Genomic DNA, 66,811 nt, shown 5'->3' with positions numbered 1-66,811 from the left:
CAAAAACTAATGATGTAATATATGGTGATTAACATAACAATAAAAAAATTAAAAAAAAAAAGAAAGTGAGTATATTTGGAATTATAACTTTGAGTTGAATATGTACAAAACCACGCAGTTATAGAGAAAAGGTTACCATCTTTACTATATCATTATGAGTAAGAAGGGATCTGTGACATCTTGAAAAGAGTCAGCTATTTATTCATTAGTTTATTAATGCATATACTCACCTAATTATCATCTATTCATTATTCCAAAATTTTTTGAGCATCTACTACCTGTCATGTTCTCTTCTAGGTGTTAGGGATACAAAGCAAATTAATATATCATGTTTACTGTCATATATGATTTCACAATCTACTTGGGAGAGATTCATAATCTACCTTGAATGTATATACATATATACAAGGCCAGTCTTTGCACTGGAGGACCAGCAGTGGTCCAAGCCAATTCCATTGCCCCAGGATATCAATAGCAGCACCTATTTTCCCACCATTATTATTCCAATCTTTTAGGACATCAAAACTTTTCCTCTTTATAAAATCCTTTTTAGAACAGAAATAATCATTGAAGGATCACATTCCAATTATTGCTAGCTAATTTTAATGATCTGGCAAAATTTGGGAAAGAATTCATTAGATGCTCAGAATAAAAATGGAGATCAAATTAGATTTTCAGCAGAGGTCATGATGGCACTAACAGAACAGGTAAAGGTGCCAATTCATTTGTGATATATTTTAATGTTCTGTGAAGAAGAAAATGACAACAACGAAAAACAAATGATGGTGTCACCATACAGAGAAATTATTAAAATGCTATTTTAGAGGTATTATTATTAAGGAAAGATGTTTGTTCACAATATGCCCTAATGTGAAAAAAAAGAATTTTAAAAAAGTGCTACATTATGAATATTTATTTTGTTGAAATACATATATAACATATGAATAGAAAAAATTGAAAATATATAGACCAAAAAATTTGTTAACCCTGAACAGTTGGATAAATTTATGGTTGATGTTTTAAGATTTTTCTTCAATATTTGGAGCCTGTTTTACTTTGTACTTTTTCTACCATTTTGAACTTTTTAATTGAGGTATAATAGAAGTATACAAATCTGTGCAAATCATAAATGAATAGCTTGATGCCTTTTCACAAAGGGAGTACGCCCGTGTACACAGTGCCCAAATCAGGAAGCAGAACATAATCAATATCTCAGAAGCAGCCTATCTCCTTCCACTTCCTTCCATTTACTGCCTTGTAAATCATTTTCCTAAAGGTATTAACTTCAATCTTGAGTAGAGGTCTGTGTGAACATATGGTGTTATGTTAATGTACAAATCGCTGAATTCTTTTTATGGTTAATGCATGTCGGGTACACAAAGTTCCAAATATTTAACTGAATCAGTATTTGTGAATGTACTTGTAAACCTAAAATACACCATGCAAATGCAAGTAATTATTATTTTATACTTCTCTAATCTGAGAAGCAAAGATATTAACCGACTTGCTTCTGATTTTATTTCTCACTTTTTTAGTTAACTGATACCTATTTCACACAATTTCAGGTTATTCATGTAGTTAACAGAATACAGTAAAAGGCTTTTTAAATGACGGTATTTTCCTATTCCAACACAAGGACCGGAGATTTGGCCTTTTTTGTCAAAGTGGATGACTAGTTTGGAAAGATTACAGTTTAGATTGGATGCTCTTTTCTGAAAGGATCTGTGCTTGTCAGTTTCCCAAACTGGTCAAGTCAGCAACCAAATCCCCATGAGACTGCACACATGTAAATGATATTTGTAAAGTCTCTCGGAGTTAATGAATATGAAATTTATAGCAGCCTCTCAGTTGGGGAACTGGCTTTCTGGATGGATGTCAGTTTTAATGCAGTAATTACTCCTCTGGATTTCTTCCAATTCCTCTAAGAGTACAGTAGTTTCAAAACTGGAAGCCAGCCATATATTATTTGAAATCATGATTCTCAAATTTTCAATTAATAAAGTACAACTAAAGTAAATTAGGCCAATTTTGAAAATGTATTATTTTTATCATATATGGTAAACATGAAAGGAAGTTAGTTATGGGAAGATTTAAGATACTGACCAAGAGGGGTGCCTGGGTGGTTCAGTCGTTAAGCATCTGCCTTCAGCTCAGGTCATGATCCCAGGGTCCTGGGATCGAGCCCTGCATCGGGCTCCCTGCTCCATGGAGAGCCTGCTTCTCCCTCTCCCACTCCCCCTGCTTGTGTTCCCTCTCTTGCTGTCTCTCTCTCTGTCAAATAAATAAATAAAATCTTAAAAAAAATAGATAGTGACCAAGAGCTAAATAAGTTTATCTTTTTACTTCCTTCTTTAATAACAATTTATACTAACTGACAAACTATGAGACCAGCTTGTATCAAAGAAGAACGCTTGTACAAAACTTAGGAGGCTTTGAAAAGAATGAAATAGCCCTGTATATACCAATATGGAAGATCTTTACAATATAGTACTATTTAAAAAAAAAGATTGGCACAGGAAATAGTTTTAATATGCTACCTTTGATGTATAGAATGAATAAATAGATAGAGATAGAATGATAGGTAGAGATAACTTCTTATTTCTGGGTAAGAAGCAGTTAATTGCAGACAAGGGTTTCCATAAAAACAAGAAAAAGCTGGAGAAGTTACATAAATCATATTTCATAGGGAGCTTTAGAAAGAATGAGTACTACATGAAATAATGTTCCAGAGAGTATAGAACCTTTCTGTTCCTCCAACCCTAGGGACATTTGCTGATATTTTGGGAAAACTAATGATTGGGCTTAATCTTGACGAAAATTTTTGTTGGGAACTGGAAGCTAAAGTAGCACTCTTAGTGGTCATGCTAAGCTACAGTGACAATTTGGAAAGTTGAGACATATTCAGGGAGCATTTGATGACTCTGGGGCTCTACAGAAGCTGGAGAGCTAGGATTTATCTTCCAAAAAGACAGAATGAATCTCTGACAGTTTTACATCTGTTTAGGAAGCCAGCCCTACAGGTGGGGAGAGGCCAGCTGAATCTCATTGCCAGTCTCCAACTCAAGATATCTGCCAGATTTTGAAGCCATATTGGCAAGAAGTTGGAAAGCTTGGCTAGAAATCTTTAATATGCATTTAATTTTAAATTCAAATATTAATTATTGTTTTTAATATTGAATATTTTAAATGCAGAATTTGAAGACTGATGAGATAGATATCTTCCCTGTGTTTTCAATATAAAGCCAAGGACATATATGCAAGAAAAACAGAATTGACCCAGAAATAGATAGATTCAAACTAAGTCTCTAAGGAAATGCAGAGCAAGCTTATTCTCAGACTTGATATAGACAGCAACTTAGATCCTATTTGCCTAACAGAGGAAAAGGACAACACTCTGGTGGAAGATATCATCTGTAGTCTCAGGTTTTCTTCTGTGTATGGATGGTATTTATCCTGCAATCAAATATTTATAACAATCAGAAAATTTAAAAAATATGACTACAAATGAAAATTTAAAATATAACTGACAATAAAGGCACAGTTAATCCAGATATTGTAGTTAGCAGTCAATGACTTTGAAATAACTTGATTATGATATTCAAGAAAATAAACAAAAGTTGGGGCACCTGGCTGACTCAGTTGGAAGAATGTGCAACTCTTGATTTGGGGTTGTGAGTTTGAGTCCCATGTTGGGTGTAGAGATAACTTAAATAAATAAAACTTTAAAAAAATAGACAAAAAGTTGGACAAAATAAATGAAAGTACAAAAATAATATCAGAAAATTATAGAATCAATCATATTGATATTCTACACCTGAAAAAATGTGATATCTAAAATTAACAAGTCAATAGATGTGTTTACTAGCAAATTAGATGCATTAGAACACACAATTATTAAAGTGAAAAAAGACACCAATAGAACATATCTGAACTGAAGCACAGAGTAAAAAGCATGGAAACTACTGAACAGAGCAGAAGTGTCTGACATGCTAGAATAACGTAACATACATTTAAATGAAGTCTCAGAAAAAGGGAGAAAGAATAAGGAATAAGCAATATTGAAGAATTAACAGCCAAGAAATTTTAAAAGCCAATGAAAGATACAACACACATGTTCAAAAAGACCAGAGCACCCAGAGCTAACAACAGCAAAGGAAACATCAACAAAACTAAAAGGCAGCCTATGGAATGAGAGAAGATATTTGCAAATGACAGCTGATAAAGAATTAGTGTCCACAATCTATAAAGAACTTATCAAACTCAACACCCAAAAACCAAATAATCCACTTGAGAAATGGGTAGAGGACATGAATAGATATTTTTCCAAAGAAGACATACAAATGGCTAACAAACACATGAAAAGATGCTTATCATCACTCACAAACAGAAATACAAATCAAAACCACAATGAGATACCACCTCACTGGTCAGAATGGCTAAAATAAAAAACACAAGAAACAACAGGTATTGGTGAAGATGTGGAGAAAGGGGAACCCTCTTACACTGTTGATGAGAATGCAAACTGGTGCAGCCACTCTGGAAAACAGTATGGAGTTTCCTCAAAAAGTTAAAAACAGAACTACCCTATGACTCAGCAATTGCACTATTAGGTATCTATCCAAAGGTTACAAAAATACAGATTCAGAGGGGTACATGCACCCCAATGTTTATAGCAGCATTATCATCAATAGCCAAATCATGGAAAGAGCCCAAATGTCCATCGATTGATGAATGAATAAAGATGATGTGGCATATATATACAATGGAATATTGCTCAGCCATCAAAAAGAATGAATTCTTGCCATTTGCAATGACGTGAATGGAACTAGAGTGTATTAGGCTAAGTGAAATAAGTCAATCGGAGAAAGACAAGTACCATATGATTTCACTCATGTGGAATTTAAGAAACAAAACAGATAAACAAATGGGAAGGGGAAAAAAAAGAGAGAAGGAAGCAAACCACAAAAAACTCTTAACAATAGAGAACAAACAGGGTTGATGGAGGGAGATGGGTGGGGGATAGGCTAAATGGGTGATGGGTATTAAGGAGGGCACTTAATATGATGAACACTGGATGTTTTATGTAAGTGATGAATCACTAAATTCTCCTGAAACCAAAATAAAAAGAAAAATAAAAAGATGTATAATCAAGTTGCTGAAAAGCAAAGACAGAAGATCTTAAAAACAGGAAAAAAAGGCATATTACTTATCAAAGGAGCAAAAATTACTAACTTCTTACCAGAAATGTTGAAAACCAGAAAATAATATAATGACATATTTAGTTGGCCAAATTATTATTCCATACCCTGCCAAGATATCTTTCAAAAATGAAGGTGACATAAAGCATTTTCAGACAGAGAGAATATGCCAATATCCAGCCTGAACTGAAGAAAAGAAACCAAAAGGGATTTTTTTTTTCAGGTATAAAATTAAAAAGTTAAAAACATGAAAGAGCAGGAGGGAATAAAGAACAAGAGAGTAAATATGTAAACTTAAATGAATATTGACTTTACAAGCAATTATTGTTATTCCAAAATTATGTGTGGAATTAAAATGCCTGGCAACTCTAATGCAAAAGTTTAAAGTGTAAGACAATAGAGCTAAAAGGTTCTAAAATTTTAGCAGTATTAAGGAATTGGAAACTTCCTTTGTTTTTATCCCTGTGATTATTCTAAATTTCTGTTCTTCTCCTCTGACCAACACTTTGACCAATCCTTTTCCCTTTAAACTCATGATAATAGATGAATTTACTTCATATCATAAAGAATATTCTGGCCTTTTTATTTTGGTAGTTACAAATACTAGACTACTATAAAAATACCTATTTTTCTTCAGAAATGGAATATGGAAGACACACATTCTTTATACTGAAATAACTTATGTACCTTTGCATTGTAAACTTTTACCAGGTTCTGTTTTCTTATTGTGTGTTAAAGCCAGATATTTCCCAAATTGGAATTGACTTTCTCGACATAGTTCCTAGACTTCACATTTTTTTTCTCATTTGTGTATTGTTAAAGCACTGATGACTGATGGTATAGTGTTTTCATATGTTCTCAGGCTTTGGCTTGAGTAGACTACCCCATAGCCTCTGAAAATTGGAAGCAATTAATATATAAGCTTGTACAGATGGTAATCGAATGATGTTTTGGTTGTCTTGAATTCCAAAAGGAAGATCTCAGAATGTAATGATTTTTTTGATGATGGCTCATGAAACTTTGTGGATGTTCAAAAGCTATGTGGTTATTTTTTAGAGAAATGATATTGCTTCTTCATAAAGAAAAAAAATTATAGTTTGGAAACTCTTTATAGAGCTCATTACAGGTAGTGGAAAGAAATGTTCTTTAGTGCATTATCCTCCTTTTTTCCCCCCCTACTCCCTGCTTGCACTTTTAGTACCAATGACACATAAAGCTGGATTTAATCTTGATTTTTTAATATAATAATCCCAATTGTCAATTTTACTTCATTGTATTGTCATAGAAAAGATTTAGAATATTTTTTTGATAAGAAAAAAAGTATTTTTTAAAAATCAGGGTGTTGGGTAATTTAGTTTCACAAATTTTGCGTTTGCCTGAATTGTCCAAATGAAGATCTTGCCTGCCCCAAATGACCCTGCCCATAAGTAGAATAATGTCAAAAACTAAATATCAAGCATAAAAAAGAGAAATAAAAGAACACCACATATCTAAAGCAAATATTTAAAAATGCATACCTGACTAGAGAAAATTGTTTTAGGAAAATTATTTCCTAAATTTAATTTTAATAATTTTCATTTTCTTGAATTTAGTATAAAAAATCCTTTCTTTAATTCAGTATAAAAAACCTAATTTCTTTATGTTTACTATATTTCTTGACATGTAAATTACATTCTTGGAGGAAAGCTTTATTTGTTGTTTATAGAATAATGTAATCTCATTGTGGTGGCAGTTGATAATTCTCAGTCTTGAATGTAACCAAGATGACACAGCTGTTTTGAGGACAATCAGAAGTTAGGTTCCTCAGTTCATTTCTCATCGATCCACGAACTTAGCTTAGGAACTGGATGAGAACTGAGTATGTGCTCTGAGAATGAGGTGAGGGGCAGACTTAGAGATTATGGAGGTAGAGAGAGTCATGGGCAAATAAAGAAGATGGCCTCAAGGATGTGGAGGGGATCAGAGATGGATTCATCCAGACCTGTCAGAAGTGAGAAGGCAGGAGACTTATAAATCAATTGGCTTCACGTTAATAACTGCAGCTCTAGAATTGTGTTGTCCAAGAGGTGCTCAAACTTGTGTTTCACTGTGGTTTTTTCTAAGTTTTCCTATAGCAAGATGGTGGGTCCTTTTAGAAACCAACACTCAGCCCATATATCATTATGATAAGTAATTCTCAAAATGACAAGCAAGCTCTCTATGTTTGGGACCTGTAAACTAATCAGAAGGTAACAGAATAAGAAGTTGAATTTACTTTCTTTGCCTTTCCCCTTTTATGACAATCTGAGTGTAAAAAACAAATTCTGAGTGTATTTGCAGCAAGTAGATTGCTTTGTCACCTGTTGTTCATTTGCAGAGAACAGAAGGTATGAGAAGAGAACTTGAGTAGGGAAACAGAGGTGAATAGAATCCATATTTTGAAGGCCTAATCAATTTTGAAAATGTATACATAATACTGTGCCAAAGGAGGGGCGCCTGGGTGGCTCAGTCGTTAAGCGTCTGCCTTCGGCTCGGGTCATGGTCCCAGGGTCCTGGGATCCAGCCCTGCATCAGGCTCCCCACTTGGCAGGAAGCCTGCTTCTCCCTCTCCCACTCCCCCTGCTTGTGTTCCTGCTCTTGATCTCTCTCTCTCACATAAATAAATAAAATCTTAAAAAAAAAAGACTGTGCCAAAGGATATTTTTGTTGTTATTTTGCCATATTATTTAAGGGATGAAGACATTTAAACATTTTCTTTTGTTTTGTTTTAACAGTAACATCAAAAAATATGCCACATCAAAACTTGCAGTGATCATTTTACTTGGATTAGCCAAATAATAAGAAATAAAACTTTTCTTCAAAAAATATGCAGCCTATTTTGAAGAAAATATGGTTATTATTAATGTTACTTTTTATTTTCCTCCAGTCTTCTATCTGGTTCAAGTGGTGAATTTAAAATTTTTGTTTGGTAAGTTATTGCAAATGTGCCAGGATTTGACATCTGCAATTCTTAGTATATGCTATGTTAAGAAAAACAAAGTGTTCTTTTAATTAGGTATGATTTCAGACCCATAAACAAAACAGTGAAGTAATTTTTTCCTTTTGCTTCCCAGGAATAGATGTTCATCCAGATCAGTAGTTCTTAAATAGTTCTCATATTGAAATTAAGATTCATTCGGGGAATGTCTATAGATTGTAAATCCTTCTTTTCTCCCCCTGATACCCTTTCTAGCTTCCTTCCAGCTATTTGGCTCTACCCTACGTTAAGAACAGTCACCAGGCATTATGCTTTGTCCAGGTGCCACAAGGTTTATGAACCTTTGCCCTTGCCTTCAAGGACCTCCTGTTTCCTTCCAATTCTGACAAGAAAACCAATGATAGGATACAGCGAGATGAATGTTATGATATGTAAGATGTACTTTATGGAATCGGAATCTAAAGCCAACTAACAGACTAAGGAAAGCTTGCCAGAAGAGGTGACATTTGAGTTGAGAGATGAGTAAATGTTAAAGGGGTTTTTACGGGAAAGGCTGTGTGTATTTACAGGTATGGTTTGAGTATTGGGATTATTGCAGAGAACATTCTAAACCAATGTGTATTCTAAGCATATGCAAAAGTATGGAGAGAATCAGAATATATTGAGTACATCATTGTAGTTTGGGCAAATGGTGCATAATGAATGAAGTGGGAGGAGATGTTCAGTAGGTAGAGGCTGATTTAATGGTTTAAAGTAAGGAGTTCAGCCTTTATCCCGAAAACTTTAGATTGCCTTAAGAAATAGTGATACATAATCATATTTAAGATTTTGAAAGGTTACTGATAGTAGAAAAACAAGGCTAGAGGCAGTGAGAGGCTACTGTAGTAATCCAGATGAAAAATGATGGTAGAAAAATTAATATCATAAGGGGGTAATGAAGAAGAGGTGACAAAAAGAAAATACAGAATCTACGTTTACCTCAACTGGATGATTTTAAAATGTCTTTTAGATGCATTTTTAAGTTAACTTCCAGAAAATTCTCATTAACAGTTTGTAATGTAATACATCTTGTTTCATATAATACTTATAATTTATATTAATTTCATTTTACTGAACCATTTCAGTAACAAAAATTATAATGAAAATTTTCCCTTAACAAATCACTTCCCTTGATTTCTCAGCCCTCTTCAAGGACTGCCTCATTTTCTGTTCCCTCCAAAGACAAATTTGTTGGAATGTATCTATTTCTGCTACTTTCATTCTCTTACTTTTCATTTTCTTGTCATTGATGTTTGGCTCCTGCTCCCAGTGCTGCCCTTGCCAGGACCCACAATGGCATCTCTGTTGAGATATTCAATGAGAGTACTTCTGCCATCCTCTTTCTTATCATCCTACCATTGACCAACACATCTGCCCACTCTGTTCTTCTTGAGTCATCTGCTTCCCTTGAGAGTAGGATCTTGGTTTCTCTCCCACCTTGGTTGCCACTCTGTCTTAGTCTCCTTTCCTAGCTCCTCCTATTCCACTTGAGCTCCAGCTACTGAAGTTCTTCAGGATGCATATCCTTTCTTTCTTTTCTCTAACTTGTCCCCTAATTGAATTCATTTTATAAATTCAAAAAACATCAATGTGACAATACCTACATAGTTTATATCTACTCCAGTTAGAACATCTTCTCTGAAGTCCGAATTCCTATGTTCAAAACCTATTAGACATACCCACTGGTATGTTTATAGAGATCCCAAGAGTTATAAAGTACAAAATTTATCTCTTGTTTTTTCCGTTGATCTTTTTTCTCCCACTTTCCTATTTTAATAAATGATATAACCATCAAGCCAGTTGCTCAAGCCAGGAACCTGGGAATCAGCCTTGATTCCTTTCTGTCCTTCCACCTTCCACCCACTCCAGCACCAAGACCTGTCATTTCTACCTTCAAAATATACTCTAAAACCACCGTCTTCTCTTCATCTTCATTGCCACTATCTTTGTTCAGGCCACCAGAATTTCTCACCCAGGCTGTCTCAGTAGCTTTCTATCTGGTCCTTTTTTCTTTTACAGTGGACACTATATGCCCAATGTTCCTACCTCTATCCATTCGAAGAAAATTTTAGAGTCTTTGCACCTCTTTTCTGCTTTTATAAACAAATGGTAATCCCTGTCTTTATAAACAGAAAGTAATACCTACCCTAACCTTCCCTTTTATAAAATGGAAGAAATGTTCCCTACCTGTCCTTACTTTTGCCTTCATAAATATCACCACATATTCTTTCACCCTTGGATGGAGTACATGTAAATATATTGGAGCATGAAATTAAATAACTCAAGATTAATTTCTGTAACTCTTTTTTATTCTAATTGTGATGCATCTTAGTTTTTAAAAATTATGTAACATAAAAAGTATGATGTTACCACTAAAGATAATCACTTTTAAGATATTGCCAAAAGTTGTATTTTTTCCTATGCATACATATTTTACTCAACTGGATCCATTCTGTATGTTCTTTGTAGTAACCTGTCGTATAACATATTATTCTATTGTTCTTCATTCTGTCAGATTCTTTATTAAAAGCATATTAAAACATTTTCTGCCTAAATATTATTCTAATAACCATAATTTAACCATTCTTTTGAAGTCTGACATGAAGGTTATTTCCATTTTTCACGATTACAAATGAACCCATGGTGAACATTTTAATAAGTGTGTATTGTGCTTTTCTGATTATTTCCTTTGAATAAATTATTGTAAGTTGAATTACTGGGCCAAAATGTTGGCATGTTTGTAATTTAAAATGACCCGTAGAAAAACTGGCTCAATTTCTGCTTTTACCACCAGAGTATGAGGGTACCCAGATGCATTGTCAGGATAAGGTGAGAGGAAATAAGCAAAACCACATCATATAAAGAACATTACTAAAGTTAAGAATATAAAATATTTTATAACCTCTGTGATATGAATAACTTTTCTGTTAACAGCCAATCATCAGAGAGTTGTTAACTGTTGTGGTAGGTATGTGGTGGTCATAAGCCTGTAGGTGTCAGTGATAAGTATTAGGGGAAAATGTCTAAAATTCATGAGAAACAATAGTATTCTACTAAGCAGATACTAGTAAGTCTCAGCTTGTGACTTTATAGACTTGGTAGTTCTTTGGAAATTTGCCTTTGGTTAAGAAGTTAAAGTTTATGTTTTTGGTGATGAATATTAAAACTAAATTCCAACAAGTATTTTCTAAGAAGGAAAGATCATTTCCTCTTTATATTATATGATATGCTCCACTAAAATATTCTATAGCTAGAAGGATCAGAGAAGTTGATAGTGGATTTTTAGATCACCCAGCTATAAATAAAGAACACCCAGGTATGCAAAGAACTAAATATGACTTTGATGATTTCTTATAATTGGTATATATCTTCATATGCTTCTAACATTTTGAGGAATAACTAATGTTTCAAAAGATTAAATTTTGCTTTAAAACATATAAGAATCAGGGGCGCTTGGGTGGTTCAGTGGGTTAGACATTTGCCTTTGGCTCAGGTCATGATCCCCTGCTCAGTGGGGAGCCTGCTTCTCCCTCTGTCCCCCCCCACCGCTTGTGCTCTCTCTCTCTCTCTCTGAAATAAATAAAATCTTTTTTAAAAAAAGATAAAAGACTAAGAAATTAGAATAAAAGTTTTCACTCACATTTCCTTACCTGAACAAGGAAACCTGTTTAGAAAAAACAGTGAAGGCAGGTACAAAGCCATCAGGTAAAGAGGCTAGTGCCACATAGGATGGGTGCAACATTCACAGCGACAGATGTGGAGGCAACAACAGAAACCTCCAGCACCTTTCATCTCCCATTTTAGGAAAATGTCTGAACTATTATGAACCATTTCAGTGCCCAGAAACTCTCTTTTACCTAACCATACATGTTAAAATAGTTTTGCACTATTAAGCTCCCATGATGTTCATCCAAACTTCACTCTCCATGAAGCATGGATTCTCCTGATTTACTCTCCTGTGTTATCTTGGACTTTGTCCCCAACATGTTTCACATTGTTGTACATTGTGGTAGCTTTTTCTTCAGAGACAAAAACAAAAAACAAAAACTCCAGGAAGAGCTAGACCTTATTTGCACTGAGTTTCCAGTCCAGTTTCTAAGGTTCTGGTCTGCAGCTCTATTTCTGAAACTTAGGAGCTATTTTATTATATTTACTAGTCTATAAACTAAAACATTTTTGCCTTGGTTCAATTTATTGAGTTGACTTTCTGTTGTTTACAAGCTAATGAATCCTGAATAATAAACACATAAATATAAAAAACAAGAAGTTTGGTTTAAAAAAAAGTAATGTGTAATATTCAATTAGGTAATGTGAGAGCATAACATTTAAATTAATTTTTTCTAGCTCTTACTTGTAGTGATTCATAATACTGAGAGCAAAGGCATACTGCATTAAATTTAGTATCTGTGTCCATGCATTTGTATATGCTCTGTGCACAGACCTGACAAGTATTTATCATTATGCTTATGAATAAATAACAATTTTAGTATTTGTAGAATGAAATTCTATAGGTTTATGAATTTTCAGGAGCTTATATTTGTGATTGGGTCTGTGTTAGTGATATCAGCTTCAAAATGGGGCTATCATTTTGCCAAATGCAATTGCTCATTAACAACACACTATTAAGAACCAAATAACCTCAGGGCACCTGGGTAACTCAGATGGTTAAGCACCTGCCTTTGGCTCAGGTCATGATCTCTGGGTCCTGCGACTGAGTCCCAGGTAGGGCTCCCTGCTCAGTGGGGAGTCTGCTTCTCTCTCTCCCTCGGCCTCTCCCCACTACTCCTGCTCTCTCTGTCAAATGAATAAATAAAAACTTAAAAAAAAGTCTTAAGAAACAACTAATCTCTCAAAACCCCAAAATGGTAAAAATATGTAGTGAATTGTTCTTCTTTCTGAAGGAAAGAAAAAGGGCATCTGGAATTCCCAGGACTATGTTCAACCAGATATTGATTATGGGTTTTTACACTTTGCCAATATAAAAAATGAGCAGGAAGACTCAGAGCAGGAAGCCAAGTTTTGTGCATGGGAAGGGCTAGTATACCCAGGATCTAATGATGGTTGGCTAATATAAAGACTGTGAAGAAGAATTTAAATAAAATTTGTAACTCTTAGACATTTCCCTGTAACCAATAATGACCAACAGATGCGTACAGATGAACAACAGCTTGAGAAGATTCTGAGACCACTTTTTCCCCACAAATGTCTTGTTTACAGCCTTATTGTTGAGGAATGACTGCTAAAAATGGGGACACATTGGACAGATTCACAATTGGAAACACTACAAGTCTGATTTAGGGAAATTGCTGAAAAGTATTCAATAAAATTTTGAATAAATACAAGTATTTATTTCCATCATCATTGATTAAGTATAATCTATGTAAAACACAGCGAAGAGCTATAGGAATATTAAGAGGACAAAAAAAGCAACTCTTTAAAATCTAAAATTTTGTAGGAATAAAGGGCATGAATATATAGCTTTATGTTTGCAGAATAAATTAACATGGGAGAAAATTAAGATTGGCTATAATGTGTGACAAATGAGAGATTCCACCAAAGCAGCATGTGAGATCAGAAGATGACTAGAGAAAACAAGATGGGTGCCATGGACAATGTGTCATGGATTAAGCTGAGCCTTCACAACATGAAGAGGAAAGAAATGTGGTAAATATCAGACCAGGAGCATCTAGGAAGTCAGGTGTAATACAGTTAGGTTGTATATTCAGGCTTTGTCACGTTAGTGTGAGGTTAGGTTAATGTTGAAGGGTATCTTGTATGCCTGAACAGAAGTTTAGCCTTTCTTCGATAGTTAAGTGAAAGTGTTCAAAGTTGCTGAGCAATGGAGTGATGCTATCAGGATTGGGTTTTAGGAAGAAAAATGAGTTGATTATTTACACATGAAATAAGACAAAGAGAGAGACCCAAGAAGAATGATGTCCAGTTGGGAAACTGTTGCTATAGTCCAGAAAATAAATCATAAAGATCCAAGTAATAGTAATGAGACTCAAGGCCAGATTCAGGGAAAACTGAGAAAAGAGATTGAGCAGACTTGGAGGACAGGGCTTGAAATTAGTCTTGCCATTAAGACAGCCTAAAAGCCTTTGCGTGTACCCACGTGTTAATAATACTACCAGACTTTTCGGCCACATTTCTACTAAGAAGGAATAACATTAGGAAGGGATTAGATTTAAACAAGAAAAACAATAATGAAAACCAAAATTTATATACCAAAACTAGACAAAAGTATGGTATTTTTGTCTGTTGATATCAGCACTTTTCCAATTGGATGTCTAAGTGTGTCAAAAGGGACCTGAAGAAAAAAAGAGGGACCACCTGAAAATAAAACCTGATCTCTTCATTAAGAAAAAAAAAAGAGCAACATATAAGGTAACATGAAATCACCAGTCAAGATATTCATATTTAAGATGATATTTATATAAGATTAAAAAGAAAAAGTTATACATTCTGTCACATATTGATATGTTGAAATTCTTGAAGATTATAGAGTAAGTAGGTGCTTTTAGTTTTGTTTTCCTATGCACAGAAGTTGAAAATTTTAACATATTAAGGAGTTGATCTTACTACTTAAAAATTGAGATGAGTTAGCATTTTTAAAGTGTTGCCTTTTCCCAGAAGCCTTGAGATTATTTCTTATTAGGAGCCATGCATTAGTATATAATATTAATAATTATATTTGATATAAATCCATGTTGCTGTGCAGGGCACCATCAATGTTACAGTGAAGTTCCTGGCCTCTAATAACTCATTTGTTAAATAAAAATAAAGCTCATGTAGTTCGAAAATAAGTAAATATGCAAATTTTATCTTTGTATTTACATTGTACTATCGTTTTCAAAGTAGTTTCTCTGAGTATAAAGTTCAGTAAAGTGTCTTTCCCTTACATTCAGGGTCCGCCTCTGAGCCCATGTGTAGTGATGTCTCCTGGGAAGGAAAATCCTCCCAATGCCTGAGGACATCCTTCCATCCACTACTTAACTTAATTCTGTTAATTCTGTTGTCAGAATTGAGCTCCTTTTGCTCAAAGCATTTTTTTATAAGTAGTCTGTCATGTAATTAGGAGGGGAGTAAGTCGGAGGGGGAGACGAACCATGAGAGAGGATGGACTCTGAAAAACAAACTGAGGGTTCTAGAGGGGAGGAGGGTGGGGGGATGGGTTAGCTTGGTGATGGGTATTAAAGAGGGCACGTTCTGCGTGGAGCACTGGGTGTTATGCACAAACAATGAATCATGGAACACTACATCAAGAACTAATGATGTATGGTGATTAACATAACAATAAAAATTAAAAAAATAAATAAATAAAAGAGCTCAGACTCTAAAGCCATGCTATGTGGATTCAAATTCTATTTCTGCTTTTGGCTAATTTGGGCAAGCTATTTAAACTGATCCAGTTTCCTCTTCTCTAAACTAGGTTAAAATCATACCCACCTCATAGAATTGTCAGAAGGGTTCATAAAAAGTGCTTAATAGGTCCTGTCATATAATAAGCACCTAATAGATGTTATCAATTTTAAAAACCATTCTTATTTTATAACTTCTGAGTTCCACTGGAAATGTCAGATGCTCTGGGTGGTGATTGCTTGTAAGCACGAGAAGGAGAGTCCTAGGAAAGCTGTTTCCCAGTGTGAGTTCATTGTGAAAAAACATATATATTAAATATAACCAAGTAATAATCAAGAAAGATGGACAGATTTATTAGAACAAGGGCACAGAGGCGTCTGGGTGGCTCAGTCGGTTAAGTGTCTGCTTTTGGTCAGGTCATGATCTCAGGGTCCTGGGATCGAGCCCTGCATCGGGGCTCCCTGCTTAGCGGGAAGTCTGCTTCTCCCTCTCCCTCTCCCTCTGTCTCTCCCCTGCTTGTGCTCTGTCTCTCTCTCTCAAATGAATAAATACAATCTTAAAAAAAAAAGAATAAAGGCACAGATGATGATGCAACAGTGGAGGAGACAGAGGGCAGATGACCAGGGAACCTAGAAGGAGGCAAAGGATTTGTCCAGTGCAGATGATGTAAGGCATTTAGGGAAACTAAGTGTAAGTATTAGAGGTAGATGTTGAATTTTTCCTTTTTGAAGTTCAATTCTTGTTCAAGGGCATGTTTACCATCTTTAAGGAGGTCTGCACAGGCTCCTAGTTGAAAGTGCAGAACCACTCAGGGAAGTTACACTTTGAGTTATTACCCCTAATTTATGCTCTTTTGTAATGATATGGTTTCTGCCAGTCCTTGTGTAAGGCAGTGGGGGCACACATGTGACGAAAATAGACATCTTTTTCTTGATAAGGAGACGTCAGTGTTCTATGTAATGCAAACTGTGGGATACGTAAGAGAAATAAGAACATGAAATATGTATTTGGTATATGGTATGTTTAGTGGAAAGAGGAGGTGGAGAGAAGAAAATGTGCCAACAGTACCCTTTGTGCTTCAATTTTCACCAAAATTTAATATTATTATTTTTTGTTTTTTTGCCCAAGTTTAGTATTATTTTTTAAATATTTGCCCTCTTGGGATGGTGGTGTAGTGGTTTTGGGTTTTGGCAGAATGAGACTGAGAAATGAATATAGAACTTTGTTCCTAAGAAGGGCAAATGGAACAGTACCACCGCATGGGCCAAACTGGCTAGAGACGAGGTGGAATTGTGTCTACCTCAGAACATGACAATGTGGACAACTGAAAAAGCTGAGCAGCAAACAGATCATCTAAGTAACATCGAAGTAAGTTGTCTCCAGTTTCCATGCGTACATGAGCAATTCCATACCTTCCCTCCCTAGCTTGAAATTACTGCAAATGCCACCTGCAACTAGAGACTATGCTGGATATCTAGGAAGTAAGTGGAAGAAACATCTGCGTTCAAATCTAAATGTCTTCGAGGATTCTCTCTCTCCTGCCCCTCCCCACTCATGCGCACATGCTCTCTCTCTAAAATAAATAAATAAATAAATATTTTTAAAAATGATGTTTCAAATTTGGCCACAGTTCTAAAGGTGCAGATACCTGAAGACGATTGCTCCCTCAGCCCCCATCACTGACATATCCAGTGTTGGATAATAGTGTCTGTAAAGAAATTAATTATCATTTCCTGTGTCTTGCTGATTATATACAAATTATATAGAATTAATTTTACTTTACTTCATACACTGGCATTCTTTTTCTACTGTTGAAAGCATATAAGAATTCTGAATTACCAGAAATTAATATAAAGTCATCAACTAACACACAAATCTCTTTAAAGCAGGGCTTACATTTGTGTAAAAAGGACTGATTTTTACATAATATTTAGTTCCAACCTGGTGCAAAAGTATGAATTCAGTATATGCGTTAAGCACAAAATTATAGAAAGATTCCGCAATTTGGCATCTATACCAGAGATTGGCACTTTTCTTTCAATAAAGAGCCAAGCAGTTAAGCATTTTGGGTTCATGGGCCATACTGTTTCTGTCACAGTTCTTAAACTCAGTACTTGCAAGCATGAAAGAGGCCCGAGACAGTACAGACACAAATATTCATGTCTTATTTGTTTCAATAAAAATTTATTTACAAAAACAGGTAGTGGGCTGGATTTGGCCATAGTTTGCCTATGCTTTCATCTGTGCTCAAACTGGTTTAAGCTACCTTTTTTTTTTTTTTTTTTTTTTTAGAGAGAGAGCTCGCGCACAAGCAGGGGGAGCAGGAGGCAGAGGGAGAAGCAGGCTCCCCTCTGAGCAAGGAGCCCGATGTAGGGCTCCATCCTAGGTCCCTGGGATCATGACTGACCCCAGCCGAAGGCGGAGGCTGAGCCACCCAGGCGTCCCTAAATCAAGCTACTTGTTTTGGTTTGGTAGAACTTCTGTAATTACATTCAAGATTATATCACTTATGTTTTTAAAGGAATGCAGCAAGTTAACAGTCCTATTTCTCTGACCTATATAAAAGGCATACCTATAAACACAAAGATAATAAAGGACTGAGGAATTCACCTAAATAACGCAGGCATAAAAAGTATTTGAAATATTCAAATATTCAGAGTATTGTAGCATAAGCTGTGTTAATTTTCTCTTCAGTCTTGCAGTATGCTGCATTAATTTTTCCAATGCATTCCATGTGTTTAGCCATGAAATTAGACAAAATTGTCATAGTTAAGCAAAATCCATGGGTTTATTTTCTCTTCATGCTTGCTTTTCTGAAGATCTATTTATATCGCAAGTAAGAAAGTGGTGAATATGGGAGAGCAGCTTTGGGTTCACAGTGATAACGATGTAGTTATGTACAGTTCCAGCAGGTCACTTGCTGTCTCTGATGGTTGTTTACATGCATGCCATCAGTCTCAAGGATGTGAGAGATGGTCATTTTATTGTAGCTAAAGAAGCAAACAGAAATTGTGGCTTAAGTGCTTGAAATTCAACTATTGGTGGCATTTAATGAACTTTAGGAAAAAATTTGAGCTCTCTTAGAGCAGGATAAATTAGTGAGTTTCAATCTTTTTTTTTAAACAAATGATGTTTTATTTTGCCATATTAAGATAAAATCTAGATTGATTTTTATATTAAAACTTTAGCCTAATAAATAGTTTCTGAGGTTTAGCCAAATTAAGTTGGGACTATTTTTCAGAAATAATTCATTCAGGAAGCACTTGTTAAAATTCCTTTAATTGAACTGGATACTTAATTTATATATTGTTTTTTTAATACATTGTTTATTGATCCTATTTCTGCTCAGTTTTATTTTTACTTCGCATGGAGTATTTCTTATATTTTCTTTTTTTTAAAAGATTTTATTTATTTATTTGAGCGAAAGAGAATGAGAGATAGCACAAGAGGGAAGTGGGTCAGAGGGAGAGGCAGACTCCCCGCTGAGCAGGGAGCCCGATGTGGGACTTGATCCCGGGACTCCAGGATCATGTCCTGAGGCCAAGGCAGTCGCTTAACCACCTGAGCCATCCAGGCACCCTATTTCTTATATTTTCAAGTTAAGTGTTCTTGTCAATCACTTGAAGCTTGTAATTATGGAATTGTTTGATTTGTCTTTCATGGAGTTCCATAACTACTCTTAATTTTTCATATTTTTCTGTGTTTCCATAGCTTTTTGTGAGACTTCATAAAAGTTTAGAAAATACATTAGTTAATTGCATTAGGACTAAAAGTGAAAGTCATCTAACAGCCTTATTCACATATGGTCTAATTTTCCAACTGTTGTTTTTGGAACTCAGGTTGGTTAGAAAATTACCAGTCTTTTCTCATCAGACTGTAGAAATCAATGAATATTTATTAGATGTTATGTAAAACCTTCCAAAGACCCCACAGAAGTGAAGACAATGAGCCTATTTTCAAGAAAAATAGATATGCTTAAAATTTTAAGAACTATTATTTTCAGGGTTTATGGATGAAAAGAAATATCTGTTCAGTTAAATACAAAAGAAACCTCAGTAAATAAAATTCAACTACTATTTCCTTTCAATCATTTCTTATTGGTTTCTGTGTGAGTACATGTGCACATTGTATAGCGATGATACTAGATCTAAGATATTTTATCCTAAAATCCTTTTCTGTTACTTTGATAGATCTGTGTGCATCCCATCAACATTTTCCCATCTGGCTATTCTTATGATGAGCATTTTCCAGTAGGTTGCTCCTATTTAAAGTTGGAGTTTATATTTTGGTAGGGATCACATTAAATTGATAGATTGGGTAGTATAGACATTTGAGCAATATTTGTTCTTCCAAACCATTAGCATAGAATGTCTTTCCATTTCTTTGTGTCATCTTCAGTTTCTTTCATCAGTGTTTCAGAGTGCAGTTTTTTACCTCTTTGGTTAGGTTTATTCCTAGGTATCTTATTATTTTTGGTATAATTTAAAAACAATGGCATTGTTTTCTTAATTTCTCTTTCTGCTGCTTTATTATTAGTGTATAGAAATGCAACAGATTTCTGCACATTGATTTTGTATGCTGTGACTTTACTGAATTCATTTATCAGTTAAAGTAGTTTTTTGGTTGTATCTTTCAGGCTTTCTAAATATAGTATCATGTCAGGTGCTTGGGTGGCTCAGATGGTTAATCGTCTGCCTTTGGCTCAGGTCATGATCCCAGAGTCCTGGGATTGAGTCCCTCATCAGGCTCCCTGCTCCTTGGGAGCCTACTTCTCCCTCTGCCTCTCTCTCTCTCTCTCTGTCTCTCATGAATAAATAAATAAATAAATCTTTAAAAAAATAAAAAAATAAATATAGTATCATGTCATCTGCAAATAGACAAAGTTTTACTTCTTCCTTACCAGTTTAGATGCCTTTTATTTCTTTTTGTTTTCTGATTATTGTGGCTAGGTTTCTAGTACAGTGTTGAATAAAAGAGTGGACATCCTTATCTTATTCCTGACCTTATGGGAAAAGCTCTCAGTTTTTCCCCATTAAGGATGATGTTAGCTGTGGGTTTTTCATACGTGGCCTTTATTATCTTGAAGTATGTTCCTTCTAAGCCTACGTTGTTGAGGGCTTTTATCATGAAAAATCCTAGAAGAGAGCACAGGTGGCAATGTCTCTGACATTGGCCATAGCAACATTTTCTAGGTATGTCTCCTGAGGCAAGGAAAATAAAAGTAAAAATGAACTATTGGGACTACACCAAAATAAAAAACTTCTGTACAGTGAGGGAAACAATCAACAAAACTAAAAGGCAACCTAGAGAGTGGGAGAAGATATTTGCACATGGCATATCTGATAAAGGATTTGTATCCAAAACATATAAAGAACTTACACACAAAACCCCAAAAATCCAATTAAAAATCGGCAGAAGATGAACAGACATTCCTCCAAAGAAGCCATCCACATGACCAAAAAGACATGAAAAGATACTCAACATCACTCTTCATCAGGGAAATGCAGATCAAACTAAAGGAGATATCACCTCACACCTGACAATATGGCTAAAATTAAGAAACAGCAAGCGTTGGAAAGAATGTGAAGAAAGAGGAACACTCTTGCACTTTTGGCAAGAATGCAAATTGGTACAGCCACTGTGGAAAACAGTATGAAGATTCCTGGAAAAGTTAAAAATATAACTTCTTTACTATCTAATAATTATACTACTGGATATTTACCCCCAAAATACAAAAACATTAATTCAAAGGGATACATGCACCCCAATGTTTATAGCAGCATTAATAATAGCCAAACTATAGAAGCCCCCCAAGGGTCCATCAATAGATGAATGGATAAAGAAGAGGTGGTATATATTATTCAGCCACACACAAAAAAAAAAAAAAAAAAAAAAAGATGTCTTGCCATTTGCAACAACATGGATGGAGCTGGAGAGTTTAATGCTAAGTGAAATAAGTCAGTCAATGACAGATATCATATGATTTCATTCATATGTGGAATTTAAGACACAAAACAGCAAAAGAAAGAAAGAGAGAAACCAAGAAACAGATTCTTAACTATAAAGAACAAACTGATGGTTACCTGAGGGGAGGGGGTGGGGGTGGTTTAATTAGGGGATGGGAATTAAGGAGAGCACTTGTTGTGATGAACACTGAATGATGCATGGAATTGTTGAATCACTATGTTATACATCTGAACCTAATATAACACTCTACGTTAATTGTACTGGAGTTAAAATTTTTAAAAATAAAGGAATAAATTAAAAAAATAAAGTTACAATTCATTATTATGGAATGGAGTTAATACAACTTAATTAAATTAGAGAGGAACTTTCACTTCTGGGAAAATGGAATAGTAGAAATCAGATTTACTCTCCTGATTGAAACAATTAAAAAAATATTCAGGGAATGATTTTCAAGACGCTGGGCATCAGGCAACAAACGACAGTGATGCCTGAGAGGCAGGATACAAATGAGGGAAGCTCTATGATTGTCTCAGCATTGTGGAGAGACTTTTTAGTCCATACTGTAGGGAGTAAGAATCCAGGTGGGGGGCACCTGGGTGGCTCAGTTGGTTAAGCAACTCCCTTCGCTCAGGTCAAGATCCCGCAGTCCCGGAATCAAGTCCCGCATCGGGCTCCCTGCTTGGCAGGGACTCTGCTTCTCCCTCTGACCCTATCCCCTCTTGTCCTCTGTCTCTCTCACTGTCTCTCTCAAATAAATAAATAAAATAAAATCCTAAAAAAAAAAAAGAATCCAGTTGGAATTCTGCTTACTGACAGAAGTGGTGAGATGGAGCTGAGTGTGAAGGGAGACCAAGAAGACTAGAGTTCACAGGACAGAGGCCCACGGAAGAGAGAGCTGCACATAGAGAGAACTCCTGAGACCTGCAGAAGTCCCCCTTGACTATTCAGCAGAGTGCTGATGAACACATGTATAGATGGAAACTAATAGAGGCCAGAGAAAGAACCGCCTGAAAGGATTAGAGGGGACAGAAACTCACACTCACACAGGGCCTGGAATAACTAACATCTGTTCCCACCAGCCAGATGGGAAAAATCTCATAATTCACTGGAAATTGGGAATAGTACTCAGGAGAGCCATACCTAAATAGCAGGGAGTAATTAGCTCCAGACAATACATAGATCCAGCCCGGCCTAACAAATCTTAAAAGCAAGAACCTAATGGATCACACTGTTTCATTAACTTAACTACATTCTAGAATAAAGTTCAAGAATATTCATAAGAGTGCAAGATATCCAGCACCCAACAAGGCAAAATTTACCATCTCTGGCAACCAATCAAAGATGGCCAGGCATGCAAAGAAACAGAGATATATGGTGGATAATGAGAAGAAAAATCAATCAATTGAATTGACTCAGAATTGGCACAATTGTTAGAATAGCAGAGGTTATTGAAAGATTTACTATAATTATATTCCATATGTTAAAAAAATTATGGAGAGACATGCAAGATATAAAAATGTCCAAATAAAAGTTTCTAGAGAGGAAAACTATGTCTGAAATGAAAAATGCAGAATGGGCTAGGGGTCAAATTATGTTCTAGAAAAAAAGGTTAGTGAATATGAAGACACAAAAATAGAAGCTTTCTAAAATGAAAGGCACACAGATAAAATAAGAATTAAAAAAATGAAGAAGCAATAGTGAGGTGTATTACAATTTAAGAGCAGCCTAATATATATGTAAAGAAGGGGACAGAACAAATCATTGATGGCTAAAAAAAGTCAGATTTGATAAAAATCCTAAACCCACAGGTCCAAGAAATGCAATACATCCTAGGAACAAGAAACATGAGAAAAACCACCCCAGTGCACATCATAATCAAAATTTTCAAAACCAGCGATAAAAAGAAAATTTTAAAGCAGTGATAGAGAAAAAAAGACATACAAAACAAATAAGAAACAAGACAAGCAAAAATATCAGTGAGATAACATCTTTAAAATAGTATAAATAAAAATTGTCAACCTAGAATTGCATATCCAGCAGATATTTTTCAAAACAAAGGAAATATAGTGATATTTTTCAGACCAAAAAATTTATTGCCAGCAGATTTGCACTAAAAGAAACACTAGGAAAAGAAAAATGGGTGTTATACACAAACAATGAATCATGGAACACTATATCAAAAACTAATGATGTATTCTATGGTGACTAACATAATAATAAAATAAAATTTAAATAAGGAAAAGAAAAATGATATCAGATCGAAATATAGATCTACCAAAGGGAGAAAGAGCCCAAGAAATAGTTACTACATGTGTAAATAGATAATATTTTTTATTATTTCAATTTCTTAAAAAGATAACTGACTTTTTAAACATATTTAGAAAGAAAATTAGAAAGTACTTTGAAGTGAATGAAAATTAAAATACATTAAAAAAATCCATGAGATACCACTAAGTAATACTTGGTGGAGGAATTTATACCACTAAACTCTGGTATTAGAAAGAAGAAAGTTCTTAAATCAATGACTTCAGCTTTCACCATAAGCAAAACTAGAAAATCAAGATCAAATTAAAATTAAATAAAGCAGAAGACAATAATAAAGAGTGAAAATCAATGAAATAGAAAATGGAAACACAGTGCAGAAAATCAATGAAACTAAAAGCATATTCTTTGAGAAAACCAAGAAAATTGATTGATGGCTAGCTAGAATGGTTAGGAAAAAGAGAAGAAAAATATTACAAAAATCAGGCAGGAGAGAAGTGACATCACTAGTTAAAGGATAATAATGGAATATTTTGAACAACATTATACCAATTTTAAATTTTAAAATTGTTTGAAATGAACAAGTTCCCTGAAAGATACAAAGTACCAAATCCCATTCAAAAGGAAATAGATAATCCAAACAGGCTGTATGTATTAAAAAAATTGAATTTGTATCCAAAAATCATTCTTCAAAGAAAATTCTAAGAGCAGATGTCTTCACTGGTGAATTCTACCAAACATTTAAGGAGGAATAAAATTATCAGTTCTACACAGACACTTTCTAAAAACCAAAGAGAATTCTTCCCAACTCATCTTGTGAAGCCTTCATTGCCATGATACCAAACTCAAAGAGATTGCAACATGATTGTCAATGTAGAAAAATGATGTAATCTATAAAAAGAAAATGATAGACAAGTATCTTTCATGAACATACGTGTAAAAATGCTTAACACAATTTCACAAACTGAGTATGTCATGACTAAGTGGAATTCATCCTAGAATGAATAAGATAAATGGGATGAGGATTTAATACTCAAAATTAAATCCATATAATTTACCATATTAACAAACTAAAAAAAGAAAACCCACATGATCATATAAAAAGGTACAGAAAAAGCATTTGGTAAAATCCAAAATTCATTCCTGATAAAAAGTTCTCAGCAAATTTGGAATAGCAAGTGTTTTCGTCAACCTGGTAATGGATGTCTATGATAAAACAGAAAACAATGCTGCTAACATCAAATTAAACATCATACTTAAAGTTAAAAGACTGGATGAATGTTTTCCCTTTAAGATCATGAAGAAGAATGGTCACTCTTGCCACTTCTATTTGACATTATACTACTATTCAATATCAACCAATGAAATTAGACAAGAAAGCGTCAAAGGCATCCAGATGGCAAAAGAAGTAAAGTTGTCTTCATTTGCATACAACATGATTGTCAATGTAGAAAATATGATGTAATCTATAAAAAGTTACTAGAATTAATACATGAGTTTAACAAGGTTGCTAAATACAAATCAACACACAGAAAATAAACCATGAGCAATTGAAATAAAATCAATGCCGTTGGTAAACCACAAAAATTAATTATTAAGTACTTATGGAGAATCTACAAAGGTGCAAGATCTGTACACCCAAAATAACAAAATATTGGTAATGCAACTAAGGAAGAACTATATAAACTGAGAGATGTATTTTGTTCATGGTTTGAAGACTCAGTATTACATATTTTAATTATCCTCAAATTGACCCATATATTCAATACAATCTCAATTCAAAGTTAAACAAATACCTTAATTTTTTGTAGAAATTGACAAGCTGATTTAAAAATTCATGTGTAAATGCAAATAACTTAAAATACCCAAATCAACTTTGAAAAAAGATGAGCAAAATTGACTAGCCCTACCTGATTTCGTGACATATTTAAAACTACACTAATCTCGTCAGTATGATGTTTCAATTAAGAGAGAGAAATAGATTAATAGAACAGAATAGAAAGAAGAGAAACAGAAATAAATTCATAAATATATGGAATTTTGACAAAGATGTAAAGGTATATCAACAGACATTAGTCTTTTTAGAGAATGGTGCTAGCATAATTGGCTATCTATAGGGGGGGAAAAAAAAAACTTTGATCCATACCTTGTACCATCAACAAAAATTAATTCAAAATGAATTATATACCTCAGTGTAAAACCTAAATCTAGTAGAGCTTCTAAAGGAACACAGATTAGAATTTTTTGTGAACTTTTGTTAAAAAAAGTTTTCTTAGATATGATACCAAAAGCATAATCCATAGAAGAAAAAAATGAATTCAACTTTGTTATCTTCAAAAAAAATGCTAAGAGAATGAAAAGATAAGCCACATACTGGGAGAAAAATATTTGCATCTTATATAGCTAGTAGATCTATATAAGCTGTATATATATATATGGAACTCTCAACACTTAATAAAAAACCAAACCAATTAAAAATCAGCAAAAGATTTGAACAGACACTTCACAGAATATATACAAATGTCAAATAAGCACATGAAAGGCATACATCAGGGAGATGCAAATTAAAACTACAATGAGATACCACTACACACCTAGTAGAATAGGTAAAATTAAAAAGATTGTCCATATCAAGTGTTGGCAAGAGAAACTGGAACTCCCATATACTTCTGGTGGGAATTTAAAATAGTAGAACTCCTTTGGAGTATTGTTGGGCAGTTTCCTAAAACGTTAATCATATACTTTCTGTGTGGTCCTATCATTCCACTCCTACATAGAATCCCAAAGAAAGGAAAGCCAAAGAAGGAGCCATGCACACTGTGTGATTCAATTTATATAAAAGTCTAGAAAATGCCATTATCTAGAGTGACAGAAAGTAGATCGTGGTTTCTTGGAGACTGTTAGGAAGGCTTATTTGAAACTGCAGTCTTAAGTTCAGTGTGCTCAAACCTATATGCCACTTAGGTAGAGGATGATTAGAAAGAGCTGAAATCAGGTAGTACAGAGTCAGCACAATTGTAAAAACAAATGTGTTTGCTCTTCCCCAAGTTTGTATTTGTTGAGTAATGAACATGAGGTAAATTGATTGATGGCCTGTTTTAAGATTACAAGGCAAAAAAAGTTACATAAACTAAGTGAGCCTCAATTTTTTCCTATAAAACTGGAGATAATAAAAGTTCAGAATTTTTAAAGGATTAAATATTGCATGTAAAAGCACATACTACTCTGCCTCTTCAATTTATAGAAAGTGTTTGAGTAGGATTTATTTATATTATTTATTTGTCTACTTTTAAATTCTTATTTGGGGGTTTAAAATTATTTTTTATTTTCATATATTTTAAATCTTGTTTTTTTATTTGTATTATTGTCTTTATCTTTTATTAATAATTCTTTAAATTTTATCTTTAAATATATTTACTTGTGTCATTTGAAAGACTCTGTTCTTTACCAGAGAGTTATGCTAGATTTTTGTATGTGTACTATCCAAAACTGATTCCTTTTTTCTCCTTTGGTTCAATTAAAAAAAAAAAAGGCAGGGCATTAAAGTTAGCAGTCTTTATAAAGACTTTAACCTCATTCCTATTGTCCTGAACTACTATATTCAAAGTCCAACTCATCATCAAATGAAAACCCTGAAGGGTGCTAAATGTATAAGCCGACCTACTATTTGTTCTATGTAATTATCTTGGGATCTTCTAGAGGATCATGAACAACATGCTGTCTGGAATAGTTATCTTTGTTGATGATGGTTTAGTATATTCTACCAGTACCACCTTATATAACCACCTCCTCTGAATCACTTTGAGATGATAATGGCCACACTCTGTCCAGTTGAGATTGAAGTTCTAAATGCTCTAGATGAGTACTGAGCTGCTAGGGCATTTTGCTTCCTAGCAAGGGCTTTAAATGCTATACATAAATCACACCACTGTTCCAGACTAGAAAGCATTCTGGAAAACCAAGGCTATTGAGCACTTCCTCAGTAAGAGTCGCTGCCAGAATTTTCTATTTTACTTCCTCATCCCAACTGCATCTTAAAGACCCAATGCTTTCACCTACTCAAAAAAATTTCCAAAAAAAAAAAAAAATTTCCAGATCCTTTAGTGGTACTTTAGTACCGAATCTCCAATCCAAGCTGGACATCTCTGATCCAGACTGGTATTTTCAGTTTGGCCTTCCTCAGTTTTATAATAAACAGTTTTATTACACAGTCACCACTCAGCTTCTCATCAGTATGGATTCTGTTCCCTGATTGCTTTTATTTCAACTAGACCAAGTGAGGATGATACTTGCTGAGATCTGACTAGATCAACTGATCTCTTTACCATTCTCTGCAAACAAATATTTTTCTTCCCCTCTTTTGCTATACAATGGACACTCACATTACTTCACTCTTAGTTAAGGGCATCTCTGGGGCTTTCCCTATCTCTAGCAAAAGCCTAGGAAAAATTGATTGCTGTATTGGTGTTTGTGTAGTACTTTTTATTCTTCTACTATAGCTCATGGTACATTGTGAATTATTGGTGATTTGTCTCTTTACTCTTTGAGAACCTTAACTGATTCATGTTTTGGATCTTCACAATCTAGCATGGTTCTAGGGTTATATTAGGCACTCAGTTGAGGCTTAATGATTGCTTCATTGTGTAATGATTCTTTATATAACAGATAGTTTTAAAAATTCAAGAAACACTAAATTCATTCAATTCCCTTTAATGAGTATTTGTTATAAAAAAGAGGTATAAAGTTCTGTTCCCAAGTCCAAACCACTTATTAATTTAAACCTTGAGTTTTCTGAACTACCCAATTTAAAGTACAGTATAAACAGTAATTCTGTTTATAACTGAAAAAAAATGTTTTATTGAAATGTTTGAGATAAAAATATGTATTGCAAAAAGCATATGACAAACATTTCAAGAGTACAAAATTGGTTGTAGAAATAGCATAATTTACTGGTAAACCCACATTGTATTAGAAATGTGCAAAGCCTTTTGAAGTAAACATTTTGTTATTTTTTAATAATGAGCACCCATTTTTATAACTTAGCTTCCCATGGAGAGGTACCTGCTTGCATACATTTTATCTATCTCTTAGATTCAAGGCTCAATCTTCTCAATGGAATGTGAGATTTAAGTTGTAATAAACGCATTGACAAGAATTTTTCTTGATGGATTCCAAAGTTAGCCAGAATTTTTAATGTCAAGATGTAAAAACCTGTATGTAAGGTGTTCTATTTCCTTCAGTTCCTATCCCACAGGAGACTAACCCCACAATTTCATTCAGAGAAAAAAAAGATGAAATTTGTATTCAGAAGTGTTCAATGCTTTTTTGTGCTGGTTGTTCATTTCCTGAAGTCAATGTGGCTCTTGTTATTTTCCTTTAAGATCAGGTTATTCATTTAGGGTTGTATAAACTTTGTTGTCTGGTTACTGGATTTTCACTGAGAACGACCTTCTCTTGATCGTCTTCTAGATCCTGATAGGAAGAAGGGAGAACACATAGATTGTAAATGTGATGAAACTTTAGAATTTAATAATGTGATATTCTGTGCATGACTATATCTATAAAGACCATCATTTCTTATTGTAATAAACATTAGATTATGTTTTCTTGGTCATATCCTCTGTTTATGATGATGAAATTAAGGTTATCTTTTGATCAAAAGTATATGAAAATAATAATTTAAAATTTGAGGATTGTAGTTCTTTTGAAAATCTGGATGGATTAGGATGCTTAGAAGAAATCCCTGATAAAACCTTCAGTTAGAAATTATCTATGCACATATCAGATAAAGGGCTAGTATCCAAAATCTATAAAGAACTTATCAAACTCAACACCCAAAGAACAAATAATCCAATCAAGAAATGGGCAGAAGACATGAACAGACATTTTTCCAAAGAAGACATCAAATGGCCAACAGACACATGAAAAAGTGCTCAACATCACTTGGCGTCAGGGAAATTCAAATCAAAACCTCAATGAGATACCACCTCACACCAGTCAGAATGGCTAAAATTAACAAGTCAGGAAACGACAGATGTTGGCGGGGATGTGGAGAAAGGGGAACCCTCCTACACTGTTGGTGGGAATGCAAGCTGGTGCAACCACTCTGGAAAACAGTATGGAGGTTCCTCAAAAAGTTAAAAATAGCGCTACCCTACGACTCAGCAATTGCACTACTGGGTATTTACCACAAAGATACAAATGTAGGGACACGAAGGGGTATGTGCACCCCAATGTTTATAGCAGCAATGTCCACAACAGCCAAACTGTGGAAAGAGCCAAAATGTCCATCGACAGATGAATGGATAAAGAAGAAGTGGTATATATACACAATGGAATATTATGCAGCCATCAAAAGGAATGAGATCTTGCCATTTGCAATGACGTGGATGGAACTGGAGGGTGTTATGCTGAGTGAAATAAGTCAATCAGAGAAAGACACGTATCATATGACTTCACTGATATGAGGAATTCTTAATCTCAGGAAACAAACTGAGGGTTGCTGGAGTGGTGGGGGGTGGGAGGGATGGGGTGGCTGGGCGGTAGACATTGGGGAGGGTATGTGCTATGGTGAGCGCTGTGAATTGTGCAAGACTGTTGAATCACAGATCTGTACTTCTGAAACAAATAATGCAATATATGTTAAGAGAAAAAAAAGGAGAAGATAGCAGGAGGGGAAGAATGAAGGGGAGTAAATCAGAAGGGGAGACAAACCATGAGAGACAATGGACTCTGAAAAAGAAACTGAGGGTTCTAGAGGGGAGGGGGTGGGGGGATGGGTTAGCCTGGTGATGGGTATTAAAGAGGGCACGTTCTGCGTGGAGCACTGGGTGTTATGCACGAACAATGAATCATGGAACACTACATCAAAAACTAATGATGTAATGTATGGTGATTAACATAACAATAAAAAAATAAAAAAAGAAATTATCTATGCAATTGATTTTTTATTTCAAATGTCTATATTAGATTGGCTTAAAATCAGATATACCTATAATGCATATATAAGCCTTGCAATTTTTTGACTATTAATATGTAATTATTTAAAAAATTCCAAACTTGTAATTTATTCTAATTTCTATACAGAAAATCTTTGATTATGTAATGTACCCAAATGCAAGGTAACCTAAGTGAAAGATTAGAAAATGCACATAAGTATGGTTATGAAGAAAATTATAGTGCATGAGTGATACATACATGTGTATAATCTACATGTTGTATCAAAATTTTGTACAAAGTTATACTAATAACTATATGTGTACAGTTTTTAATTTACTTATGTTTCAAACTGTAGCCTGATCTCAAATAATAACATTTTTAGAGAGTTCAGGTAGCAACCAAATTTTTCTTGGCTCATAGTGACAGATTTCTTTTCAACTTAACTCTACTTGAGTCTATCTCAGTGCTTCCAAAAATCTAGCAGTTTATGTGAGTATAATTGCCTTTCCTTTAACATTTGTTATCCTTAGATTTTACTAACAGTGCAGAGAATGAATAATCTATTTTCTGATTTTTATCATCAAAATACTTTGACTCAAATTTGCTAACTTTTCTCCCTAAAAGACAGCAAAGTCCAATAAAATATATTAAAACCCTATTCTTTGACTTATCTTAACATAACAAAACATGTGTCCCATATGCACATTACTATCAATACATTTACCTTGAACTCTTTTGTTGGCTTGTATCTTCCTCACAGGTGTGTCTAAAATTAAATAGTTGTAGTTAGAAATACTTGAAATTATGGCAAATATCAGACAAGAGACCGTAAGTAAAGAAAAGTAAAAAGTTTTAAAATAAGCATCACTTAAACATGTAGATTTTCTTTTGAAACAGCGAGACTTTTTCATTGGCCAAAGACAGACATTTGTTTTCCACATATCATAATGAATGCTCACTATTTGCAAAACATTGTTTCATTATGGCATTTGGAGCCTCATATAATGTATCATTTTTGCATAGAGTAAGTGACTTACATGATGTTTTCACCTGTTTTACAAAAAGCATTGCTTTATGATGAAGGGATATTTAACATTATATAAAGTTTAGCAGAAGTATCTTCTCAGAGAGCTCCAGTCGTTTATCCAGTCATTCCTATTTGTGATGTATCAGAATTCTGCCTCTGTAAAATTCTCCTTGTAAATTAATTCATAATTACCTTATAGAACATGAGGACAACAAATAGCATTGTCCTAGTAACTCTAGAAATATAATATTATGCAATTCAGGAAATGTGTGTCAACATACTCGCAAATTTAATTCTAATCCTACAAGACCATTTATAATATTAACTAGTTAAAAATAATAAAAGCTTTCATATTTAAGAATTTCAAGTGTTTCATAACTATGCAGTATTTTGTTATAGTTACAAAATATTTTCCAATTCTTTGTTTTTCTTTTTCTTTAACTCATCAGCAAGACCTAATTCACATTGTCACTCTGCTATCGGATGCTTAAGATCAAAGTGTAAATATGGTTCCTACAGTGACTTCATTTTTCTGCTTACCTTTAAAAATTTTTTTCTCTGAATTTTGACTTCTTGCTTTTATATATTATCTATGCCCAATAATCAAGTCAAAATTTTTCTATTATATATATTTTTTCAATTCTCTGAAATTCCGTTAAAAAGTAAAGCAAGAAACTACCACCAACAGTATATTGGCTGTATGTCACCTAGAAACATTTTTAAAATGTTTAAATAAGTTTGTTTCTATGTGGCACATTTCCAACATGTTTTTTCCCACAAAATATAAGATGTATAACCATTTATAATTTCTTGTTAATACTATAATACAGAACTGTAGAAAACCTCATTACATTGGATAATAGGGGAAAGTTTGAGATAGGATTATTATGGAATATGCTCCAATTGATATATTTTCTTGAAAATCAGGTTTATTTGGTAACAGAATAATGGCTTATAAAATACAGCCAAGAAAAGATGGATTCAATCTTTAAGTGACTAAGACCATTGTTTATAATGGACTTAATTAAACTCCAAATAACAGTTATTATATAATTTAAAACAAGGTCACAGAAGTATTTACAACATTACATTTCAAAACAAGCACTTACATTCAGATTTTGTTTCATACACTTGTCAGCATCCAATTAATGAACACCCAATTAAGTAATTTGTTAATTTATTACTATTTTGCTATGGTACTAGTAAAATAAGAATTATTAATTGTGGCAAAAAAAATCTTTAGAAGAAAGCCTGAATAAAGTGCAGAAAGTCAGATTTGTTCCCAGTGGCTGGCTCTCTGCTATCTCAAAATGAATGAGAGTTGTATCAAGTCATGCTTCAAGAAACAAAATGTGGGAAGATAAACCAGTCATATGAATGATCCCACACAAATGCCCTTCTCTACCATGATTCATGATATATGCAAAGTGCTTCAGCCCAATTATTTATAAAACTTTTGCATATTTATATGGCTATGGCTCTCAGAAATTTAAATTAGGTGTAAAATACTACTTTCTTAAGTTTATATTAATAAGTTTATTATGTAAATATAATTGGCCATGATACTGATAATAGTTAACATTACTGGGAGCTTGTATTTGTCGAGCATTATTCCAAGCGCTTTCCATACATTAACTCATTAAGACATAAGTAACATTATTATCCTCATTTTCAGAAGAAGAAACCAAAGCAAAAAAAGAATCAACTTACTTAAGTAGTTTGAGTTGGAGCCCAGATCAAAAGCCAGACCTATAAGCTGATCCCTATTCTCTACACAGGATTTACATTTTGTATTGGCAGATTTGTCAAAATCATCCAAAATGACATCTTTATTCCTTTCTCTATAGGTTGATATTTTCCCTTAATTACTTTAGCAGTTTCAGTAAATGTAACTTTACCTAAGCATGAAATTTTATGCATTTCATAAGAACATTTTTTGAGGTAAGGGCTCTGAAGCACTTCAGTGATAAACCACAATATTGGTACCAAAAGGACCACTTAGCCATGTTACTAGTCATGACTAAAATAATTGAGGAATACACTCAATTCATCAGAATGTACTATATGTACCACTATGAACAGTCTAGATTGAAAACTCCAAACTTTTGAGATGAAGACTGTAGTTGGGATAGAGATCACCTTTCTATATTCTGAAGGAACGAAGGCCAGTCTTGCATGATGTAATCTTTACTCACAGCAGCTTCTTTGTAAATAGGTATCTCAGGATCTAGACACTTGTAACTCAGTGATGACCCATTGATTTTACAGGGGTAGGAAAAAACCTACCATGTCCAATTAGTGTTCAGTAACTATACTGAACTATACTAGCTATATATGAGTTATACTAGTAACTAGACTGCTTATATTGTCTTTACTATGTGAAAAAAACCTTGGAAATGTTCTGATAAAAACTTAGGATGTGGCATTGTAGAAATTAATGCTTTATAGACATGTAGAGAAACCAGATATTGGGAACTAAAGGAATCCACCCTCTGGGATAAAAGAAAACAGGAGTTAAAGAAAGATTTCATTAACTAAAATTAAAATATCATATTCTTGTAGCAGATATATTTTCTTTTGCCTGAAGTTATTGTTATGTACTTAGTTCCTTGTTTATAATCAACTTGTTAAGCGGGGCTTATTAAAGGAGAAGAAAACAAACTTACCTGAAGTTTAAGCCTAAATAAAGTAAAGCAATATATATACAGGTAGAGCTACTAAATGATTCATTCTCTAGAAAGCACTGCCATTCTACAAAGCTGCTTACTATGGTAAGGACTTAAAAAAAAAGAATTCAATTTAATCTTCATAATCTCTTCCCCTCTTCCCTCAAATCCCTGTTTTCCTAGCAGACAGTTAAACATTTGTGGGTAGATGGTGAATTCTGTGTGAGATAATACAGAAAACCTTGGTTCTTTTATGGCTTTGGCTTTGCCGCACACTCCCTGCTGTCTGAAATGAAATCTTGTATTTTTCAGACACATATTTTTCTATTGAGGGGTAATTCAATCATTGGGTCAATTTATTTTTACTATTGCTGAACAGTCTCAACACTATATAAAGAGATTTTTACCTAGGTTAAAATAAAGAATAAAGAAACAATTGCCTATAATATGTATGGTTCCAAGAGAATTTACATCTTCTTGAACAGAGGGATACAAATTTAAGCAGAAAAGCCATCTTGGATGATATTTTGGATAAATACCAAACTGTAGTTGTGTCTCTCAACTCATAGTATATTTCAGGAAGCATATTTGATTTTTCTGAATAATTTAAATGCTTGTTTCTCTGAAGCAAGTTGTCGTCTAAATACTTTTGTTGTTAGTAAAATGAACTAAAAGTTCATTTATTCAAATGCCAATTACCCAAATTATATTTTATTAGCATTTACTGTTTCTTCAAATAATTATCATTTAGAGTTTGTGTAAGATTTTGAATTCTTTTTTTTTCTCCTTTGCTTTTAAAAGTAGGTCTTTTTAATGCCATAGACAGAGAACATTCCATACTTTAAAGATTAATTTCATATGCAAAATAATTTCCATCTCCAGTTATAGATTATCATTCAAACTGTTAGAAAAAACAAATATCCATTCTCAGGAATGTAGTTTGGAAAAGAAAATTACTAAATGCACTATTTTTTTTTGCTAGATGTATGCACTTTAAAAAATCCATAAACATGCCTTTTATTATTGTTCTGGGGGCAGTGAATACATTTTTCTAATATAATATGTCAGTTTGGGCTTCTTTAAACAACTACCAATTTAAAAAGTATTCCCCTGTCAGATACTTAAAATATCCTTGATTATCTGTATCAAAGAAAAAAAAATATTCATTGCTCCCCAAGTTTTATATCATAGAACTTTTTAAAGACTGTTTAAATTAGTAATCATTTCTTCATTATTATTACTTAAACTACTATTGAACCAATCAATCTCTTAAGACAACACACCATGTTGTCTTTTTCTAACCTTATTAAAAGAAAAACCTGAATGCTCAGTCTTTAAAAAGTTGAAGAACTCAGTCTCCAGAACCTGTTAAGTGGGTTAGTCGTTTCCCTTTTACTAACCTCCCTGAAGCAGTCTTTTAATTTCTTCATCTTCAAATAAATGATCATCACCACCTTCAATGAATTTGGTGACCTTGGTGACCTCTGAGAGGATACATGTTTATAGCAGAAATTGGTTTACGTAATAAAAACACAGGACACTTGATGTGATATATAATGGCATCTGGCTAACAATGAATTCCAGACCAACACTTGATCTTTCTCTAGTTTTGGTGCTGTTTCGATAAGCCAATTTTCTAAAGCTATTGAACAATATATAACAAATATATTAACAAAACAATCAACATGACTGTCATTTGAGTTTCATTCTTTATCTTTGAACATTTTTCATATGTTGGCATGGAATTTGAACAAAAGAATGAGATAGAGTAGAAAATATGTAAAAGGCCTCAAAGACTATTTTAGACTTTGAAACAGATAGCTTAAGTAAAGTCACATTCTTATGTTTCTAGACATGCTGACCTTCTTGCAACAATTTCTTCAGAGTTTCTTCTGTTTCTCCACCACCAGTAGAAATCCTAGTATATTTTATTTCAGGACCTGAAAGAAAGACAATTTTTTTAAAAAAGGTCTAAAACTGTGGTAAGCAAACTTCCACTCTAAAGGGCCAGATAGTATTTTAGACTTTATAGGCCATATGACTTGTGTTGCAGTGATTCAAATAGTCACTCTAGGGTAAAACAGTTATAGACATTATATGAAGGGATGGTCACACTGGGTTCCAATAGAACTTTATATAAGTGGGTGGTACAGGCCATAGTTGCTGACTGCTCATTTAAACAAATACTTGCAAAATAGCTGAATTCAGAATTTTAGACTAATTCATTGGTGGGAGACTGACACAGAGGTTTACTTAAATTAGAGATCAGTTGTCTTATACAAACTTGTATATATTTTGGTATGTAGATGTGTAGACCTTAGGCTAAACAGAAAATCAAAGGAGGGAATGGTTTTTCTTCTAGGATTTATTAATTCATTAATACATAGCTAAGTGAAAATATTATATAACATGTATGAATCTGCATAGTAAAAACACATGCTTATAGATTTGTCCACAGATTCCAATTCAGGGAAAAACATAGATTGCATATTTAAGAATAATATTATTTCTGCCAAAAAGAAATAACTTTAGTAACCACCATGAAAATGACTTAGTCAATTTCTCTCATGATTCTTATAGAGAGAGCTATTTTAAGATTTACCATGGTTTTACCTTTATAATTCAGGCATAGTGCCATATATGGAATCAAAGTTTACCTGTAATGATTCGTTCTTCCCTTGTCTCTTTTTCAGTTATTTCCACAGGCACTCCATCAATGATTTTAGTGTATTTTTTAATAATTGGCTCTAAAAGTAGAGGGAGAAAAACACATTTGATGTAGCCCTTTATGGATACATAAGCTAGACATTTTAATGATTAAATATAGTTCTCAAAGCAATATGGCTTAGAATTCAATCCTAATCATTTTGGGGACATATCTCAAACAGAGTCAGATCAACAAATGTCTAAATGGTAGAGTTATGTCCTGGATCTTGGGTGAGGGAGACAGCCAGCTGGCAAGTTAACTCTCCGTGTCTTACTGCCATACTTGTTTTCTGACCGCAGAATGAGTATTTAGTGAGAATCCAGGGAATTCTTCATCATTAGAGTGGGAGCCCTATATTCAGTCTCAGCAGTGATTTTTAGTCAATCTTAACACAATGGCCATTGTTTTCTTCTAAATCCAATAGATTACTTTGTATTGACATTATTATTCTACTTCATAATCATCACTGACGTATGCACAGTAATGATGGTTTTGTTGGACCTGGTGACTTAATGGGTAAATTAATTCCAAGTAGTTAAATTACTCTAACTTCATTAAAGGTAAATTGTATTTTATTTCACTGGAAAAAAATTAAAAAAACCAAAAACCACAACACCTAACAGGAAGAGCCCGTGAAACGAATATTCCCACAATTTATATAAAACAAAAGCCAACAGAAAACATCAGATGTTCAATATATTTAACCAACACTGTTTCAAAATAATCACAGTGATCCTAACTAGGCTTTAGGAAATACATATAACGCACCTCCATGGATCACTTCAGTTACTGTTTCACCTTCTTTAATCAGTCTGAACTCAGGTTCACCTTCAATTTTGACCTTTGTCATTGTGGGTCCTGAGGCATTGTTTTAGGAGACAAATTATCATGTTAAAGTAGTTCTTTAACTTTAGCAGAACAGGAAATTTATTTTGACATTTGCTGTTATTCAAACGTCAAAGTGGTTTCAGGCTTTATGAAATCAGTTTTAAACATTTCCCATTGTCTTCAAATTAGGCAGTATTTATGAGAACAAATGACTCAGTCTACTGGGGTGCTGCTAAAATTAACTTTCATCTGTTTTAGCATTTAGCATAAGTCCATCCATTTATTTGTAGTCATAAAGTAGGATCACACAAGGTATTATGTACTTTATGAATCATACAGTATGTACGAAAATGAGTTGCTCTAATGATAACTAGTGTAGATCTTACTTGACTATACTGGTATCATCAATTACTCTTTCCTTATTAAATTTAATTTAATTTTTAATTACTCAGTATTGTCCACTTTTTATCAAATGGGCATAAGACTGAACATTAAAAGATCTCAACTTTATGCCTATAAAGACACTGAATTTCAGATTTTATAGGAAAATGGATTTGAGTATTTACCTTATATATGAAAATGATGCAAAAATTTACTAATTAATAATAAAATAGTCCTTCAAATGCAAGAGTTAAACAAGTGTTGCATTTGACGTACAAAATGATTTCACTCCCAGAGAAAATCATTTTGAATGTTAGAAAGCTGATTACTACATTAGTCAACCAAGACTATTTCATAGAGAAGAAAAGTAAAGTTCAGTACATTTAACTCATACCTTAACACCCTTCAACAGTTGAATATCACTATATTTGCTTATCTTTGAGAGGATTTATTTGCTTGTCCAGAAATTGTTAATGTACACCATTACCCAGAATTAGTCTAAAACAATCTAAAATAGTGAAAACAATTGTTCTTTCAAATAAGGAGTGCTTCATACCATAATATTTGATCTACGGGATCAAGGGATATTGAGTATCAAATGCAAGGCCAGGTTGTTAAGGTTTAGAAATTTCAAAAGGAAAATACCCTTAAGGAGTTTAAGAACAAGAAATGAGTTAATAAAATATCCAAATCGACGTTTCTTTGGAAGAGCCTAAACTGAAATTTCAGAAATACCCTCTATCCTTATGCTTTATGAAGGCAGTTTTTATCAAATCTCTTTTTCATATTTACTCCCTGCACCTAGGAGAGTGCCCAGCACAATAAGATGCTCATTTGTTGAAATGAATTTCAGTTGATTAATTCTTAATTCTATAATCTGGTTAAGGTTAACCTTTTATAAGAAATATCTTAAAATTGTGTTTTGGAGTCTAACACATTTAGAGGGAATTCAAGAATCATCAATGGACCTGCAAAAGCTCAATGAGAAGGAAAAACCAGTAGCAAACTTAAAGCTGGACAATTGTAAATGGCTGCCACAATAATTATTTGTTTCCTTCAGGATGTTACACAGAAGTAAAACTTCTGAATTTTTGAACTGAAAGTTTTTAACACATAAGTGACATGACCCCATTTTTCATCCTTGTTCCCTTTATAGGCAGAATCCAGGTAGATTTGATGCTTCACTGTGTTCCTAATTGAAGAAAGATTAATACAGTAGATTCCCACTGACAAAGATTGGGAAGATAAATGGGCTGAATGAAGAAGCTTGAAAGAAAAGGTAGGAATCTTTGAAAACAAGAATAGCACATGTGAATGATTTTGATTATAGAAGCTGTGTACAAGTGATTATACAAAATTTTAGGGGATCTAATTTTAAAAACAGTACAAGAATGTTAAAATCAAGTGTATTACCAAGGATCATTTGATCATTTTTTATTAAAATGATCAAAAAGCATTTTGTCAACAAAACATTTCTATGATTTAATTTCTTAAGACACCAAATTCTCATCCAAATATAAAAGTAATCCAATGGCCGTAGGTAGAGTATTTTTTTTAATAAGCACAGATTTCAAAGACTACATCAATTTTAGGTCTCAAGAAGAAATAAAAATATGAATAACTAATTAGCTAGGAAATAAACTTTTGCATACAAGTTTCCAATATCTAAATGTAAATCATGGCTTGCCTATAAAGGAATAGATAAAAATATTCAAGAAATCGCCATCTCACTTCAGAGAATGAGAAGAAATATAAAAATAAAAAAATTAAAATAAGTTTTTTTGAGATTCAACTGAAAACATGATTTTTTTCCTTTTTTGGAAGACCATTTTTATCCTTCTTACAGAATAAAGAAGAAAGCTTAGTGTTTTCTTTGTGGCAAGTCACCCCATTAAGATGCTTAGACATAAAAACAAATCATTCTTAAGGTCTGACCCTTGGTAATAATTAAAATACATGAAATGAAGGTGGCATCAAAGATGTTGGATGGAGTTGGCTAACGTAGTCAGTAAAGGTAGAAGATCAGGATCGCAATTAAGAATTCTAAGGTTTGACTCACTGCACCAGCTACTTATTCCCTCTTCTGTTTCTGGTGGTCTAATTTAAAAATATATCACATGTGGTTGTAATTTTAAAAGCTTTCATCGATGTATAGCTTCAATGCTCTCTTAGGTTGTTGAATGAAAAATGCCTGTACTTTTTGGAAGAGTTTCTTAAACAAGACATCATGTGGGGAGATTGGAGATAAACCTACAAAAAAATACTCTGAAGGAGTCAACTGCAGAAAAAAAAAAAAAACTCAGGATTTGTTTGTTTGTTTACTTATTTTTTTAATCTGGGTACTAGTGCTAATGCAATGGCCAATTAGGTTCAAATGAAATCAAGTACAAGCAAATGTACTGAAATATTAGGAATGCACCATCTACTCTGCTAAATAATTTGCATTCCGCATTCTACAATTACATGAGCATGCCATTGATATAGAAATATTTAGCATGTTAGTTTCAAAAAGAATGTAGATACATTCATAGAAATCAGTCTATTATTTGGAATTTTTTTCACAATAAAAGGAACCATGATTTTTACCTTCAGTTTTGATAATAGGCTGAAGACTGCCTTCAATCACTTTAATTTTTGGTTCCACAACTTTGGTTATAATTTTAGTTGCTGAAAGTATAGAAAGTGGAACATAAATGACGTTTACATAAAAACAACCTGAACAAAGTTGTCCTCTTTTTTTTTTTAATTTTTGTTAGGTACTGAGGTATAAGTTGTGGTAATATGTTCAGGCAGTCAGATACAGGAAATATTCATGGTACATTATCTATTTGTCTTCTCATGTCCAGTTGGTGTACTCTGAAGTCCAGTGACTTGGGTTTGTTCCAGTGAAATATATACACACTAAGTAAGGAATGCTATCTAGAAATCTGTAATTTTGAACTGCACCACTAAAGCTCTTTACCTTCTTTTGTACTTCTTGAAAATATTGGCTGCATAGCAACAGAAGACAAACATGATTAATTTCATGCAATTCATAATATCTTAAATTGCATTGTTGGATTCTTTTTCAAAAGAAAAAATTGAAAGACAAAGACAAAATATTTTTTCATGCATCTAATAACAGTGATATAGAAAGGAAAATATGAAAAATAGTTCAGAAAAATTAAAAGTAAAAATAAATTTCAGCCAGCCAACTATGAGCTCTATGCAACAAACATGATATGATCAGTATTTAAGTTATTGGCTAAAATGTCTTTAATTTTCAGCTTTAATATCATGATCATTTTTTTTAAGATTTTATTTATTTGAGAGAGAGAGTGAGTGAGAGAGAGAGAGAGAGAGAGAGAGAGCGCACGAGCAGGGGAGGGGCAGGAGGAGAAGAAGAAGCAGACTCCCCACTGAGCCGGCAGCCTGACAAGGCCTTGATCCCAGGACCCTGGGATTATGACCAGAGCCGAAGGCAGACGCTTAACCGACTGAGGCACCCAGGTGCCCCCTATCATGATCATTTCTTTAAAATTTAAAACTATGTGTTTTAAATGTGTGTCATTCACCCAACTAAAACAATAATATGCAAAATTTATTTAAAATAGCAAACTGTTTGGCTTTTGGTTGTAGAGACTAACTGGAAATGTGCCTCTGGAGCCTACAACCAGGGCTACTGGCTTTTTGTCATTTCTAATTAGAAGCCTTAAAAGATAGCTCCATTAGATGGTGGGGCTGCGCTAAAACTGTTCAATCACAACAGGCTGTGTTGACACATTAGAGGTGAGATGTTAGCACAGTTTGGGTTTCTGTCACATTCTTACCTCAGGCTTCTGAAATGTCAACTTTTTAAAATTCATATGGGTTATAGATCTTAATTGTGACTATGTTTCAGTCATATCAAAATTTTTATTTTGAAATCTTAAATTATGAAGCTCTAAAATATATCAAATGTAGGCATCCAATTACTGATCCCACAAGTGGTCTTGCCACAGAGGAACCTTTCCATGAAGGCCAAATCCACAGAGGTCTCTGCTGCTACTATCAAAATGGGTTAATTACTTTTAGCTTAAATTTTTACTTCTTATTAAGGAAATTGAAGTGTAGGATATTTAGTTGGTTGGAAGTTTTGTTTCAATCTTGCTTGCCTGAAGAATTAAATAGTTTTGACAGGTCCCGGTCTGAGGATTAAATACTGATTTTATTCTGCTGTGCCTCAAATGTTATATCTTTGGCAACGTATACTACAGAGCATTCCCCCCCCCCCACAATGAAAATGTATGACATTCTGGGGATAAGAATAATATGTAGCAAGGAGATTGAAGAAGTTTTAGAGACAAGTCAATGAAGGAACATAAAAATGGAATCTTAGTTTTAATTACTCTCTACCTCTATTTGAAGTACACTTCTAAATAGCAGCATGCCCTTCTGGGCAGGAGTTAAAGAAACATCTGGCATTGGAATGTAAATCTCAGAGCTGTTTCAAGAGCTTTGAGTAGATAGACAAGGTTTACTAGACTTGCATTATTTCATAAAATGTAACTTCTTTCTGTGAGTGCAGATCCAATTTTATTAGAGGAAGATAAAGGAATTATAAGATTTTGGCTCATTGTAAGCAAAATATTGCATTGGCATAGATAGAAAGTAGTGGACCTATCATGGGTAAAGTAGGAAAGGGAAAGAAATGTGCAGATATACAACTTTAGGGAGAAAGATGACATAACATTTCTGATGAATAGAGCCCATAATGATTCTTTAATTTATTTTTAAATATATACAAGATTGTATACTTCCATACTGGAATTTACGCCATGTTGAATCATAGCTATTCCGACTAAATCTTTAAAATAGTACTGAGCTGGCCTGATACTGGATTTGCATATGTTATTATTGCATAATTGAAATCAGTAAGAGCAGAAGACATTTTGTTTTGCTCCTCACATTATCTTCATTCTTTTTCCATATCTAGTGTAAATCCTAAGGAAAATTTGTTTAATTCAATACAGAATGCTCAGAGTATAAAATAGAATTATTTTCTAGCAAGGCTAACAGTGGGAATTGAAGTAACGCTTTTGCTACTGGTACATTTTGAGTGTTTAAATGTAGAGCCAAAACAAAATGAAAAGAATTTCTGCTTTGAAAGCTAGGAAGAAAGAAAGAAAAAAGACAAATGAAGAAAAAGCCACATTGAAGAAGGAATACTACAAGTTACATTTATGAGAATGAAATACCCTTTCCCATTATTAAGTAGTAGAGGTTTAATTTTGATAATCTGGTAGAGTCAGGGATAAAAGAACCTTGGCATCTAGAAATTTTAGGTTTATTGTCTGGCAAATTCTTTGTTCCTTCATCCAGTTTTGGATGGGGAGAGTTTTTGAACTGCCAATTCATAAACATTAGGATGCTTTGACCCACCACAGTCCACCCTGTTCTTAGACAGCTGACGGCTTGAGGGTGGAATGAGCTACAAATCCTTCAGCAGTGTTATTTCTATGTCTACACATTTGAATTTTCAGATAACTCTGGAGTGCCTTTTAGCTGTCTCTCCTCTTCGTATGTTTGTATGTCTTTTTTTTCCCTGCCTCTTTTCCATGCTAGCTATTATATTTTACTGCTATTCTCATATCTTATCATTCCTGTTCATTTGATGAATGGGGAAGTTCAGTTCAGTTCATAGGAGCTGAAGGGTATGGCCCTGGCTGAGAGGTCTCATCCAGACCTTAAGCCTGCTTCAAGTGGGATGAAATTTGCCATTGTTTGGAATTCTAAATACCAGATTATCAATAATTTCTGCCTCCAAGTACAAAGAAAATTATTTTGTTTTCTTATTTTTACATCTTGCCACTGGTATGTGACAAATATTCATTATGTACTTACTATAAACAGTCATGGGGATTTCTTTGAAGGTGCTACCACGAACAAACTAAAAATAAATATTTGTATTTAGTAATGTGAAATTAGTAGTTTTATTAACAAAATTATGGCACCACTTTAATTCATTTTACAATCTCCTGTTATTGGGCCAGATGGCATAAAAATTATTGGATTTGATACTCAGAGTCTTAAAAATTATAAAATAGTTAATCTAAGGTTAAATAGGCTTTTAAAGTGTATTTCATAGGTTTTCTGATGCTTAGACCCTACAAAGACAAAGGAGCAAAACACTTTTTTGCCCTTAACCACTGTGATTAGTGACAACTTTTTACAAGTAAATACTTTACCTTATATTCTGTCGCAAAGGTATTTAATAATAGAAAGATTATAGCCATTTTATCATCATGTCTTTTCTTTCCAACTGGACTGTAAGTTTTTAAATAAAGGGCCATCTCTGATTCAACTTGTATTTTCCACTACCCTTAATACACTGCTTGGACCCGAGTAGCTTTTAATAGATATTTGTTGAATAAAACCATAAAGAAATTATGTCATTTATTCCAGGTGGGCCAGTGATATGGAATCAACAAAAAGCAATCCAAGTCCAGTGTACACCTACCCATTAATTTATACATTTCTAGTCTTTTATGTTAAAATTGCAATATCTATTCAGCACATTATAAACAAATCTAATAATATTCTGTACCTTAATTTGGATGTATTTGATCAGTTTATTAAGTATTTCCAGCAGCTGATCATTTCCAACAGGTGTATCTATGAAGAGGAAGATTAAATGAATATTGGTAAGAAAGTGTGAAATAAAAATCTAGGTTTCTGTTGAAAAAGATTCAATTCATTAATGAGTTCAATAATTACCAACCTGCTGGGTAGAGGAGTTTATCTACAACATGAATGACACCGTTTGTCGTCATGATATCAGATTCTTTTGATTTCACTTCGTTCACCAGAAGTGTATCATTTACCTATCAAAACAGTGGATAATGTCAATGAGAATTTAATGAAAAATTAACATTAAGATAACTGAACAATGGATGAATGCTACCATAAATTCATTCTAGAGAACTTACTCCTTTCAGATAGATTTTGCTTCCTTGTGTGGTCTTCAGAATGTTAGTAACACCAGGTTCGAATCCTTTTCCAATGAAAACTCCTGGTGTTAGGTGATAAAGGATGATGTTTTGAAGGGCATTTTTGTCACCTGGGGGGGGGAAATGTATATTTATAACATGTCATATTTTTTGGTATTTTGATGCTGGAAAGATTAAGGATAGAAATATTTCTTTGTCTTTGTTTATTCCACACTGTAATTTCTCATCATGTCATTGTTCTCTTAAGTTGCTATTAATGCCCTGTTGAGACAGTCACTTCAGTCTGTTCAATCAAAATATTAGCCAACTTATTGGAAGGAAAGAAAATCAAAATATTTTTGGGATTGTGATTACTTTCTTTGTCACCTAACTGTGTGGACTTTAATAGAAATAGCATAAGTGAACATCTAGCTCAACAACCACAACAGCAAGTAGTTAATTAAGAACATTAACGAGTGACCCTCCACATATTCCAAGTGAATTAAAGGAAACTAAGGCTAACCATGAATATTAAAGAGGGGACATTTTTGAGACTGACTTCTGGGCAAGAATGCTTGAAGAAGAAATGAGATCCTGAACTCTAGGGGCAAATATCTGGTATTCACTTCTACTCACGAATCAGAATTTCCTTTTCTTCATTTGTCATTCCCTTAAAGGCATCATTGGTTGGAACAAATAAAGTCCAATCCCCAGGTTGTGTCAGGAGCTCTTTCAAGTCTGCAGCTTCAAGTAGGCTGAGGAAGATGCTAAGCAGGAAAGACACATGTTTATTTGTTAGACTTAGATTTAAGTATGTATGGAATAGAATAGAATCCATTTATGGTGGAAAGCATGAGAAATTGTTCATGCATTTTCTTTTTTTTTTTTTAAGATTTATTTATTTATTTGAAGGGGTGGAGGAGGGGCAGAGGAAGAGGGAGAGAGAGAAGCCCAAGCAGACTGTGCTGAGCGTGGAGCCTGACACAGGCCTAGATCTCATGACCCTGAGATCACAACCTTGAGATCATGACCTGAGCAAAACCAAGAGTCAGACACTTAACTGACTCTGCCACCCAGGCCCCCCTGTTCATCCATTTTCATGTTTCAAATGCAGTTTACCTGTTAAAAAAGTTTTATCATGGGGAAATTATTTAAATATACATATGGTTTTTAAATTTCCTAAACTTGGTTTTTATCTTATAAAACTTGACAAGGTCACATTTCATAACAAAATAGAAGTGTGTGTTTTTCATTTAATATTTCACAAAATAGTCTTTGCTAGTTTACTGTCATTTTTTCAAAAACTTAAATGTAAAAACATTGCAAGGAGTAGGTCAATCTATTAGATTGTTTCACTCAACAAATCATATTATGGTGCACCAGGAAGCAAAATAGTGTTAAGAATATCTTTCAGTTTTGAAAACATTTGCATGGACTTTTTATTCTAAATTCTATTTTCAGTAATACTGAATACTGAATGCCTTTGGGAATACTAACTGTGAAACAAAACTATTTCAATAGTTCTCATGGTGGTTTTTGTTTTTGTTTTTGTTTTTTTGTGGAGATAAAACCAATAGGCTTACCTAAAGCGCTTATCTTTTTTTAATTTTTCATGGAGGGATTTCTCTGCTGGTTTGATGATCTCTTGGAATATGTGAATGGCACCATTTCTTCCTTGTTTGCTTCCTCTCACCATGCATGAATTTTCAATGCAGACAGCCTAGCAAAGAAGGGAAAGATACAACTGTCCATTTCACTACTTGAAATATCCTATGTGGAAGTAGATGCATAGGTGAGTTAATGGATTGACTTTTCTAAGAGGTCTCCTGACCTCTCCAGCCCGAGGAAATAGCATCTCACTTCTGTTTTTAAGTTTGGGCACTATCTGACCTCACACTTCTTATTCAATCAGGTTTTCTACCACAGGTTAAGCTATCCTATGTGTCAGGCAGGTAGTTTCATCCACAAATAACAAAAATTCCATAGAATTCCATGTCTATATTTTTCATCATTCTTCTCCAGGTTTGAACCATTCATCCCCACCCTCTTTAAGAAACTTTCACCCTTTAACTCTTTAGGACCCTCTTTAACCATAAAGTTTCCTGACTTCAGTGCCTTTTGCGATCTCCGTAGATATTTACTATATTTTCCTGACTGTAAGGTTCTATCAATCATGTCACATTATTGATTTTGTTATAGTGTTTTTGAACAAATATATGTACATGCAGCCCATTTTCTGCATCTTGTAAAATGTGTGTCTTGGGATTGTGGAACCATCGTGAGCAGCTGCTGTGTATTGCATCAGGTAATGTTCGACTTCCTGTGAAATCTTTGAGCTCTAGATGCATCTGTTGCCAGGACAGAAATTGAACAGCACCACTACTTGCATTGTAATTTTCATAAGCAATATTTTCTAGAAATATTCTCTCAGATAAAGTATGTTAGAACCATTTTATAGAGTTCAGAGATCTTTATATGTCTATAAAAAATTACCTTGTAAACTTACAGGACTCCATAAATCAAAAGCTTATTTTAAAGGAGTTTCAGTGATTTCTAGAATTGAAATAATTAATTCTTTAGAACAGAAAGTTATTTATAATTAAATGAATGCAAATTACCCGAATTATTAATACTCACCACTTTTTGTGTGCTTTTCTCACAGTCTTTTCATACATTACTCAGTTCCCTGATCTTCCTGTGAATATTTACTGTTACTAAAACCACAGTAACAAAATTCTGGAAACATTTGTTGTAACAATATTCTCAGACAAGGACATTGCATTTGACATTTAGGCCAATGTGGATATTTTATCTTTTTCTGATTCACTTACTGTACGATAGACGAAGACTCTGAGCTGTTTGCCTCCAATGGTTTCAAGCTTTTGTCCATTGTAAAGCTCATTAAGGCCAACTTTTACTTTCAATATGTGATTCTGCAGAATTAATTTAAGAAGCCGCTGATCCATGCTTAGAGTATCATCTATAAATAAATTCATGAAGAAATAGGATTATTTAGAAAGCATTAAAATTCCTCCTGATAAGAGAAAATCATGAAAATGGATAACCCCTAATACTATGGATATTATGGATTTTTTTACTCATAAAATATATGAGTCAGCTAAATGCTCAAGGCTGTGTGTTCCATGCACCAATTAGAGACTCTGTGAGCTCTTCCATCAAATGACTGTAACATTATTCTAAGGGTTTCAAACAATGGGTTCCATCTCTGTAACATAGTTTTATGTGGTCATTGGCAAAATTAAACTCTAATATTGGCCGAGATTTTGATATACATTGGTCATATGAAACAGTACTGACAAATCATTTGTAAATTTATCTTTACTTCTGAAAAAAAAATCAAAACACATCCACCATCCTAAAGGTAGGTTAATGTCAACACATCTGAACATAGTTATTACAAAGAGGAATAATAGCATTTCTAGGAATTTGAATTTTTATTAATAATTTTATGTATCACAATTTAGCATTTGGAAAAATATTTTTAAAATAATACTTTTTAATTACTAAATTTTGCTTAACAATTTAAATATGTCTTTGTGAAATCATTTTTCTGGAAAAAGTGGCAGGTTACATTAATCTAAACACCATCCTTGAGGAGCAGCTACTAGATAAAATACTTATAATAATAGTTTACATCATAATATAAAAGTTATAATAAAATAGTCTCTTGTTTTTATTTATAATTTGACACCTTATATCAAAGTTTGAGATGAAAAATGAAACTATTTATTCTTAAATATTATGTTGGTGTTAAGTAAACAAATCAGATTAATTTTTCTTAAGATCTATTAATATATCCTTTATGTGTGCTGGAAATATGATTAGATTCATAAAATAAATGAATACCCTTTATTACAAACTTTCACTCTCTATAGGTTATTATCTATTATAATGAAATGTTTTGAAATGAAGGACATTTTAGTAGAGACAACATAGTGCTAATGATGTGTACCCAATAAAGAAATAATCAACACCTTGTAAAACGTCTGTTATTCCTTAATGCAAACAATATGGTGAAGAGAAAAGCTGTGTGAGGGTTGGTGGGGGAGGGAGAGTAGGAATGACAGTGTCCAGTACATACCTGAAAATGCATTATTCACAGGTGCCAGTAAAGTGTATTCTCCATCTGGCCGAAGGGCAGATGCCAAGCCTAATTGGGCCACGAGGTCTGTGAAAGTGGTTTGCTGATTTCCAGCCAGCTCAATAACTTGTTTGGCTGTAAAGTAAACCATCACCATACCAACAATGTCATCTTTGTTATTATCATCATCCTGAAATTAGTAAATCAATTCTTGGTTGTTCTCTATAAACTATTTGCTGCAATGACAATGTGATAAGATATCCTGCCCTTCCCTAGTAAGAGTTCCAGATTCCTTTTTGGGGGTTGATAACCACAGAGGATTTCAGAAAGAAAATATTTTTCTGGCTTCTTATTTTCATTGTCTTTAATTCTCTATTGCTTACCTCCCGCCTCTCTTGTGAGTGCCATAGCCCTTTCAGTTATCCAAAGCTGACCATTTCATTATACCTTTCCTTTCATTTTTAAGAAAAACTGTGGTACTGTGAGACCCTTTATAAATACTGTTAGAAGCCCTGGAAAGCAGGAGTTCCTTGCGTGGAGAGCCCATAAGTACATAGGCTACTTGGTACTCAGTTCAGTAGGCTGTTATTTGTGCTTCACATGCCTTTCCTTATACCACACATTCATTTTTCATGGATTTAGTCTAGAGGCATCATAACTGGTAAACATAGTAGGTGGAAGAATCTGAAACTGTTGCTCACCAGAATCAGGAATTAGGACTTGATCAATCAAATGGATGACACCATTATTTGTCACGATATCTTTTTTGTTCACCATTTTGATTCCATTTACTGTTATGCTGTCACCATCACATCCTATCTCAATGGTGTTTCCTTCCAGAGTCTCAAAGACTGCTCCTCCCATGATAGCTTCAGAACATTGGAGGGTGTTCAAAATGTGGTACTTCATGAGAGCTGGAGGACAAATTAAAAGCAGCAAGTTTTGAGATCAAGGGAAATTGTACTTAACCCTTAAAAGACATTTCACTGTGGACCTAAGTATTCCTAAGAAATACAATACACATAAGACCTAAGTATTGACTGAAGATTTTTAAATTCTGTTTATGTTCTAGGAACACTTTTTCAATTAACTATAAGAACTATACAATAGAAATAGCTTAGCTCAGTAGGAAATAAGAAGAGAAGTTCAGTTGCATGAAATGATTTGTGTAGCACTTAGAAAATGTGTTAAGGCAGGTTCCCACTATCATAAGAAAGTAATTTCTGATGTGAAAACAAGAAGAATGTTCCTGTACTTATTAGAGATACCTATTCCTAAACACCCAAGCAGCATCTTGCATTAGCTGCTCATGACAGAATAACTGCATATGATTTGTAAAGAGATAAGGGTAAGACAAATAATTCCCTACAGAAAGCATCTGGAGAGTAGCCAAAATAAAGATGATTTCTTGGAAGATATCTGAAGGTATCTATCCCTCAACTGTATTATATCTATATCTGTATCATCAAAACTTCTCATTTTAAATTGGTTAAATGTATTTTGGGAGAGGCTAAGTTAAATGTACTACTCACAATGTAAAATCTATTTGAGAGTAGAAAGGGAGACTGGAACAAAGCTAAATTCTGTGTATAACTAAGTAATAGCTCAAGAGAACCATGCAATTTTCTCAACTTAATTATACCTTTTAGCATAAATTTAGAATTAAAAGCATTACATAATACGTATATGATACTAAAATCTGATCTATTAATTCTTTTCAACAGCGACCAACTTTTAATGCCTGCTACTTACTTACTTGAAAGCAGTAAAAAAGAATGTGATCTTTATAATATACTTATTTTTAAATTAATTATTAATTATTCAATTATTCTGCTGACTCTTTCAAGGACTTTGTTTTTTTTAAGATTTTTGTGGTCCACCTGAGAACAAAAGTTTTTCTTTGCCTTTGCTTATCAAAGCTGATAATACTGGCATGACTTAATCTTTTTTTTTTTAATTTTCTTTTCTTCTTGGAATTCTGGGAGGCTTCTCATAGAAGAGAACATTTTAGTACCTTCAGAAGCAACTTTGTCTCCCATGATCCTTTCTAGGACACCTCGTGGAAGTTTCTCAAAAGCCTCATTGGTGGGAGCAAAGAGTGTGAAGTGACCATCTCTTCCAAGGGACTCCAGTATATCAGATGTGATAGAAGCTGCCTGAAACACAAATGTGGTTTTTAGAGGCTTTCACATTGCAAATCCAAAAGAAAATTACAATACACTTAACCTAGGCTGTCAGGAGGGAGTTGATTCTATAGAAAATTATGGAAGTTTGCTTTTGTTAGATCTTTAAAATATTATTTTTTGGCACAACCAACTGCGTCCTTTCCAACTTTCCTCAAACCTGCTTGTAAGAATTGGAATCCTGCCCATGTTTGTGTGACTGTAGCAATATCCAACAGTACATGTAACTGAGATGGACACATACTAAATGCAGTAAATACACTGTAGGCACATAACTAACCTTTCTGTATCTATCATGTCCACACAAGTATTATTATGTCATATGGGATGACCTCTTCAGTGTAAAATAGAACTCTTTTCATTTCAAGAAACATATTTGTTACAATTCTGCCATATTTTTTAAAAAGCATTTTTATTGTTAGATTCTGACAGAGAAAAAGAAATTTCAATGATGCAAGACAATCTGCTGTTATTTCCTGTGCTTACCCTAAAAGATGAGAGGTCATCTTCTGCTTCAATGAAGTCTTGAATTGAGGTACCAATCTGTGTAAGGACACGGTCAATGACATGTACAACACCATTTGTTGCAATCTGGTTCCCATGGATGATTCGAGCGCAGTTAACAGTGACAACCTATAATTATTTGGGAAGATCAAAGTGCAGAAATCAGAGCCATCAGTTGACCACTGAGACTGAAAGACCATTATCTATTTTTCATTTCTACTAGTAAAGGTAACATGAAGAAGCCAACATTCTAAATGTAAATGTTGAGGATAAAGACATATATTGCTCTGTCTAAAAAAGAAACTAAGAGAAAACAGGACCAGTTGAAAACCCAATCCAGTTACACTTAACATACAAAAAAGCATTTTTTTTCATTTGAGTTATTGCTTTTTTCCCCTTCTCTTCTCTTTATAGAGATAGTCATAAACTATTTTAACTGCAGGCCAATGAATTACATGAAAAAGTCTATCAGCCCTAAAGTAAGTTCTGAGAGAGAGAAATAGTTATTGCACAAATATAATCAGTTTTATTCCAGTGATTTCCCAATTATTGCCTCATCACTGACCCTTTTTGTCCCTGGAAATTTGTTGAAAGAGCCCTATGACCCTGTTGAAAGTTTCCCACAAAGACTCTTATCTACACACACAAGAACCTAAATCAGTATAGTAGCTAGAGGATGAATAAAGGAATACCATTCTCTGATTATTCTTTGATAAATTCTTATTTCTTATTTATTTTTTCTTTGTTTATTATTTTTCAAACACATCAACTACTAAAATTTCCCTTTTTTAGGACATCTAAGGCTACTGTCAATCAACTGTGAATTTAATTTCCTCCTCCCAATCATTCTCTAGTAGAAGTCAGCCAATGAATTAGAAATTTGCATGCTCTAAATGTGAGGAAAAAGTATAATATAGTCCTTACATTCACTAATATTTTACTATTTCTATGAACATGATATAAAAGGTATAGAAAATATTAAAGGTGATATTGCTCAGAAATGTATTTTTTATTCATGAAACTTACCCCATTAGGATAATGGTTAATGAAAAGCCCCAAATTGTTATACATTGAAGGAATAATCATGCCATTTTTTAAGTCCTTGGTCAACATTCTGTTATTAACCATATGGCTATGTAAAGCATTCAATAATTCAACATTTACATTGCTCTCCAAGCCTCTCCGGATATCCTAGGAAAAATTGAAATGATAGAAGTTTATTTGATTGCAGTTCATTATTAAAATACTTATAATCACATTATGGGTCAAATAAGGAAAGGCAGCTATTCAAGGCTTGGGTATAGGCCTTAAAGGGTAAATAGGGTAGGAATAATAGTGATCATTCTAAGTCCAGTTGTTGACACAGGGGTGAATGTTGGGAGAGCAGGTGTTGTACATTTGGTTAGCACATACTTTTATGTTTCTTAGATAATATTAAGAAGGAATTTTAGAAAAGTATGTGGGACAATAATGTGGAAGACTTTAATGCCTGAGTAAACTGGCAAAAAGGAGACACTGAAGATTTTGTGGCACTGGAATATAATGATTAGACTGGGCTTTGGGAAAGTTAATCTGCTAATGCATAGCAAAAATGAGAGTATCAGAGAGGAGGATGAAACATGAGACCTCGATGACTAACAGTAGCTTGTAAGAATTAGAGCAGAAGCAGGATGACTCACCATTTTCAAGTCTAAACACTTAAGATAGGTACTGCCAATTATGGAAAAAAAGACAGCAGAAAAGCAATTGTTTGTGGGGAGAAAGAAAGTGGCACATAGTTTAGATAACTTTTTGTTTAAAGATGCAGTGGTATATCTGAGGAGAAATATTAAAATGGACATTAGAAATATTCTCCTGAGGTTCCAAGGAGAACAAGCTTCAGAAACTAATTTCATGGTTATATGCACTAAAGTGATAGCTGAAGCCATTAAAAGTGTATATAAAGAGCAAAGTCTAATTCCCAGAAGAGACTTTAATAAGACTCATTCTCAAGTGAAGGAAGAAGAGGAGTCAGCAAAAGGAACTAGAAAGGTGGTTAAGAGACGCGGTCAAGGACAACCAGCAGAGAGAGTTCTGTAATGCAAGCAATTAACCACACGGTTAATGTAGCAAGATAATATCTAGAGAAATCTGCCTAAGTTTTACTAAGTATTATTTGACTCTAGTAGTAATTATCGATTCACCTTCATATCAAGTAGAAAGCAGGAATATACCAGTGTTACAGATTGGAAATTTTGTGTATTACAGACTATATACAAAAAGTCTGAAAATCAAATGCGTTGCTTATAATACTTCATTTAAATATCCATACACGTTTATAAATATGTCAATATCCGAGCAGCCAAGTATATTTACATATAATTAAAAATAATTAATTATATCTTTATAATATGCCTTATAATAAATTTTAAATTCCACTAGGCTTCTTAACTTACCTTTCTATTACATATGTCAGCTAAAATTCAATATGTTTCTTCCCAATCAAAAAGGAAAGAGGAAAGGAGTAAACTAGAATAATGATAAACACCAGTTCAGTCCACTCTTGGTTTGCCTTTTTTAATCAGTCTATGAACCTGCTGGGGAGTTATTCCATTTATGGATGTATTAAGATGCTTTCATCCTTACACTTAATAACTCATTCTTTTATGTATCCTCATATATGTATAACAAAAAAGATATAAAATTTCTATTAATTTCCAAGTTAAAACAATTAAAATGAAACAACAATAAAAATGATGATATTAATAAAAATAATGAATTACAGAATCCAAGTTGTCCCAAGCCTCATTACTCGGTGCAAAATAAGTGAATGATCCCTTCCCTTCAATCTCTTCTCTCAGTCTTGAGACATCAGAATAGCGCTGTGTTGTGGTGGTTCCCACGATGCCCAGAGTGCCATAAACATGGTCAATTGGCAAAACTGAAACAATCAAGAAATGAAGAATTACTTAGGATAATATTTCACAAATACTATCTCACAATCATTTAAACTTTACACTAAGTTCCTCAATACATTTCACTGATAATTTTGGCAATAAAATTCTATGAATTATCAATTTTATATAAAAGTTGCCTTTTGAGGGCTAATAAAATGCCATTGAAAATTATTATCTCATATATCTTGTGTGTTGAGGGAAAATGAATTTTAAATTATCATCCTGGTTAACATCTAGTGTATGTAGGTGTGACTCCTGCTATGTCAGTACTAGTTCAGTTATAATTATCAGTAAATATTTTGATTCACTGAAAAAAAAGATGCTCCTCACTTCTCACTGAGGATGGCAAAGGTCATATTTTTTTTCGTGTTGGCTTAAACTCCTAAATGGCATAATATTGTTAGGTACTGGGATATTCATTTTTATAGATTTGGGTTTCTGGAAGAAACATGTAGATCTACTTCTCTCAGCATAATTTCAGGAAGGAAATAGATGGAAGTATCTAATGCTTCCAGAATATTTCTCCTGAACTTCAGAAGAAATATTAATATATGAATGTGAACCTGAAAGTTGATGCAGCTAATTTATTTATTTTTTGACCCTATCTTATTTGAAAACTCATATGATTTGGATAATATCACAGGAGAAATGGTTTTACATTTGCAGATATATAAAGACTAGGTGACACAATTAATAAATTATAAAATCAGACCCCAAAAAGATGAAGAAAACGAGTCAAAATTAACAAGTTAAAGGTAACAGAGCTCCATATATGTCCTTATGCCCAAGTTGAAAAAATAAATCCTAGAGAAAGGCCTGACTTGATATAAAGTCCTGTAATTAATTTTAATTGATCATAAATTCATTATGAGCTAATGATAAGACATGGTTACCAATGACATTAACCAAAGTTCAGGGGACCCCAAAAGGGAAGTGTCTTGATTTTATTCTCTCAGCTGCTGGGACACACAGGGAATACAGGCACCAGTCCAGGATCACATTCAGAAAGACAATGACTGGATTAGAGACTTTTTATGCATTGGTGTCCATGATGGTGAGGGCCCCAAAGTTTATGTTATATTAGAAGAACTGGGGGGTGATAGCTCAGAGAAGAGAAATCTGTTGAGAAAGAGAGGTTAGCCAGAGGACGTAGGTGATGATTGGTGTTGAATATCTGAATGGCTGCTATTTCAAAGAGGAACTGGATTAACTATTTTTGGCAAATTTAGAAAAGCAATTTTCAATATGAGGGAAGTTTTAAAAATCAGAGCTGTTCAGGGTGCCTGGGTGGCTTAGTTGGTTAAGCAACTGCCTTCGGCTCAGGTCATGATCCTGGAGTCCCAGGAACGAGTCCCACATCGGGCTCCCTGCTCAGCGGGGAGTCTGCTTCTCCCTCTGATCCTCTTCCCTCTCGTGCTCTCTGGCTCTTATTTCTCTCTCTCTCAAATAAATAAATAAAAAATCTTTAAGAAAAAAAAATTGAACAGAGCTGTTCAATTACAGAAGATTATGCCTTCCCAACTAGTCCACTCCATGTTTCTAGACAAATTCAAAGATGGATTTTGTAGAGAGGATTTTCATTCCTGAAGGAAAGTTGAACTAATTTAAATTTATGATCGATCTTCTGTTGTATGGTCCAACATTCAGTGCATGAGCAGTATGTTTTAACACTTTGTAATCATGACAAAGTCATGATTAACACAAAGATGGTGGTATATCTTAGGATTTACCATGGTGCTAAATACACACACACATACACACACACACACACGCACAAACACACACACACACACACATTTGGCTTTTCTATAAGCTGAGCTACCTCAAATCTTTTTCCTTACACAAGACAAGTTCCTCATTTATTTCAATAATTGAAATTTTACCTGCTGGACAGCCTTTCATTCCTTCCATTCTCATATAACCAGGGCAACATTCATATAACACAGTCCTGTATAGCAGAAGAAACTAATATTAAAATGAGGAACTACATAGAATTCATTTCCATATAAACTTAGCAAAAATATGCCACTTATTGCTATAATTTATGAGACTCTAGAATTGTTTTTTTTCCTGATACCAAGTTACTTATATTAGTTTGATTTCTCTATGTAGTGTCATGACATTGTTCCAGGATCTTGAGGCAGATGATGAGGTTTGGTTCCCAGCTCTGTCCTTGGTAGATGTGTGACTTGAGCAAGTAATTTAACAAATTTGAGTCTCAGTTTCTCCACCTATTGAACATGGATGTAGTAGCTATGATACCTACTCACAGGCTAGCTGTGAGTCACAAATAAAATGATGCTTTTGAGATCATTTTGTGAACTATAAATAGTTAGAAATGTTTATTAGTATAAGGTTATTAGAAACTAGAAACATTAGTAAATACATTAACCCATTCCAATCAATAAAAGCTATTCCACTGCTAACTAAAATAATATTTTAGATTTGAATTGCCAATAGAGCTATTAGTTTGATCATATTAAATGCAATCTTTAAAATCTTCTACAATACAATATTCAAGAAAGTGCTATTTTTTCAAAATTAACAAAGTGTATTAAGTTATATAAAGGTACAATTAAGGCAACAAACCAGAAAATTCAGCAAACAAAGATATATCCAAAATAAGTTTGTTTAAATTACTCTGTTTTGTGGGAAAATAGCAACCTAAAATCATCTATATAGTTGTTTTTATTTCTTACTTTGTTAAAAATATAATCCCGATCTTCATTTTATCAAATTCCATTTGACATTTTCTGGACTACTTCAAAATCTAGCATAAGTAGTATTTTTAATTAAAATTTTACATAATTTTATTTGTTTGTTTCCTCTCAATAGAAATATGAAGGTGAATGTACAAAACAAAAATTGTAAATGGGGGAATATTATAAGTAAAGAGGAATTACAGACCATTTTGTCATTTTTAATAGATAAATTCCATGTCGTGCAGTTTAAGATAATTACTTATAGACTGATTATCTTTAATTTAGTAATTAAACACGCATTGACTAGTTCAGATATTATTTATTTCTGTTTTTTTCCTAGTTGTGATAATCGTATTCAAAAAGTATGAATGAATGAGAGAATTTGGATATATTTAAGAAAAAGATCACTATAAGAATGAAAAAATTTTTCTTAGTATGATAAAAGTTACAATAAAAGAAAGCTTGTAAAAAGTAGAATTATTAATGATATAAGAAATGGTCTTCTATAGTTTAAAAAGTAAATAAGCTTTTCAAATTAATGCCAGGTCTATTAATTGATTATCCATGATTTGTGGTCTTGTTTGTGATCTTAGATTCCTATTTCTCTATTTTCTTGATGTCAATTTAAAAAGTACAATATAACATTATTTATGCATATACATGTATGTAGTAAAATATGAAAGATGAATGAGAAAAAAATTTCTGGCATGGAAAACTGACTCAAAGATAGTTGATAGATTAAAAAAAATCGACAAAATTAAGTGAGACACGCCAATTTCAAATTGTTCTTCAATTTTATTTATTTATTTATTTTTAAAAATTTTATTTATTTATTTGAGAGAGAGAGAATGAGAGACAGAGAGTACAAGAGTGAAGACGGTCAGAGGGAGAAGCAGACCCCCGCTGAGCAGGGAGCCTGATGTAGGACTTGATCCCGGGACTCCAGGACCATGACCTGAGCTGAAGGCAGTCGCTCAACCAACTGAGCCACCCAGGCGCCCTTGTTCTTCAATTTTAAAATAATTTCAAGAAAAGCTGGTATTAGAAATATACGGAAACTGTATGGGAGATTTATGCAAATCCTAACATGGCCCCTGAAACAATTTATTTACTTAGATCCCCATATAAATAAATGTGAATATTTGGATGCCAAAGGATTGATTTAGAATTGCTTACACATTAGCTTTAGCATATATTGTATACAATTTAAAAAATTGAACTACATATTTATTGGTCCAGTATTGATAGTACTAACTTGAAGTAAAAGAGTGAATAGAAGAGGAAATTAATGTAACAAAAATTTCTGTAACACATGCTAATATGAACCAAAGATTAGCCTTAGTGTAGACAATTGGTACACCAGATGGAATAAAATTCCAAAACAATCAGTTGCAATTTCAGCTGATAGTTGAACAATATGGTTATCTGAGTTGATATTCTAAGAAACAAAATGTAGGTTTTTTTTCAGGAGAACATTTATTCTACACAAAACTTAAATTTCCCACATGGTTAGTAGGACAAAACAAGAGTAAAGAAAAATTACTATGCACATCTCTAAAAGTGGAAAACTTATCTCCATTTTCTGATTAGTTATCTAAAATCTCATAAAAATGTCAGCTGAAAAGACGTCTACAAAATACTGTACTATTTGGCCAGTATATGTTGTAGGAAATGTCTTAAACTTAGGAAATTCATGTTTATCATTAGACCTGCATAATTACTTCCTTCAAATCTGCAAAGCAACTGTTCAAACAAAAGACAAACATTTCTGTCAACTGATACAAAAAGTCCTAAAGATGTCTCTGGAAACGTTAGCAGCTGCATGCAGATGGCAAAACACGCATTCCTCTTGTCAATTTTATTGATTTATTTGATTATTTGAAACTAGCGTCTAGCATTTACATTTATTTCAGAGCACAGATGTAAATGTGCTTGTGAAAATTAAGCTACTCGGGGAAATAAGCTAATTTAATTTAACAAAGGAGACGCTGTTATGTCCCTGGTAAAAAGCCAGGCTTCAAAGCAGGATTTTTTTTTTTTTTTAAATGGAGAACAAGAAAGAATGTTGGCATAACCTTTGTACAAGCCTTGGCATCTCTAATATATTTAGATGGTTGGAGTGAGATTATATCATACTTTCCTAAATTCCAGGAAGGATGTAATAAAGATATCCCCTGAATAATTCAGAGAGCAAGTCCTTATGTAGTTGGTGTGCATTCCAAATATGCCTCATGGTAACCACGAATATGAAGAACAAAGGGAAGAGAATCCTGAGCTTCAGAGTTCCCAACTGGGTCCCAGCCTGCATCATGGCCAAGATCATTGCAATCACTGACTTACATTGTAATTGTGTGAATGACTCACAAGTCTAGCAGATGTCTGCAAACTAATAAGAATAAGGTCTAGGCCAAAACGTATCATCAGTTGAAACTCTATTAAGCAAATGAACAGGAACAGGCAGCAAAGTTCTGTGGTGTCCTAGATTTAGTGACCATGGAGACGTAGAGTCCAGCTAAGGTGATATGCATTGAATACATGATTTTTATCTGGAAATAAAGATAATCTTAGCTTTTTAGGTAGGCCTCTGGTCATAACTCCTTTTCCCACCCACACATATCCATTTGTTTAAGGACAATTGATATTGTGAGTTACTTAGCAATTTCACATTCATCAAATCATTCTACCCCAAAAAACTCTGTAACTATAACATCCACATATCACAGGTAAAGAAATGAAGGCTCCAAGAAGTTAAGTGATGCTATGTTTAGTATTTGTACCAACATTATTAAATTAGGAATAAGATTTTAACAATCCCTCAATCCTTCCACCTATTTAGGGTAACTGAAGTTTAATGATGATGTAGTAAGCAGGTTCTCGTTCAGATATTTGGTTCTCAAGGCATCTTTCATTGGGAGTGGAGTCCAAATTAATAGGAAGCACTGTTTTTTTGACCAGCAATGGAATCTCTAATTTTTCTGATATAGTAACTTACTGTATGACTCAACTCCTTCACTTTAAAATGAAGAACTTGGACCACATGGGTCATTCTCAACTTTTATATGCTCAGGATTGTATTTTCCTACCAACATTTATTGACAGATTAAATCAATACACATTTCTATCAAGTAATGAAAAATATTTTCTGATTTTATGTTAATCAGTGAAATATCTAACTAAGTAAATATAATTGTCGTTTTGGCTATCGAAATAATATATGTAATAACAGGCTTTATCACCTTTGTGGACCCCTGTGGATCTGGTAGTTTGGGGTGGGATAACTGGATTAAATGAAGAGATGAAGCTTAAGTTCTTTCCAACTTCAAACTTCGATGAAAATTTTGAGGTAAACTGGAGTATTTCAGATAATTTCCAAATGAGTGTAGGCAAACAATAAATAGTGCTTCAAAAATCCTGACATTTTAGATCAATTTATTCTTGGCTCATTTTTTTTTTTATAAAATGAGGAAACTGAGGAAACCATTTTTATAAAATGAGGCATAGTGATTAAGTGTCTTGCCCAAAAAAGAGGCCAAACCAAGGGTAGAAATGACATAGTCACACACTGATTCTATACATCGCCATGTGATTTTTTCCTTTGGACCTCCATGACAGATAAATTCAGGGCTCATGAGAGGTCCACTAGCAGAGGGAGAAATGCAGGGAGAATTCCTTTATTCACATTTATGATACAATTTTTGTTTTAAAGCTTGCAATTTGGGAGAGTATTTTCAAGTAAAATGGTGTATATGTCTAAGGAAAGACATAGACATCTTGGGGACTGGCGCATTAAGAAAAAGATGAAACTTACGTTTTCTTTCCACAGATGGCACCTTGGTACCAGTTCCTACAAGTGCTGAAGTATTTCTTTTTGGTGCCTAAAATCTGTTGAAGGGCGCAGACATTTGGGCTGGAATAGAGAGGGAAGAAAAGAAAGTTAGCGTCCTAATGACAATGAGTTTTTCATATCTTCAGGTCAGATGGTTCAGGAAAAAAAGTTAACATGTGGACTCAATTTTCAAAGATGTGATTCTAGTCTTGCAAAAATCTGCTTCTTGTTGCAAGCATACTGAATCATCAGAAAAACTAAAGTCTATGGGAGAGAAAAATAGGAAATTATACATCCTCGAAAGGAGAACACTGGTGTTTCAAAAGTTAATCTAGTAGGAATATTCAAGGAGCACTAAGTTCAACTTAATTTTGTTTTCATTCTTATTACTTTTAATAGTAAGACAATCTACTGACCCTTTTTAAACCAAACATGTGCTCATTTTGGACTCTAGTCTGGAACGACGGGCTCTGGAACAATGAGGAATCAAGAGAGGAAAAGAGACAGGTTTTTACTAGGTCCAAAGACACGACACGCTGTAGTTTTCTAGGTAAGTAACCACAGAAATAAATGAGTGCTAAAATTAACTGAATAATATGGCTGCACAAAGGAAAATCTATTTCTCTGAGTGGAAATAGTAGATCAGCAACATCCTCTGCCAGAATTTTAAGTGTCTTTCTCTCTTAAAAAGATAGGAAGTCATATTTGCACTGTAAAGCAAAGGAACTTTTGAGCACTGTGAAAATCCTTCTGAGACATTAGAAGAAGTGCCAAGATCCATTTCAAAAGAAAATTATAAATGGTTGGTTAAGTTACTAAATTATGCCTATTAACTTTAAAAATGCTAAGTTGTAGTTGAATTTATTCCAAGAAATATGTTATGTTTGCAAATTTTACAGAATGTAGAATTCAAAAGCATGCTTAAATGCTTTAAAATATTCAAAGAACATTAATCATTACTTGATTTTCATACAGAACTTAAATGAAAATTTCCCTAACATCATGTGAGATAATTCAAAGCTGTTTACATAATGAAAGCCCTAACCATATATTTTTAATTTTGAAAACCTCATTCAGATTTTTGGAAGGAAATAAAAATACAAATAAGTGAAATAATAATGAAATGCCCTGTTAAATGTTATCAATTAGATTAAAATTATATAATGCTTCAGAAAAAATTACGTGCAAATTATTTTGACAGTAATTTTTAAAGTTTAAAACACATATACAAATCACAGAATACTCCTTTTTTCCTTTTTCTTATTACTTTTTGATAAGTAGAAAAAAACCCTGGTGTATATAAGGAACTTTAGAGATACTTATACATATAACAAGCTAAGGAAAAATAAAAAAAAAGTTTTATAAAACCTAACCACTGACTTACCCCTGATCCCGGCCCCTGATTCGGCTATGAGCCAAGATCTTGTCATAATGGCCATTGGCATTTGCAGGGTTAACAACAACCAGCAAGAGTAGAGAAAATATGGGTAAGAAAGGAATCATCTTTAGTCTCTCCGTTGCAGTTAGTTCACGAAGAGAACTGGCAGTGGGCTTTGGAGAGCTCAGAGTTTATATACATGTCAGAGTCGTGGGAGGGAGCACTGTATAACCTGGGAATCTGAGCTCTCTCCAAAAAATATCAGCAACTTCAAGTTGGCAGCTAACATCCACTTTTGTTAGTGATGTTTACTGAACACATTGAGCCTCTTTTACACCGCATTCTGAAGAAGATATTCATTTTTATTCTTAAATTATTTATTTTCCTCTTTAATAACTGACCCTTTGCATGTTCATATTTCAGTTTTATTCTTTCGTACTTTGGAGGGGTTTATGGAAAACGGTTTTGTTTGGGGTTGAAGGACTCTTCTGCAATCCATCCCTTGCAGAGTATATGTCCCTGTGCTCGATGAGATCATTGTTTGATCTTATCACATCTCTTACATTTAGTTCACATCAGAACTGAAGGGTTATTATTTTTCACCAGAAAGCAAATATGGATTAGGTTTGATAATCATAAGACAGTATGGCTGTTGATTAAAAACAGATGTTGGATAGATTTAAAACTTGTACAAAATATGAAATAAGAACTCTAATTTTTGATGAAAAATATAGGAGAGACCACATGTTCCTTGCAATACTACTAAACTGGGGAGATCCTTCCCATTTCACTCCTCCTTTCAAATATCAAGGAATAGATAGAGTTAACATAAATCTACTTCTGGCAAGTTTTCCTAACTCTTGAAATGAAGCAGAAAAGAAAAACAGTTGTGCTTTTTTTGTTTTTTCATTACGTACTTCACATGATGATGAACTTGTCTAGGCGACACATCTCATAACCACTGGACAAAAGCAGCCCCTATTGGAAACAAGTATTACTAATCTAGCTGTAATAGATTAAAGACATATTAAGAAACAAGAGCATTGCCAGAAATCTTCTTCTGATTTTTATCAAGAGTAACCAAAATGTCTTACTGTTAACACCATGTGATTCCAATCCAAGGGAATATGCGCTCTTACCCCTCCACACATGGTACATCAAATGTTCAGAACACTGGATAAAAGAAATCTGAATGTCAGATGTCAACAATAAGCCGAAACGATAACCTGCAATGAGTCTTCTTGAATACATAAGTTGCACGCTATCCTAAAATAAAAGTGTAATTCCAGTCTTGTTGCAAAGTGTTCCTTCTGTTATGGCACGTCGTATTGTTTCCTCACTAGCAGTATAGAGAAATTTGATAACTTCCTCACCATGTTTTCCAATTGCAAAGTCTTTAAGGAGAGGCTGGATTGGCCCGAGATGATTTCAGGTGTCAGGAGAGTTATATTAAACTTGTTATAGAATTTTGCTTTGAGGCACCAAAATCATTCTGCAACTGGCAGCTAGTCTATTAAGAAAGCCTACAATTAGACAATATTCTGAAATATGATTCAGAATGCTGCTTTCAATTTGAAAATCTTGGTATAGAAAATGAAAGAGGAATTCAAAAGGAGACCTGGAGAGAAGAGGGCATAAAAGATAAATTCTGTCCCTGGTCCCTTGTAGGAAGAAGATTTATCTAACATTTATATATCTTTGAATGGAATTATCTAACTGCATCTGTATGTTACTGGTTTGCTTTATATCATAAGTTTCTATTATTCTTATGTGTGTAAATTGTTAGGTAGTCAGTAATTGTTTACTGAGTAGGATGGAAAGACTGTTTTATGAAAATAAGTTCTTCTTTTTTTTCTTTTGAAAGATTTTATTTATTTATTTATTTGACAGAGAGAGAGAGACAGAGAGAGAAGGAACACAAGCAGGGAGAGTGGGAGAGGGAGAAGCAGGCTTCTTAATACCAGTAAGTTAACTGTTAGAATATTCTTGGTAACATAGTTATATAAAAGTTTTCAATTCTAGGCTGATTAGACATTATAATGTAGATTATTTATCTTCTAAGACATAATAATGGAACTTTGGAATTATAGAAGGATAAATCAAACTTATAATACAGAGATGTCTCTGACAACACCATTATGAATGGTCATTCATTCTTTACTGGGATGCTCACTGCTATTAATGCAACCCTTTTCCTATTAGACAGCTGTAACTATTTATAAGCTTTTCTGTAATGAAGCTGAAATCTGCTTAAATCCAATGGGGTTTGACTGGAGAGGAAGGACTGAGGTATTGAAAGAAAAAGCTATAGACTTGGATAATGTGTATCAAGGCTAAAAGATGTCTTTAAACACAGTCCTAAATGATGACAAAAAGATTTGATTATAAGTACAGGGGTGAAGGTAGAATCAGTAATTTCCCGTTACCTACTTTCTTCGTAGTGTCTGCAGGACATTGAAAATATATTATTTTTAAGAACGATTTTGACCTAGTTCCTTGTGACCATTGAAATCAATGGCATCCATTCACCTAGACCACTGATTCCCTCAGTGGTCTAAATGGACAAATAATTACATGAGATGAGTAAGAAAAATGAATATGCATTCATATTTCAAAAGAGGACGGCTCCTTTCTGGCTGGAGATACAGGTTTACTTTTTATAAAAAGCATGATATATGCTCATATACTAAAAAGGCTCTGAAATCTTTTTTTTTTCAGACTTTCAAATAATAGAGTCTTAAATCTATCCATCCTGAGCATCTTATTGGAAATTGTGTAAGTCCCATAGAAGCCAACAAATGCTAGCCCTCAGCAAATATTTACACTCAGGATGAGTAAGGCCATCAAGGAGGATCTTGAAAACGAGGGCCAGACTGTACATATAGACTACATGTAAATGTAGAGGTTGGAGAGCATTCCAAGAGAAGGAAAACTTTAGGGTAAATATAAAAACATGAAAGCACTGCGACTAAAAAGGCCAAGCTCGGCCTGGAAGTGTGATATTATACGGTATTATGGAGTGGTCCAAACTCCAAACAACTTCTTTAGCCAGGATCCTAGCTTTGGGGAGGCTAATAATTGAATACTAGTCTATATCTGGCAGTGCAGGGTAGGGTGAGGGAAGAAAATAGTTTCAGAGAATGGGAGAAAAGGTAGTCTAAGATGTGGAAAAGAGAGAAAAAGCTTGAGAGGGACACCATTCTTTCTTTTCAGAGCACTCAACAGGGATCAATCTCTCTCTCATTCTTTCTCCCCACACAGGGCCCTTATTCTTCTGCTTCATGAAAGGATACTGCCCCTGGGTTGGCTGCGTAATTTTATTAGCAGTTTTGAGGAGGACTGAAATCTTGGCAATTGAATCTGACCTTCAGGGTTGTAAAGTCTGACCTGGAAATGTAAGTCATTAATGAAAAGGAAATGGCTTCTTATGCAATCAAAGAAAAATAATGTGTCTGAAAGACGGAGACATTTGTTCCTAGCTATCAGGATGCTAATTTATGGGCAGTTCACAAATTATCCAGTGGATCTTTGTAGCAAGTCTTGTAGCCTCTGGAGACTGTGAAGTCATTGTAGTATCATGTTTACTCTCGCTAGCATGTAACCAACATGTCCTCACTCTCTAGGTTTGGATATTGTCTATGGATTCAATAAGCCTGGATACCTAAGCCAAGAGTAGATTTTTTTAAAAGGCTTTTCCTTGGTTTTGAAAGATCCAGAGTAGTTATTTGCCCCAAGTCATGTCTAAACTCCTGCTTTTTAATATATCGTCTGTGGGGTCTTAAAAACTTTTCTTGAGTATCACTGCTTTCTTACTGGCTTATTTGTAAACTACAGATAATAGAGCTTGATTATAAAACATGACAAGGCCTTGAAGTTAATGCCACACATTCATCGGGACAGC

General features: G+C 33.7%; 1 protein-coding gene across 7 annotated transcripts; it reads right to left on the bottom strand.

The window, feature by feature from the left end:
- Window positions 1-28,487: 28,487 nt before the first annotated feature.
- POSTN (periostin) lies at window positions 28,488-63,085 on the bottom strand. Of its 7 annotated transcripts, XM_025875036.2 has the most exons (23): window positions 62,917-63,085; window positions 61,515-61,613; window positions 56,888-56,952; window positions 54,831-54,988; window positions 53,095-53,259; window positions 52,051-52,197; window positions 51,396-51,537; window positions 50,083-50,295; window positions 49,382-49,516; window positions 48,111-48,259; window positions 46,863-46,999; window positions 45,916-46,046; window positions 45,280-45,410; window positions 45,072-45,174; window positions 44,898-44,965; window positions 44,195-44,240; window positions 40,919-40,999; window positions 37,892-37,981; window positions 37,074-37,163; window positions 36,279-36,356; window positions 35,817-35,900; window positions 31,448-31,489; window positions 28,488-29,256 (listed from the first exon to the last, which is right to left on the bottom strand). In XM_025875036.2, exons 1-23 carry the CDS (start codon window positions 63,033-63,035, stop codon window positions 29,219-29,221), a joined length of 2,511 nt encoding a protein of 836 aa, XP_025730821.1. In that variant the 5' UTR covers window positions 63,036-63,085; the 3' UTR covers window positions 28,488-29,218. The 7 variants fall into 7 exon arrangements, with proteins under 7 accessions (XP_025730821.1, XP_025730823.1, XP_073750743.1 ...); XM_025875038.2 differs by lacking the exon at window positions 35,817-35,900; XM_073894642.1 differs by lacking the exon at window positions 37,892-37,981.
- Window positions 63,086-66,811: the final 3,726 nt, after the last annotated feature.

The sequence above is a fragment of the Callorhinus ursinus genome, unplaced genomic scaffold, assembly GCF_003265705.2.
Source record: "Callorhinus ursinus isolate GAN/ISIS: 27379988/994484 unplaced genomic scaffold, GSC_fseal_2.0 scaffold7, whole genome shotgun sequence".
NCBI classification, from domain to species: domain Eukaryota; kingdom Metazoa; phylum Chordata; class Mammalia; order Carnivora; family Otariidae; genus Callorhinus; species Callorhinus ursinus.
The sequence above is the reverse complement of the archived record's forward strand: the minus strand, read 5'-3'. Positions and strand labels throughout refer to the sequence as shown.

Bases quoted from the DNA above. Each gene is read 5' to 3' on its own strand.
- POSTN (XM_025875036.2), bottom strand. From the start codon at position 63,035: ATGATTCCTTTCTTACCCATATTTTCTCTACTCTTGCTGGTTGTTGTT. The intron at 49,517-50,082 runs GTGAGCAACAGT...TTTACTTTACAG, and splicing joins AGTCCTAATTCCTGATTCTG to CCAAACAAGTTATTGAGCTG. The intron at 44,241-44,897 runs GTACAGAATATT...ATTTATTTTTAG, and splicing joins TCAAATACATCCAAATTAAG to TTTGTTCGTGGTAGCACCTT.